The sequence below is a fragment of the Ruditapes philippinarum genome, unplaced genomic scaffold (assembly GCF_026571515.1).
Source record: "Ruditapes philippinarum isolate M1 unplaced genomic scaffold, ASM2657151v2 ctg952_1_1_1_1, whole genome shotgun sequence".
Classification (NCBI taxonomy): Eukaryota; Metazoa; Mollusca; class Bivalvia; order Venerida; family Veneridae; genus Ruditapes; species Ruditapes philippinarum.
Genome location: NW_026858556.1, coordinates 225,829 through 287,457, shown reverse-complemented (window position 1 = coordinate 287,457; position 61,629 = coordinate 225,829). Strand labels below are relative to the sequence as shown.

The 61,629-nt window shown below is 30.6% G+C and overlaps 1 protein-coding gene and 3 non-coding genes across 4 annotated transcripts; 3 read left to right on the top strand and 1 right to left on the bottom strand.

Annotated features, from left to right (window-relative positions):
- The first annotated feature begins 6,973 nt into the window (after positions 1–6,973).
- On the top strand, positions 6,974–7,047 carry Trnai-aau (transfer RNA isoleucine (anticodon AAU)). Its single transcript has one exon. It is a non-coding gene; the product is annotated as a tRNA-Ile (tRNA).
- Positions 7,048–7,296: 249 nt separating this feature from the next.
- Trnaa-ugc (transfer RNA alanine (anticodon UGC)) lies at positions 7,297–7,369 on the top strand. The gene has a single exon. It is a non-coding gene; the product is annotated as a tRNA-Ala (tRNA).
- A 3,564-nt stretch (positions 7,370–10,933) lies between these two features.
- Trnai-aau (transfer RNA isoleucine (anticodon AAU)) lies at positions 10,934–11,007 on the top strand. The gene has a single exon. It is a non-coding gene; the product is annotated as a tRNA-Ile (tRNA).
- An 18,556-nt stretch (positions 11,008–29,563) lies between these two features.
- LOC132753578 (fibrinolytic enzyme, isozyme C-like) lies at positions 29,564–33,064 on the bottom strand. The gene is made up of 6 exons (XM_060744065.1): positions 33,031–33,064; positions 32,105–32,126; positions 31,121–31,211; positions 30,409–30,571; positions 29,928–30,079; positions 29,564–29,781 (listed from the first exon to the last, which is right to left on the bottom strand). The coding sequence occupies exons 1-6, from the start codon at positions 33,062–33,064 to the stop codon at positions 29,614–29,616; spliced, it is 630 nt and encodes a 209-aa protein (XP_060600048.1). The 3' UTR covers positions 29,564–29,613.
- Positions 33,065–61,629: the final 28,565 nt, after the last annotated feature.

The window sequence follows — 61,629 nt, the reverse complement described above, 5'->3', positions numbered from 1 at the left end:
TGGAAATGTTCTTGTGGGTGTTACATCCTGGGGATTTTTCCGGATGTCACCAAGATGGCGTGGTGACACACCCAAGTGTGTACGCTCGGGTGACAACTTTCTATAGCTGGGTGAATAGCAAGTGTGGAAACTGCGCTGCTTAATAAGCGACATGTTTTGTATGTTGTCTGTGAAACATTTAAAATAAAAAGGCAAATTTGAAAATTGACTTTATCATGATGTTACTCCACAATTGGATAATGGCCTCATACATGCATACATAAACATATTTTATTAAATACAAAAATGTTCCTGTTTTGTATATAATGACGACTTCTTAACGTTGTGGGTTTTTGTTTAATTAAAAACACTTGTCAGAACTATATACATTTCAAATGATAACATTATTATATAGAATTGAAACATTATGGCATGGTCACAGGAAGTTTTTCTCTTTTGAAAACTGAAAGAGTTTGATACACACCGACCTACATATAACACACTTATTTATTGTTATTTCCAATTAAAATAAACATTAGTTATGCATTTTGGTAAACCACTGCAATTTGCAAACATGTTTTAACATACAAAATTACTGGAAAAAAAAATAATAAAATGGACATAAAAAGTCTCCTCGTATAATTTATATCCTATTTACTCTCCTGCGCATCGCGCGAATGTTCCTTTACTGTTCACTTTTGAAGTAACGGCCGTGTTTTCAATAAGATTCTAAGAGAGCGTAATATTCTGTTGCGTCTTTAAGAGTTGTATTACCAATGAAAGTTTTGTCATCATAAATGAGTTTCTCCAAATTACAAGGTAGACAAACTGAAGAGTCCAGAAATCATTTTACCAAATTTTTTCCTTCATAGGGAATTATTTTCAAAAATGGAAAGAAAAGAACTCAATACAAAAGCTCATGTAGTATTCCGCATTGTGACATAGTGACAACATATTAACCTTGGATAACACAAATGCTGTAGTAGCTTTAGGATCTAGACAAGAGGCGTAGTTGTCCTCTGTTCCATATTGTCTCACGTTTTAATGACAATAAGTATCAGGATAAAAATTAGAACTAAATTTCTATATTTATATCGGGGGTCACATTGCCCTGAAATAAATACAAGATAAACACATGAAAACGGAACTTGAAGTGTCTCGCTCAATAGGCCGTATTTCGTATCACAATAAAAACAATAGCCAAAATATGTGCATTAAGTATAAGATAGCAGGCAATGGAATCAAAATAAATGATTATTTTTACATTTCAATAATCTTCACAAATAAGCTGTAATGGCCAATATTTATCGTTATGTATTTTAGAATAAATAAAGGAAAGAATCAAAAGAAAACAATGTAAGTAGCTAAGTTCCCTTACTTGAAAAAGTCAAAAGTCCCTGGCGGGATCCAAACCAACAGGGTGTTGGGCAAGTGGTTTAAGGCATAAGGCACTCAACTATTGACGTATAAAGTGTGAATATAGTAAATTATAAATTTATTTATTGTTATCATACATTTGAACAAGCTATTTCAAGTCATATGCATAAGGTTCTTAAGAGTCTCAACCTGATGACGTAATTCAACATCATATGCATAAAAGCTTACATACAAACTTGCCCCTAACCATTGTTGGTTCGAATCACACTAGGGACTTTTAATGCTTTCATGTACGTAAAGCATCCTGCTAGCTTACAGAACGTTGTATGTTTCATATATATCCTGAGTTATTTCTTTTTAAAAGAAATTAAATAACGTTTGAAATATGCATATATTTACATCTAAATACTAATTAGATCCAAAATTATAATATGGCATTTGGTTACAATCAACTATTCTAACAATCAATGAACAATTTGACGGTAGAAACAATTTTTTTTAGTAAAAAAACAAGTACTGGTGAAAAGGTGAAAAACAGCAGGCAAACAAAACAAAACTTTTGATAAAAAACAACAACAAAAACTAAATGTATTCAAAGTTTGTGTAACAATGTCAAATAATTAAGGTTAATGTAAAATATGGATATAGAAGGCAAATTCAGTTTGAATTTTAAAACGTATTGTTTTTTTTTTCAGTGAACTAAACACTACGACTCGAAGTTAGTCTAGTATAATTGTTATGCTACATGTGTACTTAAGAGGGAATTTGTACTTTAGGTAATAAAGTTGTTTCTATAATCAAGGTAGCTTGGTACATGTAAACAGAAAGAAGCAATAGGTAATAACAATAAATAAGTATAAAACGTTTGTAAAGAGACTGTTTAAACAATCACAGTACTACAGGATGCTGGTAATCGTAGTGTTTACTTCCTCCTGCAAATTATGGAACATAAAAACAAAATGTGCTTACCGTCTGTGGTTTGTTTTAGCTGCAAATCATGATCATGCAATCATTTTTTTTTTCAAAACAAGCCAATGATGACTTGCATATTTAGGAAAATCTTAATTCAAACTAAGGTTGTTATTTGTTGTGTATTCTATTCCTTTTCTTCTTTTTCTTCTTCTCATATGGGATGTAGGAAAGCGGTGTGTGTGTATAAAGCAGGTGTCATGCATAAGCATATTGGGAAAAAGCATATGGTTAGAACCGAAATACCGTATCCGTTCGTGTAAGACTTGTGCCAATCAATGGTCAACCTATTGAACATGGTTCATTAAAGAAACAAATAACAACTCACACTTCTAGCGCACTTTGCTTTCTGAAACAATCACAGAACATATCTCCAAGAATAGCTTTGCTTTCCATTTTATTTAGTTCAGGTGTACTATTTATGTTATTTGTTTACATTAGATCTAGGTTACTAGGCAAATAAACCATCATAAACCCTGCAATAAGCATTAAACATATGTTAAAAGTCTGTTTGAATAATTTTCAGCACAACCGGATATAAGTTATCTCACGTCTTCTTTCTTTTATGTTCTTAAGCATGAATCTCAATGCACTTATTCTCTTGGTGTGTTTCAGAAGCAAAGTCATGATTAAATAATCAAATTATTGAAACATTATTGTACTTGATTACTGACACTCCTTTTTTTCGGATACCTTTTTATCAAAAAATGAGATAATGCACTCATAAAAACAATGCAACTTACATGTGTTTTCTTCTATTATTTAGATAACATGACATGTTTTGCCACTAAAGGATTGTATTTAAGCTCATAAAGATGCAAGTACTTATGGATTTGATATAAACTAAAAACAACATCAAGTTTTTCATTTTAAGGAAATATAACTACTATTGGACCTTTCCATGGTTTACTTGCATGTGTTCGAACTCTGCCATAGTTAAACTAGTGAAACAAATTGGCTGACTGGCAATCCAATTGCTATACTGGGACAATCCATAGTCAATGTTTGGCCTGGTTAACACACAAGAACACATACTTTTGTTTGTGAAACTGTTTGTGAGAAACTTACTTAGCCATAAATAGAAATGGTGCAGAGCTAAATTTTCAACACTTAATTTCTAGAATGGCTAGTATGCACTTTGATAAATAAAATAAAATCTTTCCGCCTTCGTCTTTCAAGTTATTATCGTGTGCTATGTTTTTACTATATACACATTTGTATTCTAGTTGTAATATTTTGCAAATGGTCCTATTTTGTTTTGTTCATTTGCTATGAAATATAAAAGGCAATGCTGTTAACCTCTATGGGCCCCAACAATCATTTATACATGTTAGTATAAAATAATCATGTTTAGATGTCTTGCAGACTTCACAAACAAATAAGAGAGATTGCATTTTAATGGAATACCTTTTACAAATATAGATTTACGGAAGCTTAAAACATCAATCATCATGTTTTAGTATTTTCATTCTCAAAATATTTAGTGTACAACTTATAAAGATAATCTTCAGCAATTATCTTCCAGATGCGAATACAATTCATTTTGAAGCAGAGAAAAATAACCATACTACACGTTTGTTCCATCCATTGAATAAGTTCCGATCTTACGCAAATAAGAACAGGTAAATTACATTTCCCAAAGAAAGAAATAAAATCGTTTTCCCATTATTTTATTTTCAAACTCAAACAGTGTAAATTGTCAATCTTACTATTTTTTCAAGAACTTGAATATTTACAACCGTTACAATAATGTTATGCTGAACGATCATTAAGAATCAGAAATGTAACATTTCTAAGACGCATTGTATGTACGGGCGACTTTTTATGGCCTCCACACGGCATAAACAACGCAGATGTTAAAATAAAAAAAGTATACGGTATCTTTTATGGGCATCCAAGACATTATTCAATGGCAAAAAATAGAGAAAACTGAAGAACTGTGTATATATATACATGTATATATTTTATGTAAACATCGCATTATATGACTGTATGACAGGTAGTCGAATAATTTGACTGTGAGCTACCCAAAACATGCCTTTTTATGCGCACCATTAAGAAAATGTAAGTAACGTTTGCTTTTTTGCATTAACTCTCAGAGTTAAACAGCATTATTCAACTGGTTTTTTGACCGGTTTTACATAAATATAGTACGTTTGCTTTTTGTTATTCTTCATAAAATGTGCCCGTTGTTTATGTAAACCAATCTATTTTCAATAAATGTATGTCCATGTAAATGGAACTTTACAATTACCACCAAGAAATGTACCTCGCTTGTATTTTTAGATTTATGTTTTGATTATTTTTTTTTGCATTTTGAAACACGTGCTTCTCTGTTATGTAACATGATTCTGAGAATGTTTGTATGAATCAGTCTTCTCCAGAGTTCATACAAAAACAGTTTAAGCTGTTCACTAGGTTAATCATGACACGTTTTCAAGGTAATAATAATTGCACGATTTGTACTTTGTAAATATAATTGCTTTATCACAGCATGCTAATAAGATATCTAAACATGCACTCTTGTTGGTACATTTCACTGGAGTTTATTAACTTAGTGGCTTGAATAAAGAAGTATATAAAAAGCATAATATTTTTCAAATTTCCCCAAACAAATATTTTTGTTACTAGGGATAATACAATTGGATTAATATCAGCTCTAAATAAAGCTTAGCATTTACATTGTAAGAAATAACTTCATCTGAACTTGAGTGAGATTAAGGTATTTTTTCATGATTGTTTTATTTGATTGGCAATTTCTGGATCAATGACCGAGTGATTTTATAATAGTAAATCATTGATAAAAAAACATGCTGACCTCTTTTTTCACTGACATCCTGTTTGCAATTGCTTAAACAGGTGAATCTTCATTATTGCTTTACTGTTTACTTAATCTGTATCATGAATGAGTGATGTTTTACTTACGTATATTTTCTTCTGATATTTAAGTTCAATCTGGTTCGAATCAGAATGTAAGAAAAAAACTTGTAAATTGATAAATGTTTAGCAAATATTGTTTCATTTTAAATTTGCTCAGTATATATGATTAGCCAAATTACTTAAAGATGTTTAGGTCCATCTGTATGATTATGAAAAATAGAAAAATATATTTGAAGAAACAAATCAGGGGTTTACATTTAGAAATGTAACTACATTAAGGCATGCTTTTTCATTAAACCAAAATAGGGATAGAAATATTAATCACTCTACATGCATTTTTTAAAAGGTTGCCGCTACTAAATCCTAGTTTGAATAGGTTTTCAGCTGGGCAAGACGATGAAGATATAAACTGGTAAGCTCCATTTAAGGCACATTATGCCGCAGACATCTATGGAACGCCATAGCTGCCTCGTGTTATTACATTTCTTTTTATCTTGCCTAGAAAACGTCTAATTATATCAGATAGTAGCGTTGTGTTGCCTTAGTATTTTGTCGACTTGTTTTAGTGTTTAAGTCATTTTAAATTATATATATAAAGGGACATAATATATGCTTTCATGACTAACTGCTAGGCGCTGTGCCGTAATTGGACTGGCATATCGATGTGGTAGTATGTGTGTATATATTCCCTCATTTCTATATATAGAATAAAATAATTTAAAATGACTAAAACACGACACCATATCTAAACATTCCCTTATTTAAAACCCGTGAAATTATTCAAACATAATATTTAATAAGGTCAGTCTGTACATTTTGACATCAAGAGACCTTCCTATGGCCATTTGACTGTTTCTGACCCACTCGCAGACTTTCAGGATTTTTGGTGCCAGAGGATATAATGACATATTTTGACATCTAAGGACTAACCAGAGTCAAAATAATTGGTCTGCGACTAATTTTGGCACTGTCACAGACTTTCAGGTATTTTGATGCCAATGGAAATAATGACATTTTTGACTTCTAGAGACCCTCAAGAGTCCGTATCAGTGGTCTGTGACAGTTTCTGAGGTATTCGCAGACTTTCATATGGTCAACTGAGGTCATTTGCCATCATTTGCCATCAAATAGGGCAGCTACAGCTCCTATATCACTACTGTTTTTTTGCTAAAGTACACTACTGAATAGCTTATTAAATCAAACATTCGCATTTTCTTGCCGAAATGGGGGGTTGACTGGACTAAAGCATGCCTTATTATGATAAACTGTATGCTTTTTAAATTTGTCAAAAAGCGGTTTTGATTGAAATTCATCCATAACTTTAAAAATGATATGAACATGTTGTTTATGATATTGATAATGAAACGTAATCAGAAAACAAGCAAAAAATGAAGATATTAAACATTTTCTTTTCAGTAAAAAAGACTTACTTTTATTTCATGTTTTATTGTACTAATTAAGATCAAATCTAAATGCTACATATTATACGAACTAAGCATACCCGTTTTCCAAAATAACAATCTTTTGGTTAAAAAAAATATGTACTACCTCAAATATTAGTTTGAAAGCAGCACTCATCCAGATTTACCGTTACACTAACATATACAAATCTGTCTTAAAATACATTTAATAGTTGACAGAATCGAAAGTAAAGAAAACATTTAACCTCAACTGAATCTAGCGAAAAGTTTATCTCTCTAAACATTTCATACATACTATTGTATGCAGTACATTATCTAAATATATTCATACATTTGTAAATACATGTGGCCGGTTAGCTCAGTTGGTTAGAGCGTCGTGCTAATAACGCGAATGTCGTGGGTTCGACCCCCACACTGGCCAATATATTTTGTGATTTTCTTTTTCCTAATTCCAAATAAATAAAATTCAATTGTAATTAATATTTCTTTCTTTTATTTTCGAATTATTTAACATTTGGAAAACATTAACTTCAAAATAAACAGATAGATTACACCTTAAGTAATAACATTTAAATCAAAGACAAGACAAAGTTTATCGTTGGAAAATTACTTTAGGCTGAAATACCAATATCCAAGAGTGCTTTGGTAAGCTCAATTTATCGGTTGTAACGGGGGATTAGCTCAAGTGGTAGAGCGCTCGCTTTGCATGTGAGAGGTACCGGGATCGATACCCGGATTCTCCAATTATTTTTAATCGTCTTTGTTTATTTGTTTATTTCTTCCTTTCTTTCTTTATATCTCAGGTTTGAAATTAATGCATGTAATACACATATACATTAACCACTTAGGGTGTGAAATGTCATAGTATATCTTATTATGTCTACTCTTGTAAAATGTTTTAGGCGCCAAAACTAGCTCGGTCGAAAAGAAAGTTTTCAACCGGTGATACGGTGTCAAAACTGTAAATAAAATAATAATAATAACAATAAACGCTTTAACGAAATTGACATTATGCATTTCGATGTAAAGTTTAATTGAATTAGCAAAATATTTAAAAAAAAAAAAAAGATTGACTATTATAATGGCCATTGGCAAATAATTGATAATGAAAAATATTTGAGCCGTGTCATGACAAAACCAACATAATGGGTTTGCGTCCAGCATGGATCCAGACCAGCCTGCTCATCCGGGCAGTCTGATCAGGATCCATGCTGTTCACTTATCAACTCTATTACAAGTTGAGAAACTGACAGCGATCAGCATGGATCCTGATCAGACTGCGCGCAGGCTGGTCTGGATCCATGCTGGTCGCAAACGCATTATGTTAGTTTTGTCGTGACGCAGCTCATTTAAGATCAATTGTAACTGCTTAAAATATTGTATGAAAATGTCCCTTTCTTTTTGTAACATGAACGTTCCGAGAAATATTTTCAGAATTTATGTGTGTTGCATTGGTTATATAAAATTAAAAAAGATAAATAACATAAACATGGCAAAAACTCAAGTTATTTTGTCTGTACATCAATGATTTACAATTGGGTGGGCATAATGCCACTTTAAAAAGTTTGTTTTCCTTTTTCAGGTAATTGAAGAGGATGGGATTATTTTGAGAAAAAAAACTTAACTCCAATCAAAAGCCAAGCCAAGACCTGCAGAAGTGTTAATGATTTGTAAAAATGTGATGGATTGCCATGCCTGTTAATTAACACTATTTCATGTGTTGTAAGAAGTGACAAATAAAAGGAGTGATATTACGATCATCTCATATTACTGTCCTCCTTCAGAGATTGATTCCCCTTCCTTGAATGGGCAATAGCAGCCGAACATTTAGAATAACGAAGAAACTAAATAAAATTAAGAATAAGCCTATAAGGCACATTATGGCTCAAAAATGAATAAATTGTTACTTTTTTAGAAATGGCTAACATAAATTAACTTTTAAATATCTAAAATTAAACTTTAATTACATTTAAATAATGGTTTAAGAGAATGCCAGATGCTTGAAGTAAGTAACGATAAAAGTGAAATTATGTGTCGTACATCTAGCAAAATGTTGACGTCCATACTAAATCACTATAACTGTACTAGTACTGTACAGGTAATAAGGGTTTATTTGTACATATATCTGTTGGTTCATTTTATGTACATGCATATAACTAAGTCGCTTGCAACACATTAAACATTACAACATACACAAATTGCCCTCTTCAAACATATCATTTTTACCTTGCTGACGAAGTAAATAAGATTTATTACAACGCGTACATTCTTCCTGTGCTTGATTATTGTTGTACGGTTTGTACTCATACATCAATAAAGTAAACTCAATTAAAAAAAGAGCAGCAAAAATTATACTAATAGACCGGGACGTACACAAACATTAGATCTTTTTCATAAACTTAAATGGCTGAAATTTAATTTCAGAGTGAAATACCACACAGCAATTATGGTGTATAAAACTGAAAACAATCTGGCACCGTTATGTATGAGTGATTTTTTTTTAGTTTCTCTCACAACGAATTACATAATTTACGCTCAATCGCTCATATAGATCTTGTTCTGAAAAGTATACCTCATAAAAATTATTTAAAGGATTCTTATTCTTATTTCAGTATTGACGTTTGAAATAAATTACTTATTATTTTCTTCCTCACTTCGTTCGTCCGAAAATAAATTATTTCTTTCCTAAACCATATAATACAAACCAAGAAATAAGAAAACTCAGATCATGTTCAATAGAAGTGGGTTTACTAAAGCTCATATGCATATCTTTACATCAATACATTGCACAACATAATGATATATCAAAGGAACGCCTTAATTAGTACATACGTTCAAATAAATATAAATACTTCTGTAATAGCAACAACATGAACAATGTTGACTATAATTAAACTATAAACATACTTCATCTGACGAATTTGAAATCAATGGATAAATACTATGAAATGGGACCTAAAAAACGAAAAACAACCATTCTAAAATAAATATTCGGAAACACAGGTTAATCATATGCTGCGAGCCGGCTGCCCCAACCCCAACTCTTATTATTATTATTCTTTTTTAAATTTATAGTTTAAGAGGGGGGAGGTAGGGAGAATCCAAAGCTCTGGCCAGCGAACAGGCTCTCTCCGCCCCCTGCTTTCCGAACATTCTTTTGTATTAAGAATTACTTAACAACAAGATAAAACTTTAAGCAAAATAAATCAATTTGACAATTCCTCTCGAAACAATTATTGATAAGTCGCATTGTAAAATCCCATCTTTGTCAACTTACTTGAAATATTCATTTATAAAACATTCTATTAATGTATATAACAAGTATCAACCGTCTCCTCATGAATAAACAATTTAAAAAAAAAATTAAGAAATTTGGTGAACCTTGCGAACTGTGTAGTAAACCTCGAATGATTTAAAACCGCGAAAATACTCATGAAAATCTCGTGCCCCGTGCATTATTCTACCCAATTATAAACCAAACACCAAAAAGATTAATAAGTACCAAAAAGAAAAGAGTATTACTATATCAAACAATGTTCGACTTTACAATCTTTCAAAAACAACTGTAAAATTTATTTTCTAAGCTTACAGTTAGATACATGGTGAAAATTGATCACTTTATATTTTTATTGTTGTAAATATTGAATCATCAGTTTTTTTCTGTTTTTTTTTAATCATTACGAGTTTATCTATAATTACTATAATTAATATGAGTGTCAGTCGGATGAAAGAATAAAAAATATCTAACCTTTACATTCAAGAATATAAATAATATAAATATTTTTTTTATATAGTCTACCAAAAGATTTTAAATATTTCAGAGACATAGATAACATCTATGTCTCTGAGTATTTGTATAGATCTACATTTGTTTTCTTTGTTAAAAATCAGAAGGCCATACTGAAAATTAGTATACTTCTTACTGTTAACTTTGTATGTAACCTTCTATAAATAAATATTATTATTATTATAATATAATTAGGGTTGTGATCATGATGTGTCCGTCGGTAACGATTTGAAGGAAGGTTAAATAAATGAAGATAATTGATATCGCCTCGGTAAATATTTTTTCAGAACTCAGATCATATTCACTAGGGAAAAGTGCATATTTGTATACAGAATTTATTTTATCAAACTTATACAAACTTTAAAAAAAAAAAAAATGAAACAAACTAATACAACAAATCCTAGGATATATAAATATTTGTTTAATTGTTTAGCGTTCGTTAAGGACGGAAATGCCCGAAAAGTTGCGATGTATAGCAAGATACTGTTTACTTAATAATTTGTGATCACTATCAACACCTGGCCGGTTAGCTCAGTCGGTTAGAGCGTCGTGCTAATAACGCGAATGTCGTGGGTTCGACCCCCACACTGGCCATAATATTTTTGTTTGATTTTTTTATTTTAAATAAATGTTGTCCTTTTTCCATATCAATTCTTTACACATTATTTAGATATGCTGTGGTACATGTTTAATTTATCTATTTTTTGATTTTTTTTCAACAGGCCTAGGTAACCTTAAAATTACCCTATTCTATAAATACAAAAACACGTTAACACCAAAAGAAAAAAAGGTAATGTTATTAAAGTGTTATCTTTAGCAAATCTTCTAAAAAGTTATAACTGTCATAACATATTTGTTAAACTTACCATAAAATGCTGGTTTTGTTAGCAACATTATACTTTAGAAAACCGATAAACAGAATAATTAATTATTCCCGCCTATGGGATCATACTTTTTGTCGGATCGCTAACATAATGCTAACAATCATATTCATTTAATTTTAATGCCCGCTGACAATAACGACACTGAAGAATTAACCTACAGTAATATTGTCAGTAGGTGAGTCGTATGTCAAACCCCAACCATATACATGTACCTGCTTATAGATATTTAATAAAAATTACTGAGACATTTTCCTCTTATATCATGACGCAATATCGACACGAAAAATGTTATCATTCTGACAAGCTAAATTCAACACTTTGATGAAACATTTTTTAATGATTTCTTTCAATATCACAGCATTTATTCAAAAATTGCGTCTTCAAAAAGTATGTTTTAATTCTGGTAAGATTAAGCTTTGAACACTAACGCGGAATTAGCTCAAGTGGTAGAGCGCTCGCTTAGCATCTGAGAGGTACCGGGATCGATACCCGGATTCTCCATAAAGGTTTTTACGTCAAGGAAATGTACCCATAAAGGTTTTTACGTCTAGGAAATGTAATTTTGATCGTTTTTGCTTTGTTTTTTCTTCTGCTTTCTTCCTTCCTTCTTTCTTTCTTTCTCTTCATGTTTTATTTATTTTATGTTATTTTTTTATTGTTCAGACACACAAAACAATTTCAACAGATTATCAGGATGGATGGATGGATTATATTAATGGTTGTGCGAACGCTTATACTATAGCGATAACTAGAAGAAAAGTCGCATATACTGACAAGCGAAACTTTTCGGCCCTTTCCGTCAATCTCCGGATAAGAAACCTAGCATACGCAGAACGGATACGTTATTACTGTCCAACCTACGCTGTAAAGATCAAATAATTAATATGTAAACAAACAGTATAAACAAATAGTTAAATGCTGTGATTTGCTAATTTAGATTTTTTATTATATCGTGTACAAGTTTGCTTAAATGAATAAAATGTTTAGAATTTCAAAGAAAAGTAAACACAACTTTATTCATATTCATATTCATATTATCATTTTTGTAGAAACCGGATGTCAAAAAGACCAAACCTGTAAACATTAGTTAGGATTCGGTTATAATTGTACGCCCATGGTCATTTTAAATTGAATCTGATTGTCATATATCTACATATAAAATTAACAAATGCAAATGTTATTTCAACATGTTTGTTATAATGATGTACTAAGGTGCGTGCAAGTTATGAGAAAACCATAATTTTACAGAAATGAACATTATTTTCTCACTAACCAGATAGAAAAATCCGTAAATGTTACTTGAATGGCGGTGTTGGAAAATCTTTTCTCACATGGGCTTGTCTCACACTCCACGTGTAATACTTCTCACACTCCACGTGCAGCACCTCTTTACGTATTCCTATTGACAAAAATGAAATGTTACGAGGGCCAAATCAGCGCTAATCTTTGTCCATGGAATCGATAACTTTCGCGCTTCAATGAGTCCCACTTTACTAGGTCCGACTTTTTCCTTATTCCTTTTTCCTCTGTTACTAAAAATAATACTTTAAAATTTCGCGATTTTCTTCGTAAAATCGGATATTATGGCACTTTGCCTGGAAAACATCCATGTTTTTTTTAAATGGTTACGATGCTGAAGTCCTGATGAAGAATCTCATTTTAATTTATTGTTATTGAATATTTGGCCAAAATAACTAAATCAGTAGAAAAATCTTCGAAATCTGTAGAACGCTTTTTGTCAACAATTGAAGTATGGATTGAATTCCTTAAAAAACACTAATATTATGACATTTTCCACTTTTAATCCGAATATCGATCCCGGTACTCCCACATGCAAAGCGAGCGCTCTACCACTTGAGCTAATTCCCCGTTGTATTCAAAAAAATATATTTGTACACCAATACATGGATTTGATCATATTTTTTGGTTGATTTTCTTCTTGCTAACCTCAGGCCATTATGCCTTAGAAATGCTATAATTTTCATTTCTCATTTAAAAAAATTGGTCCCTTGACATAGATTAAACATACTTATTTGCAATATACATAAACTATCTTCAGCTTATGTTGCTTTATATGCAAATGGCATATTTAGTGAGTTAGTATTTTGCATGGAAGTAAAAATAATTCTTCGTTTATATTTCGCTCTCCTTTAAAACACACCACTTCACCTTGAGCGCCTTTTTGTCAGTTGTTTAATGTCTAATATACTCTTAATCCATTATTAAAACATTATTCAAAATGTATGCCATTATAAAAAAAAATAAAAAAAATATATTGATGTCTGCCGCATAATGTGCCTTTCATGTTTTATATCTTCATCGTCTTGACAACATATTCAAACTATGAACCTTTTTAAAATTGCACGTACTTGTAGATTGACTTATATTTTTTCATCACTTTTTTGCATTTATGAAGCATGCCTTCAAGCAGCACGCCTTCAGATAAACGCCTATTTTCATTAAAATTTTGAAAATGAAATTAAATGTAGAAGGTTGTATAGGAAACTATAGTAAGCAATTTACACATATATCAACGACACTTATAGCCCACGTTAATTACAAAAAAGGTCAAAATATGCAAATGCAAATACATGCGGCGTTAGTAACGCAGTAGAAAAATATAGTTGCACATAATGAAAAATTCCATATTAATCGCTCATAACATGTAAATTATTACTTGAATCTTGAATCTTTCTACAATTCCTAGAATCTTAGTACATTTTCGCAAGCTTGATTTATTCAAATAGTTTCGCTCATCTGGACGCATGCTGTAGATACATTTCTAAATGTTAACCCCTGACTTGTATCTTCAAACATAATTATTTGATTTTCATAATTATACAAATTTACCAAAATTTCTGACATATCATTTTAGCCATTTAAAATGAAACAATATTTGTTGAATACAATATACATGTTTTTTTTCTGAAAGTCTGCTTCAGGCCAGATTGAACTAGATGTCAGAGGAAACTACGAGACGTAAGTAAAACATCACTCATTCATGATACTGATTAAGTAAACAGTGATGCAAAAATGAAGATTCACCTGTTTAAGTAATCGCAAACAGGATGTCAGTGAAAAAAGAGGTCAGCGTGTTTTTAACGATGATTAACTATTATAAAATCACTCGGTCATTGACCCAGTAATCACCAATCAAATTAAAGTATCTGGAAAATTTAATCCCAATCTGACTAAAGTTCAGATATAGTAATTTATTACAATGTAAATGCTTAGCTTTATCTAGAGCTGATTTAGTGCAACGGTATCATCCCTAGTAACAAAATATTTGTTTTGGGAAATTTGAAAAATATTTTGCTTTTCATATATTTCTGTATTCAAGCCAATAAGTCAATAAACTCACCTAAAATATGCCAACAAGAGTGCCTATTTAGATATCTTATTAAGATGCTGTGATAAAGCATATATATTTAATATAAGTACAAATCGTGCAATTATTATTACACTTACCTTGAAAACATGTCATGATTAATCTAGTGAACAGCTTAAACTGTTCTTGTATGAACTCTGGTGAAGTTTCATTCATACAAACATTCTCTCAGAATCTTGTTTCATAACAGAAAAACACGTGCTCCAAAATGCAAAAAAAAAGCAAGGTATATTTCTTGGTGGTAGTTATAAAGTTCCATTTACATTTATCAAAAGTGAATTTGTCTTCATAAACAACGGGCACAATTTTAAAAGTAATTCAAATATTGATAACAAAATGGAAATGTACCATGTGGATATTTATATAAAACATGTCTTAAACTATGAAAGTAAATACAAAAGCAATATTGAAAACACAAGTCAAAGTGACTTTTCTTTGCTTAATGTTGCGCATTAAAACATGTTTGGGTAAGTTCACAGTCAAAATATTCGACTACCGGTCATACAGTCGTATATGTGATTGCAGCATAAGAAATTTATAAATAAACATATTTTTGTTCTCTCTTACTTTTTTCTTTTAACTATGTCATATGTGACAATAAAAGATACGTATAGCTTTCATTCTAACATCAGCGTTGTTTGTGCCGTGTGGGATGCCGTAAAAAGTCGCCCGTGTGTTTGAAATGTTTCAATTCCGGCACAACATGATATGTTTTTGGTAAATTTAATTCTTTCAATTAGATATTTTCTTGTTGGGTAGTTCCAGTACGCCTAACTGATTACCCTTAGAATAAAAAATATTGAATTCACCATAAGCCGGTGCTAAGTGGCGAGGACAGGAGCTCACACTGCCCAAATAACTGTCCAAGAACAACATTTTTGATTTTGACATTTTGTGCTTTATGTGAATTCTGTATTTCTCTGTTTGATCAATAGTTTGCATTGCACATCTACTTTATTCACAGACTAACTAACTTGCCAATGACATTGGAGTGAGATGTTTTCTAAACAGACATGCAGGAGGTACATTCAAACAGTATATACATGTCTGCGGAAAAAAAACAACTAACAAAAAGTAAATCACGGAGGTTTTGAAAATGTGTGCTTTTTTATTCTTCGTTAACAATTCATCATGCTTTTCTCCTACTGTTGCAATGTTCAAGAGGCAGTGCATGATGGGAGAGTACAATTGATATTGTTTATCATGATTGCAGACGTAAGTACATTACGTAACATCCTAAAAACTCCACACTTTTTAACGGTATGATAAGATAATTGCAAAATGTACAAATCTTGCGGTACATATCTTGTAAGATACAGTAACTTTAAATAAACTATGATAAATGAAAATGTACTATGTTTATATTATGTAATAATACTAGATTAATTTGGATTATTTTACTACTATATATACTAGCTTTATAATTCGCATTCGTTGCTGTTGTATTAAGGTATTATGTATGTCTTCTTAAATATATATTTCAATATTTTTCACTATCCTCTTGTTTATCAGTTTCATATATTAGATAATATCAAGGGGATGGATTCAAGAAAAAAATACCAATTAAATGTATACATGATAAATAGCGAGGCCTAGACCTACGGAAGATAATTATTGATATTTTACAAAATAAAAGGATTGTCAATTCACACTATTTGAGATTGAAAAAAGTTATAGTTAGGGAACGGTTCTTATTTCTTTCTTTTAGTAAATTAATGTAATTTACCTGTACTAATTTGCGTAGGATCGGAACTTCTTCAATGGCCCAAACGCCTATGAATTGTTTTTGTTTTCTTAGCTTCTAAATGAATGGTATTTGCATCTGGAAGATAATTGCTTAATGTATCTTTATAAGTTTTACACTAAGTATGCTAAAAAAGAAAATATGAAAACATAATGATTGAATTTATATTCTAGCAAGGTATTCCATGAAAATGCTTTTTCTCTTACTAGTTTGCGAAGTCTGAAGACATCGAAGCTTGATTAGTTTTCACTTACATGTAAAAAATTATTGTTAAAACTGGATTGAAATCTAACAGGCCCGTAAAGGTCGAGAGCATTAGAATTAATATTCCAAAGCTAATGGAACACAAAATAAAAAACTAAAATAACAACAAAATAAAACCATCTGCAAAATATTATTACAACTAGATTATCAGGTAGAATGCAAACACGTAAATAGTATTATATAACATATGAAGACGACGATTGAAAGATATGATATGATTAATCAAAGTGCATGTCTATATCACTGTGGACCATTCCAGATTTTAGGCATTTAAAATTTAGCGGCGCACCATTTTTACTCATGACTTAGGCAATTGCTCACAAACAATATCACAAACAACATCATGTGTTCTTGCGTGCAAACCAGGTCAACCGGTGACTATGTATTGCCCCAGAGCAGCAATTGGATGGCCCGTCAGCCAATTTTCAAAATAAAAAAAACTGTTAACAATAGAAAGGTCCAATACAATAAATTAAAATAATAATTTTATTTAAATTAAATAATAATACAATAATGTTGTCGTTTATTTATATCAAATCCAGAAGTATTTGCATCTTGATAGTGCTTAAATACAATACTTCGGTGGCAAAACATGCTGTCGGTAACTTCATTTTTAGAATTATGTAAATACATGTAACAGGGCACAATATGTGACTGTATGTTGCCTTGTATTTTGAGTACTGAATAAACCTTCATTATCTCATATTTTGATAAAAATGTATCCGAACGAAAGTGCCTTTCCTCTGAGTTAATTGCGATTTCCGGAGGTGTTTTAGTAATCAAATATTACATAAGTTTTCAATAATATGATTATTTAATCATGACTTTGCTTCTGAAACAAACCCAAGAGAATAAGTGCATTGAGATTCATGCTTAAAGACATAAAAGAAAGATAAACGTGAGATAACTTATATCCGGTTGTGCTGAAAATTATTCAAACAGACTTTTAACATATGCTTAATGCTTATCGCAGGGTTTATGATGGTTAAATTGCCTAGTAACCTAGATCTTTTGTAAACAAATAACATAAATAGTACATCTGAACTAAATAAAATGGAAGCATTTTGCAATGAAAGCAAAGCTGTTTATAGAGACTTTTGTCGTGATTGTTTCAGAAAGTTAAATGCGCAAAGAGGTGTGAGTCATATAATTTCTTAATGAAGCGTGCTGAACAGGTTGATCATTGATGGACGCTTATGCTTAAAAACAAAACTTGTAAACAAATAGTTATTTAATGTTGGTAGTTGTTGTTTAAAAATCCATCCTAATTACGTATTAAGTAAATTTATAGATTAAGATACCGGTTTATCTTTAGTATTTTGGCTTATAATATGTCCTGAGCAAATTTAAAATAAAACAACATTTGCTGAATATTTATCAATATACATGTTTTTTTCCGAAATTCTGCTTCGAACTAGATTGAACTAAATGTCAGAAGAAAATATATACGTAATACCCCGGTCACATATTCACGGAATACGACCACGGAAGAGCCACGGATTAATTCCGGCATCATCCGTAGCTACCCGTACTGGTCAGTAGCTCTCCGTAGTGTAACCGTAATCAATCGTAGTAGTCCTTGTATATTCGTAGTGATCCTTGACAATTTTTGAACATGCACAAAAATTTGCTACGGAAAAATCAACCGTAGCGTATCCCTACTAGTCCGTATTAAACCGTACTGATACGTACTGATCCGTATGAAAACCGTAATAGTCCGTACTGATTCGTAGGCCCCAACTTGTCAAGGATTTCCACGGTTTGATACGGAGAACTACGTATTTGTACGGTTACCCTACGTATAAGCTACGGTTTTAATACGGATTAATACGGCATTGTCACAGAAAGCCACGATTGTAATACGTTGTACTACGGAGAGGCAGGGATTAGCACGGTCTTATACGGTTAATTGCGTTGCAATACGAAACGGTACGGAATGGTACGGTCCACCACTGTTTAGTACGGATAAATTAAGTATCATATACATTTTTGTCAAAAACAGACATTTTTGCGTTTTCATGATGAGAACATAATCATGAACATTCAATAAAAGATATTTGCCATTAACTGGCTGCAACTGTACATATATGATATGGACCAGAATACGGAGGCAGTGATCGGGCTGCTTGATTACATGCATAGAGGTATAAAATATATTAATATTGTACTATAATGCATTAGAAATAGAATAACATTTAAGGTTACATGTTTTACAAAACATTAGATGGTGAAATCTGAGTAAATATGTACATAAAACGTAGTCTCATAAGCCTCGGACGCTGGCCCTTGAGTGATAATAAGATTAATTAACAAGCTTTTTACATATTCTTAAAACACACACATTCACGATAATTGATGTAATTGTAAAATGAAATCAAAAGAGAAGCAGTATTGATCAACATTTTTCATTGATGATTATATATTAAATCAGGTAAGAGAAGACAGAAATCATGGTGGACTGGAGATTGACCCCTTCATGGCCAGTATGAGACTCTGTTGCTGAGGATTCGGCGTCCTACAATAATTTTACTAGAGTCGGACCTGAATTGTCTCGAGGGTCGGACGCGATGACGCTGAATACTCTCCGCCAGAATCATTAAACTCTGAAATTCGTTTTCAAGATGTTCTTTTCTTGTGAAGCATTTTGAATACGAGCATGCCAGAGGTTGTGAACGGATATAATAGGTCCGTATAGATCCGTGGCGATTCGTTCTTCTCCGTTTCAGACCGTACTTATTCGTACTAACCCGTGCTTATACCGTAGCAGACCGTAGTGTATCCGTAGTGCATCCGTTCTGATTCGTGTCGCTCTGTATCAAACCGTGTTGGTCCGTAACAATCCGTGGCTCTCCCGGGGCTTTTACCTACATTTTGGCGGTTAATCCGTTGAACTCCGTACTCATACCGTTGTGTTGCCGTACTGGAACCGTAGCAGACTACGGAATTTCACATTTCCGTAGTAATCCGTGATCGATTAGACCGTAGCTCTTCCTTGGCGTTATCCGTGAATATGTGACCGGGGCATAAGTAAAACATCACTCATTCATGATACTGATTAAGGAAACAGTGAAGCAATAATGAAGATTCACCTGTTTAAGTAATTGCAAACAGGATGCCAGTGAAAAAAGAGGTCAGCGTGATTTTTTATCAATGATTTACTATTATAAAGACACTCGGTCATTGACCCAGTAATCGCAAATCAAATAAAAGTATCTGGAAAAATTAACCCCAATCAGATCTAGTTATTTCTTATAATGTGAATACTTAGCTTTATTTATCCAATTGTATCACCCCTAGTAACAAAATATTTTGTTTTTGGAAATTTGATAACTATTATGTTTTATATATATATATATATATATATATATATATATATATATATATATTTCTGTATTCAAGCAAACATTTCAATAAACCAAACTGAAATATACCAACAAGAGTGCATATTTAGAAATCTTATTTACATGCTGTGATAAAGCTAATATATTTATAGTATACAGTTCATACAATTATTATTACACGTAACTTGTCATGATCAACTTAGTGAACAGCTTAAAGTTACATTAAATAAATATGTAAAAAATATTTTGCAGTCGGCCTAAAAAACCAAGCATAATACAGTTTCATTAACCTTTTTAACAGTTTTGTTGTAAATCTCATCAAACATTGTTCATAAATTAGGATTAGAAACGGAAAACCCCACAGTAACACTAAAGTTCGTATACGAATTTTTACATGCAAATGAAGATTTTCATGTGCAAACTCACTTTAACCGTTTTAGCTTCATGGTGCACTTGGCATGGCGTTCAGGAAAGAGTAATCAACTGATAAAAATATTAAATTTGTATGAAAACATCCGTTACAATGCGGAAATATACCGTTATATTAGGACTGCTACTTATCGCCATGTTTGTTGATTTAATTTTGATGTACGGATAATCCGAAGGCGGAGTTTCTTATGCAAACATAAATTGTACTTCCGATTTTGCCACAATGAGGTCGCAGATATGTATGCTTATAAAACTCATTTTGGTTGTCTGGACATCATAATAAGATCCGGAGTCGATATGAAACCCAATGTATTAATGAAATTTCGCTATTTCCGTTTTTATGAAATTTATTTAATGTAGCTTTAAACTGTTCTTGTAGGAAAAGACTGATTCATACAAACATTCTCATATATAACAAAGAAAGGTGCTCCAAAATACAAAAAATAAACAAAACATAGTTCTAAAAAAATACATTTCTTGATGGTAGTTATAAAGTTCCATTTACATTTATTAAAAGTGAATTGGTCTACATAAACAACGGGCACACTTTTAAAAGTAATTCAAATATTGATAACAAAAATGGAAATGTACAATGTGGATATTTATATAAAACATGTCTTGAACTATGAAAGTAAATACAAAAGCAATATTCAAAACACAAGTCAAGGTGACTTTTCTTTGCTCAATGTTGAGCATTAAAACATGTTTGGGTAAGCTCACAGTCAAAATATTGGACTACCGGTCATACAGTCATATATGTGATTGCAGCATAAGAAATTTATGAATAAACACATTTTTGTTCTCTCTTACTTTTTCCTTTTAATTATGTCTTGTGTGGCAAGAAAATATACCGTTTAACTATTTCTTTCTAACATCAGCGTTGTTTGTGCCGTGTGGATGCCGTAAAAAGTCGCCCGTGTGTTAGAAATGTTTCAATTCCGGCACAACATGATATGTTTTTGGTAAATTTAATTCTTTCAATTAGATATTTTCTTGTTGGGTAGTTCCAGTACGCCTAACTGATTACCCTTAGAATAAAAAATATTGAATTCACCATAAGCCGGTGCTAAGTGGCGAGGACAGGAGCTCACACTGCCCAAATAACTGTCCAAGAACAACATTTTTGATTTTGACATTTTGTGCTTTATGTGAATTCTGTATTTCTCTGTTTGATCAATAGTTTGCACTGCATGTCTACTAAATTCACAGACTAACTAACTTGCCAATGACATAGGAGTGAGGTGTTTTCTAAACAGACATGCAGGAGGTACATTCAAACAGTGTATACGTGTAGTCTGCGAAAAATAAACAACTAACAAAAACTAAATCAATATTAGCAGGATATATGGTTTTTGAAAATGTGTGCTTTTTTATTCTTCGTTAACAATTCATCTTGTTTTTTCATACTGTTGCAATGTTCAAGAGGCAGTGCATGATGGGAGAGTATAACTGATATTGTTTAACATGATTGCAGACGTAAGAACATAAAGTTATAACCTAACACTTTTTAACGGTATGATAAGATAATTGCAAAATGTACAAATTTTGCGGTACATATCTGACTTTAAATAATCTATGATAAATGGAAATGTACTATGTTTATACTTTATAATAATACTAGATTAATTTGGATTATTTTACTACTATACTATATACTAGTATTATAATTCGTTGCTTTTGTATCAAGTATATCTTTTTAAATATGTATTACAATATTGATCACTATTCTTTTTTTTATCAGTTTTATATTAAAGATAATATAAAGGGATGAATTAAAGAAAAAATACCAATTAAATGTATACATGATCAATAGCGAAGCCTAGACCTACGGGGGTTAATTATTGATATCTTACAAAATAAAAGGATTGTCAATTCACACTATTTGAGATTGAAAAAAAGTTAAAGATAGGGGAGGGTTCTTATTTCTTTATTTTAGTAATGTAATTTACCTGTTCTTATTTGCGTAGGATCGGAACTTATTCAATGGCAAAAACGCCTATGATTGTTTTTTGTTTTCCTAGCTTTTAAATGAATTGTATTTGCATCTGGAAGATAATTGATAAATGTATCGTTATAAGTTTTACACTAAGTATGCTCAAAAAGAAAATATGAAAACATGATGATTGAATTTATATTCTAGCAAGGTATTCCATGAAAATGCATTTTCTCTTATTAGTTTGCGAAGTTTGCAAGACATCTAGGCTTAATAAGTTTTAACTTACATGTAAAATTGACTGTTGAAACTGGATTGAAATCTAACAGGCCCGTAAATGTCAGGAGCATTAAAATTAATATTCCAAAGCAAATGAAACACAAAATAAAAAACTAAAATAACAAAAAAATAAAACCATCTGGAAATAAGTATTACAACTAGATTATCAGGTAAATGATATTATATAAGACCTGAAGACGAAGATTGAAAGATATGATATGATTAATCAAAGTTCATGTCTATATCACTGTGGGCCATTCCAGATTTTAGGCATTTAAAATTTAGCCCGGCACCATTTCTACTCATAGCTTAGGCAATTGCTCACAAACAATATAACAAACAAATATAATGTGTAATTTTGTGAAAACCAGATCAACCGGTGACTATTGCCCCAGAGCAGCAATTGGATGGCCCGCAGCCAATTTTCAAAATAAAAAAACTGTTAACAATGGAAAGGTCCAATACAATAAATTAACATAATAATTATATTTAAATTTTATAATAATACAATAATATTGTCGTTTATTTATATCAAAGCCAGAAGTATTTGCATCTTTATAGAGCTAAAATACAATCCCTTGGTGGCAAAACATGCTGTCGGTAACTTCATTTCGAGAATTATGTAAATAAAAGGGCACAATATGTGTACGTTGCCTTGTTTTTTGAGTACTATATATACCTTCATTATCTCATATTTTGATAAAAAAATGTATCCGAAAGAAAGTGCCTTTCCTCTGACTTAATTGCGATTTCCGGAGGTGTTTTAGTAATCAAATATTACATAAGTTTTCAATAATATGATTATTTAATCATGACTTTGCTTCTGAAACAAACCCAAGAGAATAAGTGCATTGAGATTCATGCTTAAAGACATAAAAGAAAGATAAACGTGAGATAACTTATATCCGGTTGTGCTGAAAATTATTCAAACAGACTTTAAGCATATGTTTAATGCTTATTGCAGAGTTTATAATGGTTTATTTGCCTAGTAACCTAGATCTGATGTAAACAAATAAAATAAAGAGTACACCTGAACTAAATAAAATGGAAGCATTTCATAATAAAATCAAACCTGTTCTTGGAGATTTCTGTCATGATTTTTGTTTCAGAAAGAAAAATGCACAACGAGGTGTGAGTCATATGATTCCTTAATGAAACGTGCTGAACAGGTTGATCGTTGAAGGCGCTTTTGTTTTAAAACAAAACTTGTAAACAAATAATGTTGTTATTTAATGTTGGTAGTTGTTGTTCCAATATGTCGACTAAAAGTCCATCCTAATTACGTATTACCTAAATTATGAACTTAATTTGCATAAAAATTTCCGAAACTGCCTGCTGCCAGTAATTTAAGAACTTTGATAAAAGTGTTTGCCGATGATGAACTGAGAACAATTGTTAAGTCACTACTACAAACAATACATTTTACTTGATCTGTTCTAAATAAATAAAAATACACTCATATTCATGATTGCCAAAATTATATACCCTTGTGTAATGTTTAGTTATATCTTAGATCAATGACATATCTGAAACGCATGGAAACAAGTTTTATTTTATGATTTAACACATGACATGGTTTAATTAAATCATACAAAATCATTTTATGTATTAACAAGGTGGAACAGTAATCTTAGGTCAGCGAATGAAGGATTACAGACAAATTCGAATTTGTTCCTGAAATTTAACTTCACAGCCTATTCTTAAATATAACTTTTTGACACAGAAATACATGACACGGACGCATGCAATCCTTTTTCTTTTTTCATTCAGCCATATGTCGTGTGTCACTTTTACATTCTGTGTTAAGATAAGCATACATTTAGAAACATTTAGACAAAGCTATTTCGGTAAAGAGAAATGACATTGAAATGACATTGAATAGCTCTTTATAACGTCGTGTCAGAGCTTACAAGTTTATTTTTGGCAAACTTTGGCATATTTTTCCAATATTTGTCTCCTTTGGGAAGAGGTTATCAAGCTTTTGTAGTAAAATGTTTGATGTTATTTAATTGGTCCGAATTTCAAATTTTTTGTTAGATATCTAATACTAAAGCTTTTACTGAAGCTTAAATTTTTATACATGTTTATTTTTTAAGTTTAAGATTATCGTATTATGATTTCATAATTTTCCTAATAATAGTAAACCCCGTTTGGCCACGTTTATCTATCAATGTAACATTAAACATAAACATTGTTTATAAGTTTTATATTCAAACACGTGAAATGGATTAAACAGCGGACAACTTTTGGCTAATATCACACTTAGGTCTATTATTACTGAAATTTGAATGATTTATTTTCGCTAATTTTTCTTTAATTTCGACTAATATAATTCATTGTTTTATCTAAAATACGCGCACAACAAAGGAAAAATTAATAACAACAACAACATCACAACAAAACAACCAACGCACACACAACCCGTTAAAATGAAATACAACACAAAATGAAAAACAACAAAAACCTAATACTTTTAATATTTTCGGAAATATGCAAGTAATCAAAGGCTTGTTTGAAATAAATGATTGCATGATCATGATTTGCAGCTAAAACAGGCACGTTTTGTTTTTTATGATCCTTAATGTGCACGAGGAAGTCGCTAAGATTACCAGCATCCTGTTATACAGTCTCTTAACAGGGGTACACATTGTTCAGTGTGACATGGCCTAGAGTCTCAAGGGGACCATGCTTCGATAATCGGTCTCTGAAACTCGTTTTCTTTTATTTTAAAGCGACTATTCCTATGTAATTAATATCAAAACAACTGTATACTTTCAGAAACTACAATTAGCAAAGTATAATACAGCTTGTGTTGATGATCATACATGCTTTATTAAAATAAAAGTTGTAACTTTTCATTGCATTGGTCTTTAATATGAAAAGTGGTTATCGAAGTTTGAACTAATGACACAGCTTGGTAATCAATTGTTTGTTTCCTGCCATTCCCTGAACATGTAGGGCATAAAGCATGTTTTTTTTAAATGGGAAGAAAACATTAACTTAAAGAATTAAGAATATTTGTTTAGTTGATTAGGTTGCTTACGGTGTATATGAGATAATATAGCCAGAATGATATCGCTGTGGTAAGAGACGTAAAGCTATACAACCCAGAACATAAACAAGTACATATTAAACATTTTATGATTATTGATTCCCTAAATGTTGCTTCAAATGAGAAGTCTGTTTATGTATTAAAGGTATTTTTTATTGTATATATGTATATGACAAATGAACCTAAAATGTCATCCAACTGCATGAGAAATTCAAATTTTAAGTTTTAGGCTTTCAGTGAAGTTCCTAAATAACTTTATCCTTTTGTTAACATGATAAAATCAGGTACCTAACGTTACATGATTTGATTAGGTTGATTAAGTTTACAATGAAACAAATACTATAATTAGTAAATTACAATTCATATATAAAATTTAAATATCACATAATGACTCTACATGTAATAACGTTTATAAGTAAAAATGAAGCAATGGGTATTCTTATTTTTCAACCCAAATTAACACAAAAAACAATTAGCCAAGACATACTAGAAAGGCAGTTAATTTCATTTTTCAAATTGAAAACTCAACATGTTTTTTTTGTATTTATTATTAAAGAATAATTGTATAAATTTCATCCAGTTTTGCAACATTGTTTTATACTCAGTCTGTTAAAAAGTAGGTATTTTCAATAATTTGAATTTTTTTAAATGAAGTATTTGTCAATATGATAAAATAGACTATGGCATAATCCAATCAAATGATTTTTTTATTTTCTCACACTCCTTATCAGGGAGCGATGTGTAACATTCATTCATTCAGGAGTGTCTATTTTGTTCTTCTCTTTTTTCTTTTTCATGTAATCGGAAGTAAAATGTTGCCAGACTAATATCCGCTGTCAATTATCAAATATAACTCACACAAATAAAAACAAATTATTGATTTACTACGGCCAAGTAAGTAGCAAATGCTATCTTTTTTGTTCATCAGAAAGGTTTTGATTTTGATATTGAACTAGAACATAACCATATAAAGGATTGATTTTGATATTCAGAACATAACCAGTATAAATGATGAAAAAGTTAAGAAAACAACAAAAACAATTACAGAATCAAATTTAATGTATTTATGTACCGTACAAAACTAACCTCTATATTGCAATGCAATTTAATTATGTGTAGTGGTACATGTAGTCAAGAAGATCATGTAAATCTTGCAGATAACATTAATTTAGTATTTAATCAAATTTTAATTTACAATTTGAATAATTGACTATTCGTGTTGTAGTTATCTTTTAGTTAGCTAAATATAGATATTTTGACAATTTAGTAATTTCGTTTTCTTTTTTTGGCTTATGAAGGAACTAATAACCTTTTTTAATGACTTAAGAATTACAAAATTTACAAATTCTTAATGATCTTTGAATATTATGATATCTGCGTCTTTCAAATGTTTCGATGAATTAGAAGAAATTTAGTAAGCAATTTTGGAACATCTTGTTTACATCAATTGCCAAGATAATTTTCGATGAAAAATGACTATTTTATTATACAATTTGTTACATATCTTTGAAATATATCTTTTTATAAAATTCTATATGTATATTTTTAAACTATATTCTTAAGATATCGGGATTACATACAAATATCCTGGTAATAACTTTAAAAACGAATACAAATTTAATAATATGTTTTTGCAAAATATTGTTATAAATTTATAAATCACTTTCATATACATGTAATTGCTACACTTTGTCCTATAATAAATACAATGTAATCTTCTTCATGACTATGACATTATTTTATGATTATCGTAATTTGAGCCGCGTCACGAAAAACCAACGTTATGCATTAGCGACCAGCATGGATCCAGACCAGCCTGCGCATCCGCGCAGTCTGATCAGGATTCATGCTGTTCGCTTACAAACCCTATAACAAGTAGAGAAACTGATAGCGAACAGCATGGATCCTGAGCAGACTGCGCGGATGCACAGGCTGGTCTAAATCCATGCTGGTCGCAAACCCACTATGTTGGTTTTGTCGTGACGCGGCTCGTTTAATGATCAGTATAATTGTTGTAGTTTATTATTTCATATCAATATCTGTATTTAAATCTTATCATTAAAATTAATATTGTAAAACAATCATATGTTTCATCATTGCCAAAATCATGATAAGTAAAATTTATAACCAATTGTAAAAAGTCCTATTAATAATATATGGTTGTAAAAAATTTAAATATCACCGAATATGCATTTCGCAGAGAAGGGACGGTAACATTTTTCATGTATTGGTTGTATTAGAATCGAAGTAAATGTAGACTTTTTCTTACTTTACTCTTAAAACGATGGTATGAAAAATGATAACATATCAATATATTGAAACACAAGGGTCAGCTTTACTAAGAAATGATAAAATATTAATATATTGAAACATAAGGATCGCTATATTCAGCTATGTGACAGAATGGCGGAGTGGTAACGCGTCTGACTAGCTTATCAAAGGACAGCTAAGATGCTGCTGGGCAAAAACGTTGTTTCATTGAGCACGAATCCCTTGATGCCTAGTACACGGTTTTTAATTGGTTGAAAGAAAGGATTTGAAAGTGTGTTTAACACTTAAAGCTTTTTATACGACTGAACTAAAATAATCTCAATGACCCTGCGGCAGAGCAACTCCAAATCATTATAAATAAAAAAATAAAATTATGTTTTTATTTCTTGCGGATATTTTAATCCAATTAAATCTTTGTCCTACACTAATTTTACTATCAATTACACATTTCTTCTTAACTGACGTTTTCCCGGAAAAATATAGGCTTAATGTATCATTATTACCTTGATCCAAAAAATTTTTATTTCTTTATAACATTAATCCTTTGGTTATAAAATAAACAAATGTGGATAATTTTGGCAATATGAACCCTTTATCCGATCTTGATCCTTATGATGTAAGAAAAGACATGGAGAAACCAGAAAGAATAGGGAGAGATAAAAAAACGTCTTTTCTAGCTCCTAAGATATCATAAAATTAGTTCCCACAGCTGTTGTGCTACATGAAGCCCTTTTGCAGCTAGATTTCTTAACCTTTGAAATAGATGATTCCTGATGAACACAAAAATTTGGGTTAACTGATTTCTGGATTCATGTGTTTATGTACGTCGTAATCAGGACATATTTTATGATTACAATACAATTAAATACTTAAATTATAAAAATAAAATTGCCAATCACTTCGTCATTATTTATTGGTAAGTTTTGCGCTTATACTTTTTCATTGGTAACACAACTCTTAAATACAAATAAGGATGTTACAAGTTTTTTTCCTTTTCTCTATTCTATTACTGTGTTATCTGTGAACTATTCTTCCATGATAAAACTTTTGTTTTGCATTAAAAGTTGCAGCAGTTTACCAAAATGTTAAATTACATGGGATAATCAGCAGCTGGGAATTTCAAAACGTTGCACAAGAAGGTGATTCAAACATAAATATTTGACATAATTATTACATGTATTATTTATGATACTAAACAAGTAATTATCGTGAAAAAACCCAACCCAAAATTTAAGGTTTGCTACACATTACTTCAAACCCGCAAAAAAAATTATAAAAATTTCACTTCTGTCCAAATTTGGAAAAAAAACAAAAATTTCCGTAATATGAAAAAAAAATTTCCCCCTAAATTTTCAATAGTTGAAAAAATTTAAACAAAAATTTATGAAAATGCCCCAAAAGTGGTAAAAGTGATTTTTTTTCAAGTGGTTGGAGGCAGAAAAACAAGGTTTTACGTTTTTTTCCCAGTACGTAGCTATAATGTTTCCTGATTAAATTAACTAAACGCCCCTTATTAGAATTTTCCTTGTTTATTTGCTGACAAGACATAATCAAAACAATTTGGTAACTTTGCTTTTTATTTCAATTGTAAAAGAACAAGAAACAAACAAGTAATCTAGACATTGCAGTTTCCGCAGTTAGCGTTCACCCAGTCATAGAAGTAGGAAACACGAGCGTACACACTTGGGTGTGTCACAACACCGTTTTGGTGACATCCGGAGAATCCCCAAGATGTTACACCAACGAGCTCATTTCCACAGACTAATGGTCCGCCGCTGTCACCCTGTATGCATAATAAAATAATTATTTGTTACGAAATTTTATAATTGAATTTAACACGAACAAACGATGATGCAAGGGATCAAACATATCATTATTTCAAATTTTGATAGCGATTTTTCTAATTTTAGAATGCAATCATATATTTACATTGCAAGATCCGCTTCCTTCGGTGGTATCGTATCCTTTGACGCAAACATGTTGGTCAAGAATGTTCCTATCTCCCCAGTAGTTCACACATTGATTCATGCTTAACACAGATACATCAGCTTTCTTCAGTTTCGAAGCACCAGAGCCATCAACTGTAATTAATTTTTTTCAAACATCTTTGTCATATTTAATTGATAAACTACGTATGTGTAAAAAATTGGACAAATGCCACATAACTTCCCTTCATTTAAAAATCTCGTCTAGTATGATTTGGCTTCAACTGCAAGTACAGTTTGAATAAATCATCGTTTCCCCATTTTTTACCAAAAACAAATTTGATTTTTTTATTTTTTTTAACGCTCGTAAACAAATTTTTAACATTTAAAAAAAAATATTTCTACAATTAAATTAAAAAAGCAAATTTTTTAGTTGTCGGAGTTGGCACAATTTAAAATAGAATGTAACAAGCAGAGAGTTTTACCCTTGACCCCCCAACCACTGATGGTACATATCTGGCCAGTATAATCATTGGTTCCTCTTGCAATCTTGATGATGTTCTTTGTGATATCTTGTCCATGCGGTACTAATCGAAGGAGCGCCACATCATTCGGGAAACCTCCAGTTCCTTTGTTGTAGTCTTTATGCTATAAGACAGTAGAAATAAAATAACAGTTCAACCAATACAGAAATCATTCGGAAGACAAAGAATTATCAGCAAAAGTATATATTACTTTTTGTGAGGTTCATTTTCCTATTAATTATTCCATTTTAGATATACGTTAATTATCGATTATGGATCACACTATAGAGGAAGCACCGTATTACCAAAATAGCAAAGACTTCTATATAAAGATATATTTAGCTTAGGTCAGAGTTAAAACAATATTGTTATAAACGCCTTGGGCATAATTTCAAACTAAACAGACATATGAAACTAGTTCTAGTTTTTTCCTAGAACCAGACTCGACAGTTGTACAAATAGCCCACAAGGTTTCTCTAAAATTTAGCTTCAATAATAATTGTTAATGATTTAACCTATTACTGCATTCGGTCGTATAAAATATTCAACCATTTCCAATTCAAAGTACAAATGTAAGTAAGAAAATGTAACAGTTGTACTTTGCATTAGAGGGCGTTCAATATATCGTTTACGACCGATGATGAATTGATGATTTTGTTAACAAGACACTTACCATGATGATTTCGGCGATATCAAACCAAATGTAGTTTCCAGGGTTAGTGTAATCGTGTAGATCAACAACAACCGCCAACGAGGCTTCAGTTCTTTATTAGAATTACAAGAATATCAGCTGTTATCTTTATCCATTGTACATTTAATATGAGTTTGCTTTTATGCTATTATTTCATAATAATGTATAAGATATATAAGGTATTTAAGTGTTTAGAAAAAAGAACAATAAAAGTGATAATGTTTAAATGAAAATGAACCTCCTTAATCCGAAAAAAGCAAAACAGTTTCACCGAATAAATCCCGCTTAAAAACCAACAATTTATTTTTATCTTTCTGTCTGGCTTTTTATATAGTTATATAAACTACAAAAACAGGTGAAATCTGTTTTAAAAGTATTGCTTTTTAACATATTTTTTTGTTTTCTCTCCTATATTTTGTAAATGAATATCTGAATGGAATATGATTTTATCTTTGTATTTTTTAAACTAGCTTTTAAGAAAAGTGAGATTTCGTATTCTAAATTAAAATTTTGCAATGTGCATATTATCATGTGTTAAATTCTGTAATAACAAAATATACTTTTATTTCAAATATAGGGTAAATGTTTAAGAGTTTTATATAAAAGCATCAATGATATATACTGTTGTGAATGATGTATATGTTTAATCAAAATGTAAATTACGACTTGACACAAGTTCTTAATGAATCAAAAGTTCGGCTTTACAAAAATCAATGTTGTCAAATTATTTGAACAAATTGTGTCCGGATTAACAATTTACCTTCCTTCAACACAGGGGGCCCCCTGTAAAAACCCAAAACCCTTTGTCCCGTTAAGATCACCCCCAACTGTGTGACCCCCTTTTCCAGAAAGCACTTGATAGGAAAAGCCCCTGGGGGGGAAAAACTATATGGTGAAAGCTTAAATACCATTTATAATTCTCGACTTTCCATCCCAAAGGGTTTACTAAAAACCCGGGAAACCCACCCCTCGTCTGAGGCCACAAACCCTTCAAAAAAAAAAAAAACTCAAATAAGGAAATGAAAATTTTAAAAATATATGTTTTTTCTAAAAAACCCAAAAAGGCTTTTTCAAAAACTTATAATACAAAAAGGAAGGGGAGAAGCCCCTCAAATCTTCTGAATTTACGGGAAATTTGATTGTCCCTTGGGGGCGAAACTTTTACAAAGCACTTTAAGTAAAAAAAAATAAATATTTAAAGAGAAAATCACAATTTGTATTGCATAATTTTGTAAAAAAACACAAATACTTTCTGCTAAAACTTTGTCTCTATACATAATATCCATTTTGTTAAACAAATTGTGATTTTACAATTTTTGAAATGTTCTAAAGGTGTTTTTTTAATTAAACATAGAAACTCAATGCAATAAATGTGACAACAGTGATTTGATTATACATATATAACACTGCTGAAACTGTTTTTCTCAATGTATGAGATACATGATACTAATGTACAAACAATGTGAATTTACAGGTTTTGAAATGTTTGGACGGAATATGGGTCTAGTAACAGTATACAGTCATTTCAAGTTATAAAATGATTATTTGTTTATCTAAAAATGTAAGAATTTACCGTTCAGTTACGTGTTGTCGTTTAAAAGTGCTTCTTTTTCAGTCTTTTATTTTATCTTAAATAGCAATTTTCATAAGTCACTGCAATAAATTGAATTTTGTTAAAAGGAGTTGAAAATGTGCCACGCTATTAAAATGTTATTTTAAAGTTTAAATTTGTCAACCAGTCAATCATTTTTATGATTTAATATAATGTGCATTTTTTTTTTCAACACTTTATTTGATCGTATATCAACATAAATAAATGTTTCTAAATAATAAAAAAATGATGCATTATACAAAAGCTCACGCCGACAGTAATAGTATCAAGAAACACTTACCATAAATTGCGAAGAGTAGAGCGCACGAGAACATCGTGAATATTTGCCTTGTAGACGAATATAACAATTACGTTGAGGCTGAATTCTTTTATACCCAACCATGTCCATCGCGCACTACCTTCTCATGAGAAACTAAGCAGGTGACAATAGTTGAAGTACCTGACCAGTGGTCAGTAGAACTAAATATGGCACCCTCAAACTGCTTCAAATAACAAATACCTCTACAGAATGTGAACGGGTCAATATGGACATTGTCGTAAAATCAAGGGTCATCTCTCCAAAATAGTCACGCTATGAAACAAAATGTATAAAATGACCGTGGTCAGAGGATTGTTAAAGTTTTAATGATTACAAATTTTTAATTAAAAACGGCAGTGTTAAAGTTCATTATTATAATAATAAAATTATGATATACATGCACCGATAAATTAAGTCATAAAAGGATATTTTATGACCACGGACTAATTCATTAAACTAATTACGTTTCGGTTTTAGATTTGATTATAACAGCATATGTATAAAATAACTATAAATATTTTTTTTAAAACAGGTAGTTCGAATTCATTTTAAATTCTTCTACAATTATAAAAACAAAACACAAATTTCAAAAACCTTTACCATTATTTCTGATTTAATAACGAAATGGTGTTTCAGAGATATTCTTGAAAAAAAAAGTGAGCAAATCAGGTCAAATATTCAACTGTTTTAATGGCAAAATCATATCCATGCACATCAGCAAGTTACTGTTTAGTGGTACAATACGACGTCCAAAATATTGTTTCACTCCTTATAAATTATCAGATTTATGCAAATACGTGTATCAGTGTATCTTACAAAATGATACTTGTTTCATATTGAATTTTGTGATTTTTTCTTTCCATATTCCTATGTCTACCTGCTTCTATAGCTAATTTGTGCAAAATTATATGGATGTTTTGTCTTATTACTTTAAACACAAATAAACATATATGGTGCATAAATTGACTTTAAATCAACTTAAAATTTTATCTTTTATAAAATGTATTAAATTACGCATAACGTTGCTGCAGTTGCTGATCATATATTTTGTGTATAATAGTATTTACACGACAGTTCTAATATTATCATTTTACCAACGATAAGAAACACTTAAATCCGACAACATGTCTTTTGACCAGGTATTTAATAAGATCACTATTCATTTCTTTTTACAACATCAATATGTATGGGAGAGGATTTGGGGATTTCATTATCTGTACAAGTACTGAGTAATTCTGACTTTTCTCAGAACTGATCTGAAGGAACTCGTCATAATTCACCTTGAACTGCCATCAATAATAGCTTTTTGTTGGATGATTTAAAACAATTTAGAAATTGTAGGTGTTCTGTACCTTGTTAGCAAATAACTTAAATGCTAAAAACTGTCTGTAGCCAATACATTCATTAAGAAAAAGATCAAGGAAAAGGAATTAAGACCAAACATTACTTTCACTCGATTTTAACATTAATTATTAGTATTTAACGATTTATAAGACTTGTTTGCTTTGATGTGCATATCTTAAAGAAAATAATATATAACGATATAATGCTAACGGAATTCGAATTATTTGGAAAATGCAGATATTGATTGTGGTTACTTGAGTCCTCCTTTCTAATTATTTAGATATTTTCTGGCAGCAAGCCTTTGATATAATAAAATCTGATATCTAAATTTAACGCGTAAACACAAATACATATTCGACCTAGAAGGCGGATATACAAAAGTCTGGGTTTCTTAAGCAAAACTTTAATAAAAAGGACAATCTTAAGGATATATGATTTTACATGATTTGACATATCATTCATTTGAGCGTATTAAGTACTTTTTACGTATTCTTCGATTTCTTATATGAAATTTCTATTTTCAAACTATTGTACTGTTTAATATTAATAACTCAAAGTCTCTATTTCACCTGCAAAACTTAAAAAGTATTTATAAAAGAGAGCAATATTTTAATAAACCACGAGTAACTTATTGTTCAGAATATAAATGTTAAACGTCATTTTGGCTTTGAAAAATGTCAGCTCCATTTCAATAAGAGTTTTGTAAAACACTCAAAAAAACACAACATTAAAGTTGCTCTTGTTAAAAATTGATTTTTCTTTCGTTTCGTTTCCATATCAAAATGAATTTGGCATCAATTCATTAGAGTTATGTTGTGAAAGCATTTAGTCTTTGAAAATTGTAATGTCATTATTCAGCTATTTGAAATGTGATAAAGATATTCGAGACAGAAGACATTCAAGAGTTTTGTAACAAATTCCAAAGAGTATAAATTAATACTAAAACTCTGCATTTTATACTAAAAATGGTAATATTATTCAAACATTCTCAAACAGTTTTCATAAGTGGGCATTATCATTGGCATCTTGTACTCAGTTGATCGCCTTTAAAATTTTATTGAAAAAAAAGCCGACTTTTAACTTTTACATTGTTCAACAATAAAATATAAAAAAGGATTGAATATATGCGTCAGTCATCATTTATAACGTTAAAAGGCCTCAGAAATAAGTGTTCATTGCAATCAATATAGAAAATGCTTCAAGACTTACATAGTTATATCTATGTAATACGGGACCATATTGGTTTATGTTAAAGACATCTCAAAGGTATTTTTGTTATCATCTAGGTTACTGTTTTACCGTTTTAATTAATACATTGAATTGTGTCAAAAATGATTTTGTGTTGCTATGAAATATAGGGTTTGCTTAAGACCTGACAAAGCAATAATAAAGAAATTACTCTTAGAATTCTTCTGAATCATATACCATGTGTTTACGAAAAGATGGAATTAAGAAGGTATTAAGTTTACTGCTGCTTCACATCCATTTACTTTCAGTGGAATGTCTTACTCACTGGGATTCAATATCATGTGAAGTACTATTTCTGTTACTGTCAAATTTTAACATTGATATTAGTATCTGATGACTCTATATTATCTCATTCATTGTGCGCAGTATATTTTGTCTTAAATGATTCATAAATATATTGTATTTGTTTATAAACATGGTCATGTGATGTGCAATTATTGTTTTGAATAAATACTTGCAATGCGATGTACTATGTTCAGGTCTAAAATAAAATGTATGTTCCATTTTATTTCTGTGTTTATATAACGCTATAAAATAATTCAGATTGCATAGTTTTGAACCCGCAGGCTAACATATCGGATGCTGCTTGTAACTTAATTACTTAGACATAAATTTCACTGAAATGATGATAACTCTTACTTAGTGAAAAAGAAATTCGGTATTAATAATTTAAATTGTTTTCAAATGCATTAGTAGATTTACAATAGGCAGATATATGGTTATGTGGGAAAAGACAGGTTTGCTCTGACATGATCTATAGCAAATATTCAATTGTCCCTTTATTTGTACATTATCAAGGTCATAAAAATGCCAAGTATAACAATTTATTTATAAATAAACCATATTTAGCACTTTTGAGTTGAAAGTATGGACACGAAGCGCTTATATTTCTGTTAAGAAAACATATTTGAGGTTTAAGAGAAGGTCAAGTAATTTAAAATGATAAATGTCATTCAATGCTGTTTTCACAAGACAATGCACTCATACGTTTCTTATTTACTCATGACATAGAACATTCTTCGATAATAATAATATTGGATGTTTTGAAGACAAAATTCAAAATCACTGTATACCTTAATTAATTTCGCTAAAAGCTACAGCTGGAATTAAAGTATCCCTGGTAAAACAACTTACTACATACTTACTATACTAAACTTTCTTACTTACTTTAATTACTACTAACAGTCCTTACTAATCTTAATTGCTTTACTTTACATTTGGTTTTACTTTACGTTACTTGATATTCCTTTACTTGCTTACTTTACTTATTTTAAGTAGTTTACTTTACATAACTTTATACTTGACTTTACTTACTTCACTTAAAGGTATTTCTTGTCTCTGAAATATTTCCTTGTATCCTTTCATGAATTTTAAATATAATATAGGCACATAAATATAAAGACTGTATGTTTAGTGCCGTTTTCATTCGATAATTATTGTTTAAAATATTATCTAGTGGCGAATCTCTTACAAATATAAAACAAACGCTTCAAAGCCATGGGCCATTTATCTTTCACAATGTGCCAATTATTTTTATTTAAACTTGTTATGAATAGCATTGACTTGTACGCAAAAAATACAATATATATATTTCTGAAATTATTTCAATTATTTTGCATTAAAACTTAATTCGAGGCAATTTAATGAAGGTTTAATCCAGAGATGAAAATAACCGTTTTAAAAATGTTATTTCAGAGATGAATTTCTCATAAATGATCTTTAAACTTGATAAAATATACAACTCGTAGCCAAATAACTTTGAGCATTTATCTTAAATATTTTTTTTGATATTTGTTAATTTGAGAATAAGAAGAGAATAAATAAATGATAAGCGCCGAATTAATCGTAAATCAAGATATTTATTTGAAGTTTGAACGAAATACATTTTTTCTGCAACATAATATTTATAGTGAATGCCTGATAACGAATAAGTAGTTCATACTTTGATCGCGTGCTTATTTGATAGGTAATTAAATTGTTGATTTTATTCCCGGTTTGATGTTAACAATGAACTGAATTCAGAATATTTCCAAAGTCATTAAATTACAAATAGTGTTACTAGGTTACTAGTGCGTTCTTATTTTGGATGAAAGATACTGCAGTTCTCAAAATAGCGTAATATTTTAAGCATTGTGATCAAATGCTGATTATCTCGCTAATAAACATGAAACAAAAAGTGCTTGATTATACGGCAAATTAATCCGATGCAAAAGTGGAGATATGTGCAGTAAAAAACGTTTAAAAAACACATCATTATTACCCTTAAACTGCCGTGCAATATTTTAGAATAATGGCGTAGAAACAAAAGATAAGCATGATGGTGGTTTATAAGTAATGTATAACTCGCGCATTTACGCATCGAAAACACAGAAGAACTGAAACAGATGTTTGTCATGAAATTGATTAATATCTGCTCAAAATTTTATGAAATAATTTTATCATGTGCTATGTTAAAATTTATTTATTGAAAAAAATGACCGTCTCGTTTGTGTATGAAATTCCGTAGAATCCCATATCCTGTATTCGAAATACCCCGCTTCCAATGTTTATTTTATTAGTATTTGTTAAAGGTGGTATAATTGTTACTGAAACCAAAGGTTATCAGGGTTATCCGTTGAATTCATGTCATTTCAGTTTTCAGACATCATCTTGAAGACGTCTGTCAATCCACTTCATTTAATTGCAAAAGCTTTCTAGACTTTCCATAAATAGATTCCAACTCCACTATCGCAGTCATTGTAGGCGCAGGTGAAACTGTTAAACAGGTTCAATTGAACATTAATCATATATGAGAAGGATAGATTATTTGAGTAAAGTTCAAAATTATTGACTTTTAATTCAAAATTATCTAAATCAGGTTCGTTCAGGTTCACATATTTTACTTTCATTTTTTTAATATGTTGTTGCTATTGATTACGATTTATCGTCCAGCTACAATCTATTCGTTAACCACGGCCATGTTCCACATTAACTTAAAGTACTAGACTTATTGATATCGGATGTTTCTACATAACAATAAACATCATTTCACCTGCTGATCTTAATTTACCAGTGATTATCAATATAAAAGTAAGTTTTATAATTTATCCATTTTTTATCTCAACTTAGGAATTTCTTTATTAAGAATAACTTTCTTGTATTGCTTGAATGAAAGGAACTTTTGATAATTCTTTATACAGTATTTTATGATCTAAAGACCTACCTTATAAAGCTAATGGAGAGCCAGTTTATTATTTCTATTAATAAGTACTGTTCATATAAAATATATTTCAGTATGATTGCAAAATTTCCTATTTTTCTAATTCATTTTGAAGAAATTCCTCTATGACATTTATAATTAAATAGTCTGTTAATTTTTGCCAGTGTACATTTTCGTTTTTCTTCAATTAAAATATGTGTTACGTTTTCCTTTAAAAATATTTAAACATCAATCCTCAAGTACACTAAACTCAATAAGTCTGTTTAAAATTTATTTATTCTTTTCTTCAAAATTCTAATACGTTTAGAAATGTTATTAATTACTTTGTCACACAGTGTTATCTTTTAATATATGGACATATGCATTTCTTTTACACCGCAGTAGCATACCAGTGGACTTCCCAGCTTTAAAGGTGAAGAGAGACCTTAATTGCCCCTACTTGCATAAGTTCAGGAGAGGCGGTCACCTGAGTAGAACCATCGGCGTGGATAGCTAAATAGTGTCTTTTCATTGCCGAATCTTATGTCCCGGCATTATTTGAATTCACACGATGATGAGGGGCAAGTGGTTTGAAGTCCACGACTCGATCAAGGATACCTAAAAAAATTAAATTAGACGAAGATCTAAGATGCGAAAAAGAAGAGGATGAGGTGAATGTCAAGCTATCATATGATAAACTAACTGACGCTACACTGCAAATATGAGGCACTGATGATTTGAATCGCAGTACATTTGATAAAACATATTCTTAACGTTTTATGATTTTAAGGCAAACATGTTATTTCGAATACTTTCTTTTTTGACAGAAATGCTTTTGTAACAGCAGTGAGACCTTAGTGACATTGAATATTTCTTAACTCATAAAATAATACAGTCTTTGATTGAAATATTTTGATCATTTTCAATGCCGACCTTTGTCAATGTAAAAGTGGATTACTCTACAATGGGCAAAATATTTCAAATATTGATAAAACAGTTCAATATAAATGTAATATTGGATATTCTTATAAAATATTACTTGAAAAAGAACGCAACGTTAATTGAAAAATATTTTTTTTAAAAATGTAGGATGAACAATTATATGATAGTATTGAATAATATTTTGTTATATAACATTTTTTATCTGCTATGTAAATATATGTTATTTCGGATCATATATCTTATTTATAACTCCTTTTATATTTTCTGATACTAAATACTCTTAACGTAATAATTGTATTACAGACTTTACATTATAAACTAAATTAATTTAATTATTACGTTTTATGTAACGTATTCTGTTGAAATACTGTGAATTAACTGAAATTCGTGGTTTTGTCAAAAACAATGTTTTTGTTGATTCTGAAATTTGTGGATCGTCTGTGTGTGCAAAAAAAATGCAAATAATATAATGAAAATGATTGTACGAGTACAGCAGACGAAATAAGATTTCGTTGGATCTTAATTGTGTGGATTGTCCGTCGAATAATTATGATTATGCAGTATTATGTATAAGGCTTTGTCAATTTAACTGATTTAGCATGCACTGGTTTAAAATATTTTCTAAAGAAGATTAATAAACAAATGGTTTAACTGTCAGTCTCGCAACTCAATGTGTACAGGTTCGAGCTGCACTGGATCCACAACCAAGTTTCTTCATATGTCACCTGTGCTGGTAAGTTCAAGAAAGCGGGCACGAGTAGGGGTTCGAGTAAGCTTGAAGCTTTCATCACAACATTCAGATTGATATGCTCAACTTAAATATTGTCTATCTATGTACGTGCCAACAGTAAAATTGACATAATTGAGTGAAAGATCTTTTTAAATGTATTTATGTAAGAACAGCTTAATAGAGTCTTTATTCTCACAAAAGTAAATGATTTATTTCGTTCTTAAAACTGCTCCGACTCTTATCTCATTGATGTTTTATTGTCTGGTCATTTGGAAATGGTAATATGAACTCTAACAGTTTGTGTAATGTTGGTCTTTCGTTTTGTCTAGTTTGGAGGACTAAATATAGCTACAGGCGTTGCAAGTGGGCATGCGAAATGTTGCTATAATCGTCATCTCTCAAATCAGAATCATTCAAACTGAGTTTTCAATTTACACTCATTTATATCATATTGTGAAATTTCTTTTAGCAGCTTCAGTAGTCTTAATATTCATTTAAATCCGTATTTAGATTGCATTTAGTTAAAGCTTGTTCGTGTTTCGTTTTTTGTCTTTCAATCTTATTTTACCACGTTTTTTGTCAGCGACTAATGGAAACTTGTGTTACTTTCACAATGAAATTGCTTTTGAAGTTAACTTTTTATTTATTATAATAAACTTGTCAAAAGCTCAATGTAATATATGATACGCGGTATGCCAGTTTAAGAATTTTATTATACAATTATCAAGTAATAAACATTGTAACATCTGTACAGATTGACTTTACTCTTCACTGCTGGCATAGTCATTAATTTTACAAGACAGTTTCAGTTGGGGAACTGAGCCCAATGAAATGCTAAATCTTAGGTATTCCCTTAGTTTGCTACAAAAAGACAATAATTGGTTTTAGATAACTTCTTAAATTTAATTTATAATTTTATATCCTCTTAGACTAACAAACATTGTAAATACTGTTTAAAGACAAACATGATGGTATGAGAAACTGCAGCTGTCTAACTTTTACAACGTCAACTTCAACTAAGGACAACTTTTTAAGTGAAATTTACACACTTAACTGTGAATAGATTTAACATTTAAACAGATGACAAGTTAAATGTTGATGCTAAAATGTTGATGTCAAAGACGGCGCCAAATGATGTGAACAGTCACAGGTAATGTACACAATCTGAATTGAAAATCGTTCTCTATAACAGTTGGATATCCGAAGCACTAATTATTTCTTTTCTCCATGTTCTTGTTATGTGTCTGAAAGTCTGAAATATTTTTCTGTTGCGACAATGATTGAAACGTCTGGTCGAAGCAAAATAAGTTGGATAGCAAGAAAAATTGAAATGAATGGTAAACTTTAAATGTATTCAAGACAATATGTGCCGAGAATATGTCCATTTAAATATTGATGCGAATCGCATAATGTTCGTTCGAATGAATTTTAGGACGAACTGTCTCTAATAGCAAATATATGTCTGTAATATCAAATAATAGTTATGAATAAATTGATATATATACAATCAATTCTTAGTTACGTTTTGTTTTCTTATTTATAAAAGAATAAAATAGTTGATTAAACTTAAGATTTCATAATTTTATTCTCCTAGAATCTAAGTATAGGACCACTAAATGTATTAAAACATAAAGGTGAAAGAGAACAATCGTCAGTCACAGAATCCTTCAAAATAACCCATTAAGTTTGTGATTCATTTTGAAATAAGCGTACTTTTTTCAATCAGTTTATCTGTTTTATAACTTACATGTTAATTATTTTCATGAATTACATGTCGAACACGTTTTGCCTGTTTTGCAAAAAAATATTTCCGCCAAAAAAATCTCCGTTGCGTATTTTAATGATACCTCATGTTCCCTGCCCGAATTTGGTTCCCGTCATTAGACTAGAACGATTTACTATAGACTGGGCTCATTGGCACGTTATTTATTAGGTAGATAAAATTTGATAATTATAAAAAGAATATGATATTCAAACATTGCACTATCACTTCAGTCAAACGATTATTTAATCCCTTTAAACTCTGAAACATGCTGTACATCATAAAAGCTATTTTTATAAGAAAATTTGTAAACAATGTGATTTTGTTAAACCAAGAAAGAAATGCACAAAATCAAGTTTAAAATTTTCCCCATTGCTATATGAACAAATGCATATCTTCTAGACGGCGCCGTCTAATAATACTTGATAAAATTAAACCTAAATTTTATGTAGTGAAATAGAAAAATTCTACACGGATCCTTTTGAGTGGTTTAAGTATTTTAAGATATATAACTTATAACCCTTTCATTGTGCCTCTGAAACTAATAAATTTGTCCTATGAAAACAACAAACATGAGTATTGTAACGTTTGAATATTTCTATGGAAACGGCAAACATGGGTTTTAAAACGTTTAGATACTGGCTTCAAAGCATGTAAAATGGTTTCATTTGAAGTAAGTAGCTCTGTATGTGAAATTATTTGTCATAATTATCAAAAAAGTAGCAAAATGTAAACAGAGTACATGTAGTATTTTGACTTCCATGCAAGATACAAAACCACTTTATCTGTATTTATTGCCAGAAAGCAACAGAAGATGGTTCAGGTATTCGGCAAATGACTTTTTTTGGAAACTATAACAGGACGACAAAAAATATATAGCTTTTGAGAGAAGAATTTTTTTTCTTGTGCATAAAGGATATTAATTGAAATAATTATTATATTAAACATTTATAAAACATTTGCTCGTAACTGTAGGTTCTATGTATAGTCACCAGGGTACCCAGTATAGTTACCTGAAACAAAACCTTTACCTATTCCTATCTGTAAAATACAACGAGAAGTATGTGCACAACCAACATATCCAATAACATTTTCATCAGTTATTTTCGTTCAAGATAACGACTGAGGCTTTTTGGCATCCTTTTTCTTTAAAGGAAATAAGATTAGCCGGGACTAGCGCAAAAAGCTACAAAACATGTGTTTGTATTGTCCAAGGATTCTTATCAACCACTTATTTGACACCTTCAATGTAGAAGCAGATGTGTTATCCAGGTAGTTTCAAGTAACCGAGATTACTGTGATGTAACAAAAATTTTATGACATATTCGTCGTGCCCGTTACTAATTAATTCATTATCTTTATGCGTGATAAGATCAAGGGCTTACTCATTGAAATTGTAACATAACCCGTTAAACTAGGATTTTAGATTCTAATTAGTATCTATAGTGTGGATGAAGGTTTCATATTTTTGTGTGGGGAACTTAAAACGCGAAACAGAAATTTGAGTTAAGAATATGATAAACCAAGTCTGTAAAGGTGAAGGTAGCATTTGATCAAATATATCGGTAAGTGTTTTTTTCTGGCAATGACCATGAAATGTCAGTGTTGTGTCAACTTTTGTTTTATAAGTAAATAACAAGAAACGTTTGTAATGGAGATAATAACATATAATTACAAATCATCTGTATAATTCATTTCTGTAATTTTATTTCTTACAATGTCTTATAAATGCACAAATAGTACCGAAAAGACAAATATTTCAGTGAAAGTACCATTTTGCACTTAGTTAATATTATTTAAAACTAATGTTACATATTTCACTAGATCTTTTGCACAAACATCTAATTTCTAAACTATAATGCATTTCAAATATTTCAACGAGAATTGTCAAAGATAGTGAAATGTGACACTAAATGCGTGCCTTATTGTTATTCTTTTTCACGAAGTTGTACCTTTGTTAACTTAACAACATGGTGTGACTGTCACACTGTAAACATTCCACATAGCATTGTATCATTCTGCTGTACAAACAACCTTTAATGCCTGTTTTATCTATACTACAATAGATCATTAATCAAATGTTACAGAAAAATAATTCAAATTGTATTTCCAATATGTCAACTTGTATTAAATTTTAATGACACGAACCATAATATTTGCCGTTATTAGAAGAATGCTCTTTTTTATTTGTATGCTGCTAATGTATTATTTCTACTTTAAAAGTATATTGTAATAGGGTGGAGTTACTGTAAATGGCATTCAAACAAAGTGTGATGGCTGCAGTGTTATTTGTGCCATGTGGAGGCCGTAAAAATTGCCCCGTACATATATCGAAGATGTTACATTTTCGATCCTTAAAATGTTATTCAGCACGACATTATTATTGTGTGTGCATGTTTGTGGTATTTTAAGTTTTTCAATCTGACCTTTTTCAACTAGCCTAGAGTAGTTCCAGTATTTCTTCTTAAATACTGTATATTCTCCCTTAGGATATATTGTCTGCTTTTCTAATTTGTCTTAAGAGAGTGTATGTGTAACATGCCGGCTTCATAACCTCTAGTTCTCTTTCAAGATTTCATTTAATTTAGTTCCGCCCATTGATTTTTCGTTATGACACACGTATTTTTATCTGGGGACAATATGCAGTTTTTCATAGATTCACAAAACTGTCACAATGAAGTATCAATGTTTACCGAGGTATGAATACAACTGCAGATGTTTGAAAAATTCAAATATTACAATTTTCATATTTAAATGTTAAATTTTACTTAAGACAGTGCTAAGGAGCGTGGACGGTTATTTCTAATTTCAAGTACTGTCCATGAACAGGCTAAATCAGACCGAACCTACAAGATTTTCCCTTTTTCCTTTTTATAAATGCAAATTATATATATATAACAAAACAAAATTACTGACTTTATTTAAAATGAACACTTTAACAATTTACATCATTATAATGCACTAAGACTACCGAGTCTCAAATTCATATGAATTATCGAAATTTCAGAATACAGCTAAAACATTTTTGCCGTAACGGGGTTATGATAACCTATTCATTAAATTGTTTTTGCATATTGCAATCGTCGTGCTAATTTAACAAAAGAAAGGGAATATTTTCTATTATTATTATTATTTTTGAACATTAATTTTCATATTCAAAACGTCTTTTTTTCTGATTTGTGCAACGATGTTAGAAGCTGCACTATAGAAGTTCAAATTCAGTAAAGCCAAATCAATAATTTTCGGACCTTTTCATAAAGATCGATTCGATCAAAGTATTTAATTTGTTCAGGACAATGGGCTCCACAATATTTTTTCCATAATATGAAACGTATTCGTTGAAAGACTGAGAAACTCTGTCGATTTGACCTGTCATTTTCGTTATTTACCGTGCGATCTCTGCCATAAACATCAATGCGGTGGTCGTTTTGGCTGTGAAGTATGGGGTCTTGATATGTGATCTACTGATTTGACTGGAAACGCTCCCTGGAATGGATGGTGCGTGGTCGTAAAAAACATCATCTCAAATGTCCACTCATGGCTGACGAGGCTCGGATATTGTTTTGCTCATTCTGTTGGACCGCTTTCTTTCTAGATTCAAAGATGCACCGGTTGTTGCAGTGTTGATCTTAACAAAACATATTTATTTATCTATAAATCGTGAAAATACAGTTTCAAAATTGTCCATGTAAAAGGTGTATCAAAGGAAAGGTTAATATAACTTACTGATTTTTGCTGTACGAAGACGTGTACATTGACGAACTTAATTTTGAATCCCTTTTTCGGGTCCCATTCTTAAAAACAGATGACTCTGTTTTACGCATCTGAATTTTACGTCGACTGTGTCGAACATATGCGCTTTGAACTTAAAATATAAATGTAAGAAGTAGACACAACTAGTTTGCTTATAATATCATAGCTTCAGGATTTTTTGTGTACAAGTAAGTGGATTCTAAGTATTTAAGTGTTATTATTACTATAAAGATAAGCAGATTAATGAAAAGTTACTGATTATGTTATGTTACTTGTTGACATTTCAATGGGAAATGCTTGATTGCAGTTCATATTTCTAATTCACATAAGCTTTAAGCAGGCAATGGAAAAAAAGAAGACAACCTGTAAAATGAAAATAGCATTTTCACAAACTGCACAACATCTACTGAAGGACAACATATGTGAGAAGAACATGCTCGTTGTTGTTGGATGGTAATCTTCTGCAGATATCAAATTTATTTTAAGGTCTGACTTTGGTTTAATCGATTGTCTTGTTGTAAAGAATATATCATATTACAAAGGGCCCTTATGCAGGATTTGCACTGCTGGTATGATATGATATGGTATCAAATTTGTGTTTTTGATTTCCTATTTCAATTTTATTATGACTTTTCTTTGTGACTTTGTAAGTTGCGATGTACATATATGCTTTTTATATTAAGTATAATGTTGTATGGTATTGTACTGTAATCTTATGTTGATAAGATTTCTTTTACAGAATAGATGCTGCATATCTGATAAATGTTTAATTGATGTATTACCTGTAGAAAATTAAAAGGTGTGAACAGATATGTAAAAATAAGCGTATCTGTGCTGAATCTAGATATATGTAAAAATAAGCGTATCTGTGCTGAATCTACAGATATGTAAAAATAAGCGTATTTGTGATGAATCTTAAAGGAGATGTGGAAGCAACACGACTGCAGACTTCACACTGTTCCTAAAAATAGTAAGACCCAGAAACAGTCAGAAACAATAAGTTTGTGTGAGGTATTTACCAATATAACTAATATTGGAGTAATATTTTGTATGCATATAATAGTAAGTTATACATTTGTTATTTCAAACATATAAACAAAGTAGATTAACAACTTCAAAGCTTGCTTTACGTTGAAAAGCTATAAATAAGTCTAACAAAAAATATATAACTTTATTTCACTGATCTATGCTGCAATTTCTTCATAATAAGATAACTACATTGTATTCGACTGAATGGTAGGGTTAAGAACCATAGCTGACGTATTAGCTATTTTGCTTAACATTCATACATCACAACCAGGTTGCCAGTGTTGTTTTCTTAAAGAGTATTTAATTATCTAAGATTTGAGACCAAGATTATTAAGATTGGTGAACAATTGATGAATATATGCGCTGATAATTGAGTGCTAGTGATATTTCTATGCAAAATGAAAGTAGAGTAAAATACCTTTATAATATTTTAGTCATATTTTTTTTTTTTCATATTCTTTTTTTTAGGGTTTTGGGTTGTAGAGGGGGAACGGGGGTATAGTGTAAGTCATGGCCACGCGACGTTTACCTGTGGGAATAGTGTACCTTTGCACGTAAATGATATCTACGAAATATAATTTAGTCTTTTTTATTCTAACTTAGTTTTGTCCATTAAATGAAAACAGTTAGAGAATCCAATCCTGTTTTATAAACAAAAACAATGTTTTGCTGGTTTTTACGTTGAACTTTATGTAAATTTGCACCGTAGAATACATAATTGATGTTTCTGTGATGTCAAATCAAATTTTCTTAGAATATTTGTCATTATCATTTGACATAATTGTTCTTTATCACTTACAATTATGTCGAGGCCAATTGCTGTAACAAATTCCACTACCTTTTTGTCAGCCAACGCCTGTCATAGAAGAAAAGAAATGAGACATAATATGACATCTTATTTCATTGACAGAAATTTAAATTCTATGACGTCGACTTTACGTAGTATACTTGTGTACGTTTCTATTTATAAACATGGGTCATATACAAATAGGCAAGAATTATTACAATAAAAAATAGTAAGACAAAAGTTCTGGAAAAGCTGTTTTGTATAATATAATTACTTATTCAAGATTAAATAGTTATTTCAAATATCACATTAAAAAATTCATAATAATCATTTCATTGTCTGTAAGATAATATGGCGTTTAATGACGAAATAAACATATATTAATTTCGGGTCTAAGACAGTTGGTTAGAGCGTCGTATTTCAACCCCCACACTGACCATTTACCTTTTAATAAATTTGTAATTAACAAAAAAATATTTAAAAACTTTATATGAAACACATATTTTAATGAGATATTTATTAAAACTTATTGCCGAGACATTTTCCTAGTACATCATGACGAAATGTTCACAACTTTTGAATGAAAAAGGATTTCTTCTAAAGTTGTTGAAACAAATTGCTGACGCAATATTGTCTTGAATAAACAATTTTATCATTTTATTCATGTTAGTATTGAAATTTAACGGGGCATAAGTTCAAGTGGTAGTGCGCTCGCTAAGCATGTGAGAGGTACCGGGATCGATACCCGGATTCCCCATAAAGGTAATTTTTAAGTCACGGAAATGGAATATTGATTGATTGATATTAATGCAAGATAAATAAATTACTGGTGGTGGTCTGAATGCTCATTCTATAGGGATAACTTAGTCTAATAGAAGGGTCGCATACACTGACGAAGCGAAACTTTTCGGCCCTTTTCCTTAGTCTCCGGAAGAGGACCTCGAACACAATACAAAGAATAGACAGAACGCATAAAGAATTACAGTCAAACCTTCGCTTAATATATCCAATAATTATGTAAACAAACAGTATAAACAAAAAGTATTAATGCTGGGATTTGATAAGGTAGTTTTTTTCTTATATCGTGTACAATTACACTAAAATAAATTTTAAATTAATAAATTTATAGAAAGAAAAGTTAACACTACTTTATCTATTCTGAAGTAAAAAAAGACGATACTTGTTAACATTAATTAGGATTCGTTTATAATTGTACGACTATGGTCATTTTTTAATTGAATTTGATTGTCAGACATATTATAAGAAAATAATAAATGAAAATGATATTTCAACTATGAACCTATTATGTGTACAAGTAATGAAATAAACTCTGTCCATATATGTTCTGTTCATACTTTTAAATCATAATTTTACCGAAATAGACTTTATTAATTTATCCTTTTGTTGTCACATAACATATCATCATAATTTTAAAACATCTTAAGTCACGTGGTAGAACTATTTTTAATCCGTATTAAGTCCGAGATGACTATGAATAAATGTCGAGGTCATCACTGTTACATAAGTGTTGTGTGTTTCTATATTTATATAATATTATTGACTGACTTTGTCATAGCTCACACAATCCCATGACATTTGTCAGGGGTCTAAAGGTAAATGTCACTGTTCTTTGATGATAATTAATTAATTTAACTCCAAGTTAATTAACCGAATACTGAAAATGTATTAAGTTTTCACTATTTACGTAGTTGACACTCTGAACGTGCTAGATATATGAAATTATGTGTTAATGACAATGTATATGGGGTTGTATCTTGTTTAAATAATTATATTTGATTAGAGAAAAAAACGAAAATAACTGTAATATGTTATACATTGTGTACTAGCCTGTTGCAGACGGTACATATGTTTAAAAGGTCAACATAGAACTGCTAGTTTATTTATTTATTTATTTACTTATTTATTTATTTATTTATTTAATTTTGATTGATTGATTTATTTATTTTTAATTTCTTTTACATTTCTAAGACAAAGAAGATTTACTGTTTGTTCTACTGCCAACTTAAAAAGAGTTACGAGAAAAAAATATTTTTTTTAGATATTAAGAAGTTTCTGTTTCATATGACCAGGCTTTTTTTCGAAATTTTTTTTTACATTTAATCTTATCTATTCAACTTTATAATTTCAATTATTTCAATTAATATACTAAATAACAACATATCTAAGGTACATTACTGTTCTGTTCTTTTCTACATGTGTAATTGAACTTTTCCCAGCTTAAACTGAGGTACGTTACAAATAGATAAATTTATTTTCTAATTCGCTTGCTCAAACAAAAATAAATTATTTATTCTCTTTAAAAGCTATTAAGCATAATAAACAACGAGACTTAATTAGGATTGGCCAATTGCATTGCTTTTATTATATCAGAAATACAGAAATAAATTCAAATATAAATCATTAAATTAACTTTGCCTCTTCTCACTCCATACTTGAATGAAAACATCACCAGTTAAATATAACAGAAAATGAATAACCATCGAAATGAGCTTCCTTTTCTTTTCAACAAAAACCTGATGTGATACCAATGTACTCGATCAAATTGTAGGAGTGGGAGGGATTGGATGAGAAAATAGACATGGGAATAAAGCAATGTAATGACCTCGAGTGATTTGAAAATACCTTTCGATACTTTAAATAGAAATCTGATATGCTTAGTTGATGCACAAAAATATCTTGCAACATAATCTTTACACAATTACTGTATATTACAGCGTAACATAATATATATATATACTATCGATAATAAGCATCAGTATCATATCAGTAATAGAGATATCAATAGGTAAATTTTCGGCCGCAGCTCGCTTCTTAAATTTCCCGCTGTATATCGTTTCACATTTTATGATAAAATAAATTAGAATTAGATCTTTCGTGTTCCATTTCATCATTATCTAGCAATAAATGCAATAAATGCAGCAAAAGAATTTAATTCATAATATCAAAGTCAAGCATTGGACATAAAAAAGCACTTTTCAACAAGACATATGTTATGTCTGACGTTTGTTCGCGAAAATTACGTCACATCCTGGTGCATCATTGGTAATATTTCCATGGTTAAATTTTCAGTTTTGCGTGGTTAGGTTACCTTGTGGTTAATTTATTTATACAAATGGAATAACCGCACGGTTACCTAACCACAATATATACTGCGGTAATAAACTTACCGTGGTATATTTTAACAATCGTTTATACAATTGGCTGCAGGTAATTAGTGCACTATGACATTAGGTAAAGGGTTTAAATAAGGTTTACAACGACCGAATGATTATTTACCTGTTTTATTTTCTTTCTTTCTTTCAGGTCAATGATTCCGGATCTCTTTTAGATCAAAAGAAAAATATATTTATGTCATAAAAGTAATTAACTGTTGCTGATCTTTGTTCTATAGGCTTATTTTTATTTTCAGCATCTTCAATTGGTTTATTATAAGACTTCTAATATAGGAAAGCTTAAATCATTAGAGGGACACCTAATATCTTTTGCGTGATTTTTTAGAGAGGAAATGCTCTTGGTGATTTTATCTTCCAACACAAGCGGTGTAAATAATACTTCCTGGTGTAACTGGTGAAGTCCCATGTCAGTCAGAGTTCCCACGCAGTTTTGACCGCACTCTATACTCATGTGTGCTCAAAATGAACACAAAACAAATCTACGTTCTTTGAAATCTTGATATAGCTCATAAATTATGAAAAACATTTACAAATATGCATAATATGTATTCTCTGTTTATTTTAACATGTTTCTGTGCTACATTGACTTAAAGATCCTGTTTGCTGTAATTAAGGAAGTAACATACAGTAAGTTGGTGGTGGTGTTGGTAGTTTTCACTCCAGCCACATTGAATTTACCAGAGCACAGTTCAACCACCGTTCCTGGACAGGCTGTCAAGCAGTTTACCAGTACTAGTTGCCTTTACTTTTGCAAGGAACTGAAACTTCTGTACATACCAAAGCAGAGGTACACTGCGAATGACTGTAGAAAAGATTTCATGATCAATCGCAACGAAAGTGACCTGCGCCGTCCGGTTATCGGACCTGGGTCGCCCAATTCACAGTTCAATGCTCTACCTATTGAGTTAACCGGACGGCTGTAGAAAAAAATGCTTTTTGAAAATTTATAAATCTCCATTTGAGCATCAAAATTATGATATAATACCATAAACAATTTCGTAACAGTGTCTTTTAGAGGACTTCTTTCCATGCCACATGTATAAGATGAGAAGTAATAATTCAAAATTTACAAAACTTAAAAAAGAGAATAATGATAAATAATTTATTGCTTTTATACAAAATATTTAATTGTCAAAATAACTTAAATAAGCATTATCAACACAATACATATTTGACATGAAAATAAACCCAACCAACATCATGTCAAACTGTCACGCCATTTTGTATATTACAAAAATATATTTATCAATTATATTTCATATTAATTTTATACGACTTTTTCCTTTCTTTTCAGCAATATGAAACATTTTTTTCCCCTAAATAAAGTAGGAAGTTTCTTTTTTCTTTTCATTCTTTTTTGTTCATAAAACATCCTTTTCGGCATGTCTTAAAAATGATTGTGTAAGACGTAAGTATAGAATTCCTTTGGGATGTAAGAAAGCAAAACTAAGTAATTGTATTGAAATTAAAAGCAGGCGTGGGTTGACATTCATGTATGCTTGGAAGCTTTGGAGTAGACTCGATCTAGTAATTACTCTGAAATTCTTCTTTGATTTGTTTTCGTCTTCGTTTATGAACTTCCTTGATACCAACACTATAGCAATCGGTCATTTGTTTCTCACAAAGTTTTCTATGACAGCAAACTCATTCATTCCATGATTAATTGATTTATTTATTGTGAACACACCCATGATAGTTGTTATCATTAGGTTTGTTTCAATGTCCCGGTCACATATTGGCCGAAGCTTGAATGCTTGGGTAATTAGCCTAATTCAAAAGTATGTGTTATATATTTACGACATATCGTGGGCTATGACTGAATGAAAATACTTTACTGCCATACAATGGAATGTCGCCGAGGGAACAATTAGTATGTGCTATGTTTTAATAAATATGTACGGGGGCGACTTATAGTATCCCATTTGTTTAGATATAACACTCCGTAGGGTACTATATACGTATATATATTCTGTATGAGTAATATTTCTGACAAAGTAAGCAAAGACACGTTGATATTAATACAGTAAGTCAATCAATCAATCATTGCCTCTTGTTTATCTTTCATTCTTCTTAAGGGTGGCATCTGTATATAGCGAAATTGTTCCGAAATTACTTTAAGATAAAACCGAACAAAATAATAATTTCTCGCTTTAAGATCGTTGAACATTTGGTTTCTTTTCAAAAATCAAAAGTAAGGACGTATTGATTGAAGGATCTAATTTGTGGTCCAATCTTAGAAATTTGACGGAAAGGTTCGAAAATTTGCAATTGACTAATTCGTTTAATTATAAATAAAATTACAATCATTTCTGAATATCGTATAAGTTAACACTGGATGCCAGCCCGCATAGCTGAATGGTTTTGATCGCGAGATTTGTAATCTCGACATTGTTGGTTCGATTCCCGGGATGGCTAACTAAAATTACTAATCAGTCTTTGGGACAAAACTTTAAAACGAGGTCCCGGGGGGGAGTCACTTGGTCCCAAAGAACCCGGGGAAAATTTTTGCAATTTGCATCTTTCCGTTTACTTTCACCCTCCCCCCCAAAAAATAAAAAAGACTAATATTTTATGGGGGCTCGCTATATGGGCAAGGTGGGAAAATATAACTAATTCAAATGCACGCACACAGCTTGTCGCTTTTCCCTTATTTGTCAAGTTATATCAATATCAAAAACAAAGGTTCATATTCTGCATTTTTGACTAAATTTCACTTCATAATTTTAAAAGCTATTGAATTTCAAACTTTTTTTTAAAAAGTAAAATTTCAATGTGTTAGTGAAGAGTTACTTTTACTTACAAATGTTTATATAATACGCTAGGAAATATAACTACAGTTGAAATATAAACGTTTTACAAGCACATTGAAATGTCAATGTTAAATTAAGCAGCAAGAATCTGTTACTTTTATTTAATTACTTGTTATTTAATATATTAATGCATACAATAACAGTTTAAATATAAACGTTCACACATTAATGATGCTGGTAACTATCACTTTCTTGGTGTTATCATCTTTTAATTTGCACGGTAAAATAATCTGTAAGTGCTTGAACTGCTTTTTTCTTAATTCGTTTTACCTAGATATTGAAAATCTGCTTAACATGTATTAAGCTATGCTTTTGTTGTTGTTGTACACTGACAGGCATCTGGCGATTGTATCGCTGATAATTGCCAAAAAAACACTTATTAAATTATTTACATTTATTTACATTTGGCAAAATGAAAACTTAGTTTCACCTTTTCCTGTTCACTCACTATAAACCCTTTAACAGACTCAAACAAGCAGAACTTGTGCTTTGAATGTAATTATTCGTTGTTTTCATGCTGCCCGAGTGAACAACCTTTTCCAAAATTAAATCAATGATAAAAAGTTTAAAAAAATAATTTTCCTGCACATTTTATGTTGATGTTAATGTTCTTTTTACCTTTATTCAATCTTTTTTTCCCCAACAAATAAAGTATATAAATTATATATATATAATACATCACATGAGTTCAAAAGATAACATGACTGTTTCAATAATACATTTCAAAAAACCACATTCAATATCTTTAAGCAATGTCTACGTTTACTACCCGAATTTAGATAGAAAAAAATGCTTCTTATAGAAACATTATCTTCAAAGCAGGTTGTTTCTAATATTATCCTTGAAATGATGAAGTCATGTGTTTGCTCTATTTTCTGAAAGAAATAATCTATTACAATTAACTGTTCTAAGTTTTCATTCTAGATTTATCTACATTTAATATCAACGTCTGCAGATATTTTTGACTTCCTTTTTATCAAAAATTGAACACATTAAGGAAGAAATCAGTGAAACAAATGGGAGCAAAGTTATTCAAAACCATGATTTTGTTATTGTACGAGTAAGCACAAATTTATTTACTCTGTTTCGGGTACAACGTTGTTCTATTTACCTTTAGTATTTAAACTTTTTTCCCCCAACAAATAAAGTATATCAAAGAACACTCGAATTTTTAAAACTGAAAAAAAGCTCCATTACTGGAACATACAGTTTTAATTATTGTCTGTTTGGTTTCATATGAGTTCAAAAGATAACATGACTGTTTCAATAATACATTTCAAAATACCACATTCAATATCTTTAAGAAATGTCTGCGTTGACTTCCCCAATTTAAATAGAAAAAATTGCTTCCTATAGAAACATTATCTTCAAAGCATGCTGTTTCTAATAATATCCTTGAACTGATGAACAAGCATGTGTTTGCTGTATTCTCTGAAAGAAATAGTATATTACAAATAACTATTCTGAATTTTATTTTAGATGTATCTACATTTAATATCAACGTCTGCAGATATGTTTGACTTCCTTATTATCAAACATTGAACATATTAGGGGAGAAATCACTGAAACACATGGGAGCAAAGTTATACACAACCTGGATGCTGTCGAGGGGAAATACTTGCCTGTCATCACCGCCATCATCCTTTAGAGCTGAACCTGCAAGCACATCCTTGAAATATTTCCAATCTCTTTAAAATTCTTTTACAGTTTAATGATTGATTTCATTGTTTTTGTATTGAAATTTCAACAATATATTGTTCTGATTCAAAAGCATGCTGAGATTAAATTTAATTGAATATTTTCCATTACATATATATAAACTTAAGTGAAAAAAGCGGTGGCAGTTTATTGCTTTCAAGCATTACCTTTATCTTCTTTACACTCAAAGGAATCTGATATTTACATGTCAGCAAAGTTAGCTATTTTTGCCCCGTCAATGATCGGCGTTATGATCATCGTTAACGGTCTTATTTAACGCTGTGAAATTGGTCTAATTTTTTCATAGGTCATGATAAAAATTGAATGGAATGAAACATTGATTCGTCACATTCTTGTGACATTAGAGAATATGGAATGATTTCTTCAAGTCAAATGGAGGAAGACTTAAAGACCTTAGAACAGGAATTATAATTGAAACAGTATTTGCTCATTTTATATTAATTTTATTTTAACTACCTCAAATGTTGGGTGACATGGTTAACATTTTTAAAAGGTATAAAAGGTAATTTTCTTTAATAATAGTCATCACAACAATATTTTAGTTTGCTGTTTATAGATATATCTTAAAGCACAATCTTTTTTAGATAAACATTTACATTTCGTCGGATTAGCACTTAAATGCATTATACTTATTCCCCTTCCAAGATTAAATTTAGTCTAAAATATAATTTGTTTTAGGTCAATGAATGTGTGTCTCAAAATATTCCTGACGGAATGTGTGTCATTACAAGAGAAGAATCCTGTTGTCAATTCATTATGTAATTATAAAGTATTTAATTTTACACACACGCAATTTTGTATATTAAAATGCAATTGAACTCGTGTTTACAACTTTTTCCTCTTTTTCTTCAATATCAAAATTTAATAAAATGTGTTTTTTTGTTTGTTTTTCTTTTTAGTGGGTGAAGATGAATGTGTGTCTCAAAATATTCCTGACGGAATGTGTGTTATTACAAGAGAAGAATCCTGGTGTCAATTCTTTATGTAATTATAAAGTATTTAATTTTACACACACGCAATTTTGTATATTAAAATGCAATTGAACTCTTGTTCACAACTGTTTCCTCTTTTTCTTCAATATCAAAATTTAATAAAATGTGTTTTTTTTGTTTTTCTTTATAGTGGGTGAAGATGTTTCCCAAAAACATACTTTGTTAAATACATACATTTCGGCATGTATACAAAACCATGTGGAAGACAATAGTATTGGATATAAGGTAAACTAATTTGAAAGCAAATCTAAATAATCGTATATATTGAAATTTAAAACAGACTTGGGTTGTTATGAATGTATGTTTTAAAAATTGTGAGAAGACCTAATCGAGTATTTACTTTGAAATTCCTGTTTGATTTGTTCTCATTGTTGTTCAAGGACTCCCATGTTACCAACACTATAGCAATCGGTCATTTGTTTCTCACAAAGTTTCCTACGAAAGCAAACTCATTCATGATTAATTGATTTGTTCATTGTGTACACACCCATTGTTGTTGTTGTTGTTGATAGTTGTTATCATTATTTTTATTTCAAGGTCACTCACAAATTAACTGAGCTTGAATGCTTGGGTGATTAGCCTAGTTAAAAAAATATGTCCTATATACTTACGACATGGGCTATGAATGAATGAAAATGCGTTACTGCCTAACAGTATAATGTCGCCGAGGGAACAATTAGTAAGTGTTTTGTTATAATAAATTTGTACGAGGGCGACTATAGTATCACATGTGTTTAGATATAACACCGCATAGAGTAATATTTCCGGATATTTTCTGTATGAGGAATATTTCAGACAAAGTAACCAAAGACACGTTGTTATTGATACAGTAATTTCAATTAATCATAATGATTGCCACTTGTTTATCTTTCATTCATTTTAAAAGTGGGTACTATATATAACGAAATGTTTTCAATTTACGTAAAGATAAAACCGAACAAAATAATTATTTGCTTTATAATGATCGTTGAACATTTGGTTTCTTTGGTGACTTATGACATTTCAACATCTAAAGTAAGCATTATTGAATGAAGGATCTCATTGGTTTTCCAATCTTAACATCTAAAAATATTACGTAGATCAACTGGCGAACTTAAGACGAAAAAAAAAAGAAAAAAAAATAGATAAAGAAATATTCATCTACTCAAAATTAAATTGATTATCGATATCAAATGCGTTTCATAGCTCAGTTTGAGGTTTATTAGTAAAGGTTGTTCATTTTAAATCATATTTTATCATAAAATCATAATCGGTTTTTAAGTGAAAAACTGATTGAGCGATTGATCTGATTTTTTTTCAAACAAGCTATATTGGTATATACCTTTATCAAATTGTTTAAAAGTCTCTTAAAATATTTGTAGTCCATACATGAACCTTTTTTAATGTTTGCATCTCTATTTCTTCATGATTGTTTTTATGACTATTTGGTTTTACAGCACACCAGACAATTTAGTCCACATGGCTCCGAAACAGGAAATATGATTTTGCCTTACCTTGGGTGTTACAAACTTGAAGAAGTGATCAAAACCGTCTCACCTGCTTTAGCTGAAAGATGCATAGACTCCTGTTATTCGGACCCATTTAGTCGTATCTAACGATCATTCAAGGTATACGACGTATGCAGTTATGATGCCCCAATCCTTAAAGGCAACAAGGGAGATATGTAAGTACTTGATGTAAATGTTCATTGTAAACAAACAATTTTGGTCTGTTCTTTATTTCCATCATTAATATCACTCAATAACTGACTGATGTAGATAAAATTGTGAATCGTGTAAAATTCATATAAATATTATTATCATGGACTTAAGCCACGAAGTAATTTTGTTGAAGTAAAAAAGAAATAACGTACATAGCTAATTAGTGGCATGATTGTTACATTTAACGAATAAATAAGCAATTAAAAATTGTGTTACGTTAGGTTTACATATGTAATGTGCAAAATCAATGGAATTGTCCTCTTTACAAACATAAACGTCATTGCTCGGTTTTGTCTTTTGCAGTATGTTTAAAGTCATAATAAAGTTCAAATTCAATCTGGAAATATTAATATTACCTTTCGGTATCATAAGTGTTATGAATGATTCTATGATTGAAACTAATATACAAAGTTGAAATGAAAACGTTAAATTCTTGTGATAATTCAACTGAACCTCTCTATTTATTTTGTGCAGTTAAATCAATCGAGAATGAACTGTAAACCGGTGCTTGCTTGCATGAAGTATGTTGCACTTATTCATTATCCCCTTATGTATATACTCAATCAAACGGAGTCTGCAATTTTCATGTATTTTTTGTGATTAATGCTTTTGAAGAATCACTTTGTTTCCTGATTTTTATACTTCACAACAGCAGATGTCAAGTGCCGCGTGGCAGCTGTAAAAAGTTGCCCCGTAATTCACTCCAGTGTTGTTATATTTTTCTGGTCCTTCGGGATCATTGATGCCAGCACAAATGTTGAAAATTGAGTACCGCTCAAGACGGTGCTAGGGGCGTGAGGTATGTTGCACTTATTCATTTTCCCTCATGTACAGACTCACGAGCCTGCAATTTTCATGTAATTGTATTGTGATAAAAGCTTCCAAAGAAATCACTTTATTTCCAGATTTTTACATCATTTTACCACAAATAGTTTCAAATTCAGACTTTTTTCAATGCCTCCGAAGATCTTCCAGATTTCTATCAATATATCAAAATATTTTTGTTGTTGTTATTATTCCATATTTTCCGGCATATTTTATGTTGATGATGTTAAGGTTTCAAGAACTGAAATGTTCTAATGTAACTACATGTTTCCTGCATTTTTGTATATAACACTGCCATTAAATTCATATTTTAACATTGTTTTCCTCAGTGTTTTTTGCAATAACAAACAAAAGGTTGTTTTGTTTGAATAGTTTTTCCACAAAGCATACTTTATTAAATACACAATTATGACATGTAAATAAAACATGTGAAATTTTTGAAGAGTAAAGATTTCGTTTGGGATGTAAAAAGGTACACTTATTTCAAAGCAAATCTAAATAATAGTATATATTGAAATTAAAAACAGGCTAGGGAATTACTATGCATTTCATGTTTGAAAGCTTTGGAATAAACTCGCACTTATAATTACTTTGACATTCCTCTTTGATTTGTTTTCGTCGTCGTTTATGGACTCCCTTGGTACCAACACTATATAAATCGGTATTTGTTTTTCACAAAGTTTTCTATTACAGCAAACTCATTCATGCCATGATTAATTGATGTATTCATTGTGTACACACCAATGGTAGTTTTTATCATTTATTTAGTTCCATTCCAATGTCCCGGTCACATATTGGCCAAAGCTTGGATGCTTGGGTAATAAGCCTTTTTCAAAAACACATGGTATATTTTTACGACATATAGTGGGCTATGAATGAATGAAAATACGTTACTGCCTTACAATATAATGTCGCTGCGGGGACAATCAGTAAGTGTTATGTTTTAATAAATTTGCACGGGGGCGACAATTGCGTTCATTGAACTCCGCCTTTCCTTGTTGATCTTGTTTATCATATTTTATAGTATCACACTTGTATGTTTAGATATAACATCGCATAAAGTAATATATCCGAATATATTCTGTACGAGAAATATAACAAAGTAAGGATAGACACGTTGGAACTGGTACAGTTAGCTCAATTAATCATTGCCTCTTGCTTATCTTTCATTCATTTTAAAAGTGCCAACTATATTTAACAAAATGTTTTGAATTTACTTAAAGATAATATAGATAAATACAGAATCCCTAAAGAAAGCCCAACACGACAAAATTGAAAATGTTGCAGGCTCGGTTTGATTGAGCCTGTTCATGGACGGTACTGGAAAGTGCAAATTACCGTCCACGCCCCCTAGCACCGGCTCAATCAGAATTCAACATTTAAACGTGAGATAGTATAATTTTGAATTTGGAAACATCCGCAGATGTGTTCATACGGCGGTTATCATGGAACCTTCAATGTGACACTTCCGTGCCACTCCATGAAAAGCGGCGTATGGTCCCCAAGTTATAAAAAGCGTGTGCCCTAAACGAGAAAACAATGGGCGGAACTAAATAAAATGGAATTTGAAAAGGGGATCAGAAGTTATGAAGCCTGTGTATCACAGATAAGACGTCAAAAGACAAATTTAAAAAGCAGGCAACATATCCTAAGGGTGATTCAACCTTATTCAAGTAGGAATATTGGAACCACCCGTATTGAAAATGCCGAAAGGTTGAAACTAAAAATACCACAAGCACAACAGTAATGTCGTGCTGAAAGATCTTCAAGGATCGAAAATATAACATCATTGATTAAATGTACGGGGAGACCGAACAAAATAATTACTCCTTTTAATGATCGTTGAACATTTGGTTTTTTTTATGACTAGACATTCCAAAATCTAAAGTAAGCACGTTGAAGGATCTCATTTGTGGTCCAATCTTAAAAACATACCATTTGAAAATCTTACGTAGATCAACTGGGGCACTAAAACGGAAAGAAATATAAAAGATAAATAAATATATATATTTACTAAAAACTAAATTGAAAATCGATATCAAAGGCGTTTCATAGCCTAATTTGAGTTACAACCGTTTATTAATAAACGTTTTTCATCATAGGGCATATATTATATAGACAATAATTTTGTAGGGAAAAAATGGAAGGAGCAAATGATCTGAAATTTTGCGAAAAAGCTATTGGTATTGACCTATATCACACTGTATAAAGATACTGAACAAATATTCAAGTCTTTACATGGACCTTTAATGTGTTCATCTGTATTTCTTCATGTGAGTTGGTTTAGTTTTACTACACACTTACACAATTAAGGTCTTATGGCGACGAAACAGGAAATGTAATTTTGCCTTACATCGGTTGTTACAGCAGGGTCAAATCCACCTGACCTGCTGGAGCTAAGTGATGCATAGACTCCCGTAATTCGAACCCCATTCGCCTCTAACGATCAAGCGGGGATAAACCGTGGCCGAAATTCTGTTTTCTCAACCATTCAGCCACAAGGGGGATACGGAAAAATGTATGTACGTACACGATATAATGTACATAGATTATAAGTGGCATCCTTTG

Excerpts from the sequence above, each read along its gene's own strand:
- LOC132753578 (XM_060744065.1), bottom strand. The coding sequence starts at position 33,064 with ATGTTCTCGTGCGCTCTACTCTTCGCAATTTATG. Across the intron at positions 30,572-31,120 it reads ATATCGCCGAAATCATCATG|CATAAAGACTACAACAAAGG; the intron begins GTAAGTGTCTTG and ends ACTGTCTTATAG. Across the intron at positions 29,782-29,927 it reads AAGGAAGCGGATCTTGCAAT|GGTGACAGCGGCGGACCATT; the intron begins GTAAATATATGA and ends TTATGCATACAG.